General features: G+C 34.3%; 3 protein-coding genes, 1 long non-coding RNA gene and 1 other non-coding gene across 8 annotated transcripts; 2 read left to right on the top strand and 3 right to left on the bottom strand.

The window, feature by feature from the left end:
* Positions 1-18,709: 18,709 nt before the first annotated feature.
* Positions 18,710-21,980, bottom strand: LOC105348550 (frizzled-9). Its single transcript, XM_011458031.4, has one exon. It carries the CDS (start codon positions 21,682-21,684, stop codon positions 19,882-19,884), a length of 1,803 nt encoding a protein of 600 aa, XP_011456333.2. The 5' UTR covers positions 21,685-21,980; the 3' UTR covers positions 18,710-19,881.
* Positions 21,981-30,731: 8,751 nt separating this feature from the next.
* On the bottom strand, positions 30,732-37,323 carry LOC105348545 (uncharacterized). Of its 2 annotated transcripts, none has more exons than XM_066070631.1 (8): positions 36,487-37,323; positions 35,178-35,210; positions 34,184-34,335; positions 33,723-33,956; positions 33,057-33,161; positions 32,447-32,482; positions 32,251-32,310; positions 30,732-31,893 (listed from the first exon to the last, which is right to left on the bottom strand). In XM_066070631.1, the coding sequence occupies exons 1-8, from the start codon at positions 37,067-37,069 to the stop codon at positions 31,690-31,692; spliced, it is 1,407 nt and encodes a 468-aa protein (XP_065926703.1). In that variant the 5' UTR covers positions 37,070-37,323; the 3' UTR covers positions 30,732-31,689. The 2 variants fall into 2 exon arrangements, with proteins under 2 accessions (XP_065926703.1, XP_034331743.2); XM_034475852.2 differs by having other exon boundaries at positions 33,654-33,956; positions 36,487-37,310.
* LOC109617132 (uncharacterized) lies at positions 37,272-41,042 on the top strand. Its single transcript, XR_010709058.1, has 3 exons — positions 37,272-37,411; positions 38,519-40,375; positions 40,469-41,042. It is a non-coding gene; the product is annotated as an uncharacterized protein (transcript).
* Positions 41,043-44,843: 3,801 nt separating this feature from the next.
* On the bottom strand, positions 44,844-49,137 carry LOC136271191 (toll-like receptor 6). Of its 2 annotated transcripts, XM_066070632.1 has the most exons (8): positions 48,456-49,137; positions 48,327-48,359; positions 48,079-48,222; positions 47,650-47,928; positions 47,417-47,521; positions 45,394-45,429; positions 45,223-45,291; positions 44,844-45,111 (listed from the first exon to the last, which is right to left on the bottom strand). In XM_066070632.1, exons 1-3 carry the CDS (start codon positions 49,012-49,014, stop codon positions 48,119-48,121), a joined length of 696 nt encoding a protein of 231 aa, XP_065926704.1. In that variant the 5' UTR covers positions 49,015-49,137; the 3' UTR covers positions 44,844-45,111; positions 45,223-45,291; positions 45,394-45,429; positions 47,417-47,521; positions 47,650-47,928; positions 48,079-48,118. The 2 variants fall into 2 exon arrangements, with proteins under 2 accessions (XP_065926704.1, XP_065926705.1); XM_066070633.1 differs by having other exon boundaries at positions 48,079-48,359.
* Positions 49,138-49,285: 148 nt separating this feature from the next.
* Positions 49,286-51,935, top strand: LOC136271192 (uncharacterized). 2 transcript variants are annotated; one of them, XR_010709059.1, is made up of 3 exons: positions 49,286-49,527; positions 49,784-51,508; positions 51,656-51,935. It is a non-coding gene; the product is annotated as an uncharacterized lncRNA (long non-coding RNA). The 2 variants fall into 2 exon arrangements; XR_010709060.1 differs by having other exon boundaries at positions 49,309-49,527; positions 51,435-51,508.
* The last annotated feature ends 1,177 nt before the right edge of the window (positions 51,936-53,112 follow it).

Raw genomic sequence — 53,112 nt, 5'->3', positions numbered from 1 at the left:
AACCATGAAATAGGGTTTCGCTGTAAAACGTGGTTAATTAATTAAGATTTTATAAGGATTTTGCAGATCAAAGTAGGAAAAAGCAATTGCATGTACCGGCGGTTCAATTATACGCTTTTCCCAGATTCCAACTGCAACATTAGTGTGTTACAAGTTGTTTTGGTTTGGGCTGTATTCCCATTTATCGGGGTGTTTCCGTCGCATTTTGTGCAATGCTAGGAATGGTCCTCCGAATTTCATTGTTTACAATTCATTACAAATATGGATATCAAAAAGATAAAAATGCTTTTGATAAATCCAATCCTTTTTTGTTGAGACTGAATGTTTCGCTAATTAAAACTATTCAGTTTTTGGATACGAAAAATCAAATTGAGAGGCAAAGGATTATAAAGGGGCTAGATAATATTTGGTTCCAATATTTATCTTAATCTGCTCATCTTGATATTCTCAATTTGTCTAAAGTTACCACACTTACTGAAAAAATAAAAATTAACCAAGAATTTTGTTTTCATAACTTATTATATAAGGTATTACCGTAAAACCTTTGAAAATGTACTTAAATATATATTGGACTGAAATCAGAAAAAGTCGATCGTTTCGTAAACTTAACGAAGTTAAAATATTCTGATGTAGTCAAAAACAACTTTTAGGGGTTCGTAAAAACAGCAGGGTGTATATATCATGTCTCCGATAGAATTCCATTACCAATAATTATGCATCATTCCGATCTACACCCTTTGATCACCTTGTAAAATCTCGGCTCTCCGCTTACATCAATGATTACTCCACCTCAGATTGCAAAGAGATTGTCTGTTTACTTTAGAAATATTACAAAATTTGAATTAATATTTCACGGCGGGGAGCCCTCGGAAATCTGATCCCAAGAGACAAACGTATGAATGTTGAAATTCAAAGAAACTGATTACATCGAAATCATTAATCACTTAATATATGTATGAACACTTTTGGATTATGCGTATTTATTTTCGAGAGTGAATTAATGTACGAAGGATGATCTGTATTACAAAATGGCTATCGTTCTTCGTACAATGTAGATAGTCATCAAACAATGAGAAATGGCTGTTACTTGGAATTTTATCTAATTGAATGGTTTGCAATAAAACCAACAACTTGTTGTTGGAGTTCAATATGTTCAATATTTTGTTCAATATGTTTCATTTACAACAGAATTCATGTTACTACTATATGTATCTGAATTTTATATAATCTGAGAAATAGCGATCGGTTTAAATTTCGATTCAAATTTAAAAGTCAAAATTAACTTTTGAATCAGCATAAAAATATGCAAGATAAATCAAATGATAAAGTGTCGTAATAAATGGGTTTTTTTTTCAATATACGATAGTTTTGACCCTTCCTTAATTTTTCCTACTAAATTGTAACTGTAACACTATAATGTGTTGAAATATCTTTGTATGGATGCTTATGAGATTTTAAAATTTCTTTCCATTATGGTAGTTGTAAACTTTTGAATCAACATTTTACACAGAAGAATCAAGCAGAATTGCATTTAGGGTGTTGCAACCTTAAGCTTTTGAACTTTGCTATCTTCATATCAAAATATCTGCATTGTGTCGTAATTGTTTTTTGTGCTCATTACTTTTGCTTCTCACTGTCTGTTTTTGAAAATGGTACAGCAAATTTTAATGCACAATTAATGCTATGCTTACCGGAAGAAAATTGTTTCTTGTAGCTTACAATGTATCAAATGGAATAGCATAGACTATATTGTATCGTACTACGGCAACCAAGGGCTTTGGGTTTTAATTTGCTGGATTCGAACCTACTGACCCCAAAAACTACATATTTTGCATCTACAGAACAAATCAGAAGTGAAACACCCATTTTACCATTGATCCAATGATTTGGGTTGGTGCTGTGGTAGAAAGGAATGAAATACGTAAGGGGGGGGGGGGTAATAGGATTGTTCTAAACATCTGGCAAGAGTTTGAAAAAAATGTACAACAAAATTAATACATATCAACGTATTACATGTATCTGAGATCCTATTTTTTACACATTGACTCCATTTAAATTGATCTTGTAAACTGCAATCATGTTTAGATCGTCTAAGACATTTCTCAATGGTAGTTATGCCTGATAACTATATATATGTAAAAAAAGCCAGCTCCAAGTACTTCTTTAGATTTACTACATTATATTATAATTCATCTAGTAATAGCTCCTAATATCTCCTCATAAAATTGCAAATTTCTCTTTTAAAAGTTTAATGAGAAAAATTTGCAAGTGTAACGATGTATCGTATGTATACAATCAGGGGTTCATCACTCACTGTTCCTCTTCACAAAGCTTCCATAAACAGCCAAACACAGGCAATAAAACCATTAAAAAAACAAAATCTGAATTAGGCGGAATATTTTCGCGCGACCCAAAAGCGAGAAGGTATAAAAATCACGAAGGCAGAACTATAAAACAGCGAGCTGCGATAATGTATGCAGCTAAAGACATTAAATATGCGAATGATCGAAAGCTCAAATCTTGTTTCTGGTTCCGTCACGGTATGTTCACTGATCCGGAACAAATCTTCCAGTTAACAAAGAGAAGGGTCTCTTTATAGAAGAGACTTGATTTATACCAAGAGGTGACAATATGGTGCCTTTTCTCTGGCAGTCGATAAAATCTTTTCATTATGCCAGTTTTAGATCGGTTGAGAGATTACAGAATATGGAAATGGCCAATGAAATTTCATGGCACAAAAGACGAGATCCATAAATACTCCATAGGATTCTTCGGCAACAACAAAGAACCTTTCGATTCTAATCCGAGTTCTCTTCATTAGCATTTTCTTCTTCAATTCTTCATAAGGCGTCCATAGTGTAACTCAAATCAAAATCACTTCTTTATTTTTTTAAAGAAATTTTAAAATTATGCATTAGTTTTTATTGTCAGTAGTGGTTAATATAGTTTCGTGTCAAATTCATTAACTTTTTTCCGGATCTGATATAAAGCCTTTATAAAATTCGTCTGGTTTAAAATAAAATATATTACGCCCAATTATCTTCTGTTTGAAGTTTTATTTACATATATGTATAAATTACGTTTTAAGTACGCAGAGGAATATGGCTAGTAATGGAGGTTTTCTTCTCAACAAACGTATCTCTCTATTTGAAACTATCTATAACCTTCGCCGTTTCCCTCAAGTTACAAGCCTACCCATTTGATAAGTGAAAAAAAAATTGAATGAAAAAAATTCTATTTTAAACAAAAGAGTAGGTTTCAGTTGGCGAAACCAAATACGTTACTGTCAAACATAACAGCATTGCATATCCTTATCTATCGCATCAGAAAATCTAGAAATGCCAGTAAATTTAATTTCATTCCATATGAACTTTCCCAGCTGAATTCAGCCATATAATCAAACAAAGCCTCCGCTTGTCTGCATTGAGTGAGTGACAAGATTGTTTAACTGTCATCCTTGGGAGAGCGGGCAGTTATCCATCATCCTTTTGTCAAACCGTGAGGAAAAGGTCATATCCAGATACTACACTCGACGTGCATTTCCTTTTTTATCTTTTTATTGTTTTAAAATTTTGTTATTTCATCTTTTTATTACCAGTATCATGCTAATTGCTGATCAGTCATATTTATAAATAACTGCACGTTAATGGAAATGTAACCAATTTGCGACCTCTGGTACTCACGCGAAGGCTGGTTGATTTGTAAAAGTATGAGGATGATTGACAATATTTACATGCATCTGTAAGCGAGTGGGCAATATCTTAAGCATAAGAACAATTCAAGAAGAGTAAAATTAATTAAGAAGACTGGTGTTGATTAACGAATAGCAGGGTTGGTTCATTTTGCTTTGGGGGATTTTGGTTTGTTTGTTGTTGGGGTGACAAGTTTTATTTCAAAAATATGTGTGTCCGTAAAAAAAAAAGTATTTCGCATTTGGAGAATAAATTAACAGTAAGTGAATTCTGCCATTTTGATTTCAATCAACTCAGGCTGCTGGTGATTTCTGCCATTTTAATTTCAATCTCAAACAACTTAAGCCTATTTGCAGGCAAACTCCAAGAATAAGAATAGAATATTTATAACCATATGCAGTAGTGTTTCGATACTGTTCATCAAATAATTAGCAATGCTCTTTAAAACAAAACAACCAAATCACCAGTCTCGTTTGATAATATAATCAATCAATTGTCGAAGCAAGGAATCCTGCATTCTACCGCTCGTGATTAAGGTGATATGGGACATCCGTGGATATTAAGGTAATATTAAAGTACATAATAACTAAAATACGTTCACCGTTTAAAAAATTTTAAATTTCACAATATATACATTTGTAACCCAAAAAAAACCCCCCAGTTTTTAAAATATTTAAACAGGTAAAAAATTCAAAACTCCAGGGGGATTTAAACTCATGACTTTCAGATTCGTAGGGAACCACCCAACCCACTGAGCTACGATGTTAGATGAAAATTTCAGGAAAGAAACTATAAATGTACCCTTGATTTTATGGTTTATTTCGATAAATAGCACGTCACAACATGGAGGTGTCCCATAATACCTTAATTCAAAGAAATGTACTCTTGTAAAGGTTCTTTGAATTCAAATGGTGAAAAAATTGGGTGTTCAATGACTTTGGTATACATTATGAAGAATGACCTAAAAGAAAAAGTAGAACATTGTGTAGAGTAAACATTGCTTTCTCTCTTTCAAAAGATGAAATAGTTTCCGATTGCGTAACTTAGTCAACAGGTCTAGAGATATGTAAAGAAGCAATTCGAAGAAGAAACATTCAACGAACAGTATCTCATTCTTTATATTATTCAAATGTAAATATGTGTTTAGAGCAAACAAAATACTTTTTTGTATCTAATTCTCTACTTGTTTACTTTTTAGTCATGCATAAGAAATATTACATAATTTCGATTCATTATGGCGATCTCCATATAATTTTTTGGATGTAAGAATCTAATATTTGTTTAACAATCATTGTTTTCTTCATTTTTTAATGTCTAATGAATTGGGAATTTATGCTAAACGTCTCCTCTAACCATCGTAAATTAGATATAAAACAAAAATCCTTACATTATTTCTCGTTTGTTGGTTTTTTAAATGTAAACAAGGAAACAAATTTAGATCGTTATTTACTTTCAGGAGACTAATAAACTTTTAAAAATAGATTTATTTAGCATGTGCGGTGACATTGTCATAAACAACAATAAATTTCTATACTTTAATCAATGTAAACAATCCTACAAAACTCGATGTAATATGATAATCAAAGTGCTTTCATGCTGAAAAAAAATATTGAATCCAATAAAAAAAACATTCATCAAAGATAAAATTATTAAAGTAACCTTTTAATTTACAAAGATAATCCAAGGTTGCACCAAATGATACAAAAATAACAAAGATAAAATATAAGATAAAAATCTTTCTTGGGTGAATGTCACCGTTTAAGAAGACTCGTTTGTTTTGTTGCAAATTCAGCCTAAGGCTTGCTGGTTTGCTCTCAGTTTTCTCAGTACTTTGATCTTAATGTAATTATAAGATACTGTAATATCTGAATCACGAGTATTTAAGTGCGAGTTTTGGATTTAGTAGCTGTATGCAAAACACCAAAGACTCATTCTTCGTATTCTTCGTAGTCCCTCTGGATGGTTGTAAACGAAGTAAACTTAACATTGAAATTCCAACGTTTCTAGTGAAAAAATCATTTCAGAGGCCCCTCCAGTGTGCTAAATGTACATGTAAATGTGGTGCAAAAGCTATTCGTTCAGTTTACAGATGCACTGCCTTGCATATCAAAATCAATGCGATATAATATAAGAATGTCAAGTGGCACGTATCTCAGCGACAAGAGTATGACATTGTCATAGGTTGCTGATATACCTTTATAATATATTAATTAGGATTTTGTGGTATTAAAAAATATTTGATTAACAAGAGCCATGCGCGTATCTAGAAAGGATCAGGAGTCCCCCCCCCCCCCCCCGCCCGATAGTAAAGTAGGCTTTGGACCATATCTGGCCCAACAAATATAATCACCCCCCCCCCCCCCCCCCCCGGCGGAAAAAAAAATCTGAATCCGCACACGAGAGTTCACAGAATTTCAAGGGTATTAAAAAAGTTATCCCGTCGTTTGTTACAATGTACATGTATACTGTCAATCGGGAACGATGTCATCTCTGTAGCTTTAGGGGGGAATTCGGGTTAGAAAACCAAAAGTCTCCCTAGAACAAGAACGATGCTTCATTTTCAGACATTGAAACGACTGGAGACAAAAAATTCTGAAAAGAAGATCAAAAGAATTGATCTAAAAGTGAATCTTGGATCATCAATAAATATTTCCTATGAGATTGATAAATATAATTTTGGAACGAATAAAAAAAGTCATCGATTCTAGGCATAACTTATTTATTTTGTTTTTGTAGACAACCACTGTTTCAAGTGCAGTATATGTGCCCCCTAATGGTTTGTTATGTTTAAAAATGTATCAGGAACGATGGAGTACTTCATAGAACATTGTTGCAAATTTATAACTGATTGAAAATATAATATTTTTAATTGAATATAAGATTGGCTCCGCATGCGATTTAATTTCAGTATAAAAGTAAATTATGTAGGAAACGATTTAGAAAATTAATGTTTGCTATACACATAACATTTTTTATATGTGAAGAATTTAAATTACATGTATAAAATAAAGAAATGAGAAACCATTATCACGCACAGCCAGGTATGTTACAAACTATTATTCTAAAGTGGGACAGAATATAACCCCACTGCACATTAAGTGAGAAAAGCGCGGTGATAAAACTAAAGTCGCCAGACTATTCCAGCCGCCGGGGGTGTTATTTCATGATTTAAACCTTTAATTTGAAAAAGAATAAAAGTATATTCATGCAGTTATTTTCTATTTCATTAACTTAATGTGCCTCTAGTGCGCAGCTGTTTCAATGCGCAGCGTGGTCCCTCAGCATGCGCCAGCCATTATCTTTCAGTATAAAGCATAGACATCGCGAGCATACAGCACGCCGTACGAAATATAGGGGGATTGGACCAAGTCAAGGACAACCGCGCTTAATATACTTCAAAGGAGGACCGCTGGGATTTTCATATGAAAAGCCCAGTGGAAATTTGTTGATTTGAATCTGGCGATACCTCATTTATTAATTTTCTGGATAGCCGAATTCTATTACGAGCTCTCTGGGTGTGAGAGATCGGATTGTGTGCCTATGTGATTCAATCTATACAGTTACTGAACTCAGAATTAAGTCTCAGGGCATTCACTTTCGTTTCCCTGTTAGTCCGTCCTCTGTCGTGCAGGATTATTTTCCATTAGCAACACACTTCAAAACAATGCACTTAAAATAGCATGGGAAACGCCCCCGAGAGCTAATTCCTCTGTACCACTACACCTATTGAGAAAGTACAAACTCATTATGTTTTCATTTTACCCTGAACATTTATTTTTCCACAGTGTCTTAACTACACACGATAGAAGTGCTATCTGCTTAGAAGCATACAGTGCTGTTATCTTGGGGGTATTTAGTTAGACCCAACTGTTTGCCTTGGGTGTCATCAACAATGACAGTTTTCCAGCTCCCGTATCTGTGTGTTCTCAAGTGTAGCTGTTCTAGTTTTGTAATTAATACAAACAACGATACCGATTAGAGTGATAGCGTATCAATTAAATGCATATGCTTAGTACTACATTCTATCGCGGAAGTGTCATGATGTGACAAGTTTAAGTACTTCCGCCGATATAAGTGTCCAGGCGTCTCAAAAAACATGTAGAGTCTTTCAACGTGAAATAAAACACTAAATGTGTATGCAGAAATATAAACTATAAGATTATCCTCACCTCCCTTAAGTGAAAATATTTAGCTTTGCTAAAATCATATTGTTTTCAAACTTGGTTAAAAGATTGTGCAAATATTGCTAGATCTGTATATCTTCGGAGTGTGTTTTTTAATGAACTGTTGGAATATTTGCATTTTTTTTTTGCTCTAAGATTATGTGTTTAGATTACACGATGCATTGTTCGGTATATAGTCGATGAACGTTAGCAATGCATGCAGATCACTCTAAAATCAAACAACGGATGTACGGCGACCAATTTACATTAAAGACCAATAGAAAACGGGCGTAGGTCGCGTAAAAGGATTACAAGTGGCATTGACTAGACAGCATTTTGAAACAAAAGAAGGCGGATATACTTTTATACCACTTAAAGTTAAGTTAAAACTGAAAAAACACAACAACAAAAATCACTGCGCAAAATAGATGTCTTTTATGTCGTTCATTGAAAAGTAGCTTTTAGCCCCCCCCCCCCCCCCCCCCCCCCCACCCAGTGGAACGTACAATTAAATGACAACTACTGGTCAATCCTGAACTACTAGGGGTTTAAAGACTTGACTTAAAACCGAAACCCTGGTATGCTCATGAACAATTTTCTTTTTTAGATCTTTATTAGATCTATGTTAAAAGAATATCAATCGAATACGCCACTTAAAAATTGTAAGATTATGGGAACAATAATTTTTATCAACGAGATACTCTTAAGATTTATTTATAACCTTAAAAAAGGACAATGACAATTCCGCGGTTTTTTGTTTTCGTTTTTTGTAAAGACTTGATGCTTAATTTTAATTCAACTACGAGAATTTAAAGACATTTTGTTGTTTTTTTTTCGATTTGAAGGGAGGGATACTTAATAAATCACATTCGTGTAAACGACCAACCACAAAAAATCAAGTTGCGATTATATTCAATGATTACATTACACTTCTGATATCAAAGTATGAAACATGAAGCGTGTAAAGAAAACAAAGTACATAATTATCATAACAGTACTTGTAACCTATTACAGGACCGTTTTACTGTACGATATTAATACTAGTGACAAGATAACATGAGGCATTGTTATTAAAAAAAAACGAGTCATCCGTGAACGGTGATAATTTCAAATCTGAATATCATGAACATAACATGTTGATGCACTGTGAAACCCTCGCGATATACATGTACATGTATCAAATGACACATCAAAATATCATGAACAGCATATTATGGCGACAAAACTATTACATTGAAACATTCACATACTGTTGAAGTTGTGATATAATGATATAAAGAACTACTGCCTCACGCCGATGCGTCTCATTATGATCATGAAATTCGTCAACACACACTGACACTTTGGAATATCATGAAATAATACCACCGTAAGTTGATGCCATAGTTGACGCGTGAGACTATCACGACAACCATTACTGACGCGATGACGCGTCGGAATATAATGGAAAACTTCCACAGTAGGTTGACGCATCTAGAGATCATGAAAGCCATCATCAAACTGCGACGCTTTGGAATAATACAATCGAGAACTACATTTAGAATCGAATGTTGACGTGGGAAAAGTTCATGAGTGTTACTATACAACGATACAATACGTTATCATGAACAGATCATGAAAAATGCTATCATGTAACGCTTCGGAATATCATGAACAAATAAATATACATGTACCATGATAATACTTTGACGCGTTAAGAAATCGTGTATACTACTAGCTACGTATATACGTATACCGTGGGTATCTGTATTCGTTTGGATACCATTGAAATTCACAGCAATTTATTGACGCATCACTTTGCAGTCCTACTTCATTGCACCATGATTATAATCAATAAAATTATCAGATATTCGAACATATAAAACCCACGTTTACTTGATTAGCAACTAAAACTTAGCATAAAAGCTAAAAATCTGACTTCGTCAAATAATCTGGTAGCTTACATTTAGATTGGTAATACAGATAGCTTTGCAAAACCGTTGGTTTGGTTTGTCCCGTAATTGAGAGAATTCGACGTATATCTCTGACTAATTGTAAATGCACAAGGTAAGGACCGCTTTTAATAGCCAGTATACACACACGAAAAATCTCCTCGTATAAATGTTTTTGCTCTGTCGTGCATAAAAACATTTGCATAAATCATGAATAAAGCCCTGTAGCTTTAAAACTACTAATTTTTTTTCTCAAACAACGACCGTGGTATCTACTTTTAGGAGTTTTAATTGAACAGCTTTATTGATGAAGAATCATTTTAGCTTTCGGTTCATTTACGTCCTATTTTGCTATGAATATGAATTGTTGCCATCCATAACTGTTATTGCTTTTTTCCCTAAATTTCACATGAGAAATTTTATACGACTCTCGGGCTGTGAGTAATTGATTGAATTCACTATAAATCATCATTTGAATTCCCTTATGTTTTTAATGCTATCCGATATGAAAAAATTGACCGAATATCATAATTTTGTCATCCGAAAACAACACATTTTAATCATTAAAAAAATTCAAAACTGTACGCTTTTTTATGACCAGTTATATCAAAACCTTGAATATTTATGCCCCGACCTTTTGAATATTTTATGTTTTTCGAGAAGATATCAATCAATTTTGACAGCAAAACCCTAAATGAAAATTGATAAATTTTCTATGCATGCCAATTCTATTTTGTCGCTTACTAATGATGTGTTGTTAGAGTCTTCATAACTAGCTGACGATTCGACAGTAACAGCTTTATCGCAATTTGCAAGATTTGAATAGCCTTCCGTGTACGCATTATCTTCTGGTCCACTTAATGGAAATCACATTTATGTTAGTTCCATTCAGTTGCTATGAATGGGTTAGATAAGACCCATCTATGTTGGTATTACCAATTCCTATCCCTCGTCCGACCCACACACATATTGCTAATATCAAAACATAAAGAAATTCCATATTGCAACGGCAATGTCACAAGAATGGCCCGAATCTATTTTGCTGATCATGCAGCTTTTCATATATTTTTTTAAAAAAAGCCAAAATAATTTGACAGCAATTTTACCCGAACCACGGTTCGAACTCGAAAAATTCTTAGAACGGGTAGGGAAAACTTTCAAATTTATGCTCTTCTAGCGTGCCGAATCATTTCGTATGGCCTGATGGTGCACCGAAAGTCCTTGTGAACATAACTCACAAATAATTTCGGGGTAGCTATATTCACTTCTTCTCCTCAGCCTCATTACGCTTTGCGCTGCCGGGTTGTATGGGTTGTTTCATCCCAGAAGAACAATAGTTGTCAGAACTCTTTTAAATTTACATCCTCGTATAGATAAGGCAGGTATCGCTACCTCTGTGATGTTACCATCATAAACCTCTCCTATAGCAATAGAAAATTCAATTTAAAAGCCACAGAAAGACTGAGATGTTTGCCAAGCTCTCGGACCAACTCGTATATTTGATAGAGGGTTGGGTAGAACCTTGAGAGATGATTGAGAGTGTTTCAGTCTTAATGCAACGCTTTGATGTTCGGTGTACTTGTGGAGGACCCTCTCCATTGGTAATAAAATGGGTGGCCTTAAATCAGACTATCATACCACCAATATGCACGTGATGAATAATGTATCGATATATTGTTATGAACCTGGCTCTTATTTACATGTCTTTGAGGAAAAAGGGTCATATTGCACCCAAGTATAATGACTATACAAGAGAAAGTTTACATGCACTTGTCGCATTTCTCGAGAGGGGTGAACTGAACTTACTTAAATATTCATGGAATTAACTTTTAATTGGTTTTATTACACTGGGGAATAAATGGATTATTTTTTCGGAGGGAATGGGTTTGGAATGATTGGGCCACATTTTTAAAAAATCATTTTGCAGAATTATCAGAGCTCTCGAAACGAAATCAAACATTAATCGTTTCAAACAAGTACATCGAGATTGCAGTACTACGTAAAAACAACTTAATTTAATACAGATAAATAAACACGCAAAACTCGGTGATATCTCAATCCATATCTATTCATCATCATAAATGTTATAAAACAAAACAACACGCGCTGCAAACTGAAATAGAATATATATGATATAAGATTTGAACATCTGATTCACACTAATGTTATATAGAGAAAAAGGGAAAACTGATACAAGAAGAAAAGAAAATGCAATATACTTAATGCTGAAGACATATGGCATCGATCGATATCACTGAAAAGCTATCATAATAGAGGGCCCTTTGAAACAATGTAATTGAGTTCAAAAAGAATTCTAAGTATAACAACAGATGGGTGTCTTGCCCACTCCATTATATAGGAAAAAGTATCGTTGTACACTGCTCTGTTTGTCTAAATAAATTCTCTGCGTTTCATTATCATTTCAACACAGTATTAACGGACAGAAAAATCCAAGCAAATAGCTTTTCATCTTGGAAACATTAGCGGAGTTACATGTTGCAATGTAGCGGAGTGGAAAAATAGTTCATTGCTATTTCCCGATCGCGGACGTACGAAACACCTACTGCTATGGATATCAAAGCATCGGGCGAGAGTCTTTATTGCAACAATATGGTTTACACGGGATCGTAATCTATCGTAAACGACCATTAGTTTTATTGAGAATTTTCGCGGCTCTATAAAATATCAGTTTGTTTACATTCCAAATAAACAAATGTTTCAAAGCACATGTAAAAAGTGTTGTTCATCGCCACGTGCTGTATGAAGTTATCTTCCAGTGCGCGCATGTCATAGCACGTGATTCCTGTCCGGATTCGCGTAGTTTGGTGCTAGCGTCCTGGCCAATCTCTGAAGCATTTGCAAATTAACCAAATGTTACTAAGAATTCAAAACAGAGATGCTGTTAATGAAGTCGAATTGTCTGTTAAACTTGTGAACAATGCAAGATGTTCAAACAGGACTTTTGAAGTTTAATATCTCACTTCAAACCAGTATCATTCGTAACAGGAAATTATTCGTAAACTTGTAAACTCCCTACTCTTTATGAAGAGGAAGCCGTCTGATCTGTTAAATAAAACCCTTTTCACGTCTGATTATTCAATTTACTTGCAGCTGTTTTAGAAATTCAGAAGCGTACCTAATCATAAATGTACTTGAGGTATGAAATCGTAGCCCCCTCTCAGAATTCTCTTGCTATCATTTTCAATACAAGTGGTAACCCACTTCAACTTGATCAAAGGAACCCATTTTCTGGCAAGAACATCCTTATGATCACAAATCCTTGCTCTGTTTTTTAATGTTTCGTCCTTGTGCTCTGCAAAATAGTATCTGCTCGTCATTACAGGTCCTTACATTATGAAAGGTTCTAGATGCAAAGTGTTTGCTTTGGGTTTGTAAATCAGAGCAACAGCTAAAGCAATGATGGCGGTAAGACATCATCCATTGTCGCTTGATCATTTGAAGAGGAAATTTAATGAGGTTTGGAGAAAAGAACGACAGTGTGCTTTTTTTGCATTGCCTCATTTTACTCGGTAAATTGCTTATCCCTGTCCGCCGAAACTTCAAAGGACCGTCTTGTCATTGTTAAAGTGTTCCAATGAAATATTTTGATTGATAGATCATCAGGCTTTGTGCCTTGTACAGCATATATTTAAAAACCCCGGGTTTTTTAAAATGACGTTTTAGATTTTCTCTCGATGATAAACCAGGTCCATATGATGATGGTCAAGATAAAAAAAATGGTTGTTCAAGATGTTTAGAGAAATAGGATGTGTTACCTGACAATTTTGTGAAGGTCAAGATAAAAAATAGTTTTGTGGACGTCATTCATTTGATATTGCACGATACATCTCATTCACTTATATTACTCATCATTTCAAGTACCCAGTACTTGTCCTTGTGCATGGCATCAGCTTACACACTGTAGAATGTGCAAATAAATTAAAGTATTGACGGTTGTCTTCTTCTTCAAAAAAAAAGGGGGGGGGGTGGTTGCTATACTGTGTAAAAAGTTTTCATAAAAACCCAGACCTAGAAAACAAAATCCAAAATCATTGGGTCAAACCAACCCCACTCTACCAGAACAGTCCCTGTTCTTTGCAAAAAGGAAATTATCAGTAATTGGGCACAAGACATTAAACACGACTATTACAATTTCTTAACAAACATAAAACCTCGGTGTGTTTTAGTATCTGAATACACCGGTTGTTTCGTTTTTAAAATAGACCAGACCTGCAGACTCTTCGCAGTTTTATTGTGGCCGCTTATGCCACTCATAAACAGCTTTTGATAATGCATATTTATTTATTTATTTTTTACAAGGGGGCCAGCTGCATGCTTTGAAATGAAATATTCACGTCGATAGAAGCTAGGATTTTTTATACAGCTCGGGAGCAAGGTTTAAAAGGGCACGCATTCATCAAAACTCATCTTGTTTGGGAATGTCAGTTTTTTTTATGTTAAATTAGCATGAGGCTGTATTATTGACTGTGTCAAAGCATGTATTGTGGTGGTTCTACGTACACCGACTACATTGTATATTACCAAAAATTGACAAAAAATGCATTACATGGGTCTATCTAGAGTACTCAGTTAAAGAGGTACTTTGATGTATGTATTGCGCAACATTATTCATTATAGTTATAGCCTTTCTATCTCCCTTGTAATTCTAACTAAGAGTGCTGTGCCACTTTGTAAGCAACTGTATGGCGTATATTTTTACATGTACTTTAGCATTTCTAGGCCTAAAAGTGTAACTTCCCTAGAAAAAACCCATTAACAATAGATCGGATTGTGCTCCAAACCTTTTAAAAGAGACCTTAATTTATAGTTGCTTTGATCTTTGCAATCCGTTACATGTTAGGCTCCCACTAAATTCCTTGATACATATGAATGACATCGGGCCTTTCGGTGGTAGTCTTCTAAAGAATTGGTTAATAAAGAAATTGAATATAGACTACTTCTGTTCATAACGAATACGAGAGGTCCTCATTGTGCACGTCTCATTCCGGAAACTCATAAAAAGTGTGTGGGTCTAGATATGTGATATACAAGAGACTGTCTACAGGAGTACAGCGTACAATCGTGGGAACCAGGTACTTTGTACATGTACACTGCACACACACAACTCCATACTGTACACGCACGATGTACACTGCACACCCACAACTCCATACTGTACACGCACGATCAATTAATGCACTGCATACAGCTTTGAAAAGTTGACGATTGATATCATTAAGGAAGCATGGACTCTTGTAGAAATCCAACATGTTACGAATTACATTAAACAAGCAACTGTAAATATTCTAATGTCTCATGAGACAAACCAATCTTTTGTTGATTCATTTTATTTATTTATTTTTAAGGGATGGGTTGGGGGGGGGGGCTACACTCTTTCATATGCTAGAGTACTGGTTATGTTTCTATCAGCACATCGGCACCAATCTAACATTATTACTGGACCATTGCAAACAAATGCAACCAGAACCAATATATGCACACTATGAATAATTAAATGATAAATACAAATATAGATATTCTAGTCTATATCTGTACACTATGGATTTTCCCATCTTCCGGCTGGAATTTGATTTATGTGCATGCAGAAATGCAAATCGTCAATCCATCATGTTCGTCTCCTATAGTTTCCAATTCGGTTCCAAGAATTGATGATCATTTTTTTTCTTGTCAGATCGGATGCGATGTACGGGAAAGGGAATCCGTGGGAGCCGGGAATAGACTTAAAGTATGACTTATTAATCTATCCTTTTTTTGGATCTTAATCTCCCAAGGATCATTCTTCAAATTTATGGGGAAAAGTTAATATCATAGAATATATATGGATTGACTCTGTATACCAAAGAAAGAAAGAGAGAGAGAGAGAGAGAGAGAGAGAGAGAGAGAGAGAGAAAGAGAGAGAGTTTGAGTTTCTTTTTCTCTTATTTTGTTGTATACAACACATATACATGTTCTGTACATGACTGACACGTACATTATGTACTGTGTCCCCACTGGCGGTTACGTAGCCTCGCCGTCTACAAGCAATCTGAATAAATGATGAAACTCAGGCGACACCAGCACATACCCTACATATAGGACTATCTGTTTTTACCTGTGTGCATCACTTGGATATATGTTACCTTACCATTCACCTGTAATCAAGCTCAGGACGATGATCCTTACGTGCGTTAGATAATTTTCCTATTGATAGTAACTGCATTTAAATGAAATAGATATTGTTGAATCTTCAGGGTGCGGGATTTAGAGTACTTTTGAGAATTGTGTACAGTAAAGAGATAATTCCACGAGTCGATCGGTCGTTATCTGTAGTGTGACCCAGTTCATTAAGAACTTATAAATAATGCATTGAGTTATTCAATGTGCGTGAGAGAGAGAGAGAGGGGGAGAGAGAGAGAGAGCGAGCGCGCAAAACTGAAAAGGAATTAGGTCAATTACTTATATGTATGTTTCAAAAAAATGTTTGAGTAGCATATATGTCACCAGGTTAACTTTTCACCACCTGTTACATATAATCTATCATTAGTTTTTTTTTTTAATATACTTCTTGAAACAAACAGAAAATCTCAGGCATAGAAACAATGACATCTGTGTTAACTTAATATAGATATTTCCATGTACCGTAATTATGCAAGACAATATATATATATTTTTAGGTCTGACAGTCTGATTTATCAGTACATTTAAATCAACGGCGTATTCCTTGAACCCTTCTCCTTTGTTAATACACCAAATGTTGAGCGAGAATGGATCAAAGGAGACTTAGGGTTGTGTGAGAGAATGTCACTTAGGTACTTGTAGGAAAAGTAAGCACATTGTGATCGGAGTAGAAGCCTACGAGATACAAAGAATCACATTTACATATTTACTAAAGTCTATTTGCCCATATTGCGCTCATTTATTCAAACGCCAGATCATGAATGACATTTCCCAAAGAGTAATACCAGTCATAACGAGAACAGGATAATAAAAAGACAGATTTCGAAAATATTAAAGACAGCGGTGAATGCAAATTGAGGGGAGAATATGCAAACCTTGAAGTACATAAAAAGGTGCTGGAACAATACCGTTAGATGGTCCCGACCTCTATAAGGCTTCCCGACGTTCAATCATTATACTCGCTCATTGATTCTCGGCAAAAGTAGGACATTATGAAAATATATATTTATTCTCACAGACAGAGAAGGAATTTCTTGTTTGCAAACCCACAGTCAATTTCCATCTCCTTAGAAAAATACAAATGTGTCGAGGAGGCTCGCGTCTTCGTAAGATCAAAGAATCATTATTATGTAATAGCCTGAACGCCAACGTTTAAAGTCGCATCATATTTGCTTACGATTAACTTCAAATAAATGTTGTGGTGGAATGGTTATACTGAGGTAGTTTTTTTTCTCCTCTATCGGCGAATGTTTTGATCGATTTCTCTGGCTCTCGATATAACTGCGGGATCGTTCAAAGCGATGGGACAGAGGCGGACACTTCTCCCTATCTGTTCCAGTTGTATATAACAGTATGGTAGCTGGGACCTATTGAAAGATCTACAGGAAAAAACTCCAGTTATATCTCGTCATCAGCAGCAATGAAACCTCCGAGATCAATACTAAAAACATGCTTAATGTCTTCTATTTCTAATCGTGGTTTTCCAATTTTTTTCTCTCTTTTCAGCAAAGATCTCCATTTCATATATTTACGTCACCTAGAGGAACGGCTCTCCTCATCAGTATTGCAGAAGGTTACAAACTATATTCCATTTTCTGTAATTGGCTAATATATCCCATTCATTACGCCTTTTTGCCGTCGGGATATAGATTTACATATGTATACGTAAAATTTTCTTTTCCTTTTCTAACATGGAATTTCCTCCCATGGAAAGGCTTTGAAGTAGAAAGATATAAACACTAAAACCTTTCAATGCAGAAGTTTAAACCAGCAACACATAAAAATTAAATTGCTTTACTAGTTTTTATCTAGAATAAATACCTTTCCAGAAACGCAATGTTAAGAGACATTTTTCGGTCACCCTGCTACTCTAGACTAGCTAAGAGATATTTTCACGTGGTCCATGTTAAAACCTTCTATCTTCTCCTACAGTGTTGAAACGATATGGAATGTCACTTTTCTGAAGTTTGAATAAACACCAACATCGAGAACTATTAAAAGGATTTAGGAATGTTTTGTCAGATAAATATGCATATAAATGTCGATTTAATTTTGCACAAGAAGCATACAAAGATTAGCAACTTTCCGGCAATTGTTGGTCCATAAAATACCATCTAGATAAACCCTTGTAACTAAAGCACGACACTAGCTTAAATTAAAGATTTTAGCTGACAGGGAGAATATCAATTTTTTTCAACTTTATTTGAGAAGAAGTATTTTAATTAGAACTTGTCCTTGTATTCGAAATTTGATTCATTGTAGATCTACATGACAATTTATGAATGTCCAGGACCCAAATTCACAATTTTGGCGAATGAAATTATCACAAGTTACGTGTGATGCCAATGGACCACAATTCAACAATAAATTAAATTCAAAACTTTGATTTTATATATTCTATCTTACTTGTACAACTCTGGAATAAACGTAGCTTGTCAGTTAACGTTAAAAATTTAAATGAAATCTACCGTACATACATGTTATTTGTCTGTATACTAATTAATAATTCAAATCAAAAACAATATTCAGTGAAACGAGAAACAGCTTCTTGCATATTTTGTTTTCTGCCATCTATCCATTCAGGTGAAGAATGTAAAAACAAAATCTGTTTTGCTGTGGGTTATAAGCGGCCATTAAGGAATGCGATCAGTAACCGCAGAAAAATCACCTTCGGCCAGAGAGAATTGGGAAGACTAATTACATGCTACCTTAGTAACCTTACTGAGTGCAAGCAAAGCAATCCAACTTCAAAGTTTCTGTTTTATTGTAACAATATTGTTTTCTTACAATACCAACAATGACAGTGTTACACCATTTGGTAACATTAAATATAGGCAAATTAAAGGAACAAAACGACAAATAAAATTTTCAAACCATTTTTTGGTTCAGAAGTAAAAAAAATAAAATAAAATAAAAAACATGCGTTTGGGACATTTCCAAAAAAAAGTGTGTAATATATAGAATATCATCTGTTAATCGAAAGTAGTTCTTCAAAGCAGTACAGGAAAATTAATTTCTAGTTGAAGAAGAATTATTTCCGCAAATAAAATGTAATGAATTTACACGGAATTCTTTTTAAGTTGTTTTGTAAGTGGTAATTAATTCATATCACGTTCATTTACGATAGAAAAACTGTCAGAACAATGGAATGGCAAATAGATAAATTTACATATTGAATTTTAAAGAAAACAGTATAATAACTTGCTAGAAATCAACAGACGTGAATTCTTTTAGCACTGACTAGAAAATTTGAAATTCAATCGTGAAATAATTAGATTTTGATCCGCAATTGACAAATTTTTTTTCTGAAAAAAAAAATGATATCATCAAGCGGTCAATTAACGAGTAGTGTTCTGTTATTGCCTAGTTGTCTAAGTATCTTTCCATTGTGGGTATTTAAGCATACCCGGCTCGAGTTACCAATAGGATTCGCGGCGAGTACATTCGATATTGCTGTACATAGCCCATATCCAGGGACCCTTCCCGACCTCGCCATTGTGCTAACCCCAAGCTGTAATTTTCAAATGTAATCTGAGGCTTTGATTAAAGGTGCTTGTAAACTATCTATTCAGTATTCCCTCTTTGAAATGGATCTTGAACACAAACCTTGCTATTAGACTTGAACAACACCGTGCAAAAAATGTTAACGAGTTTTTCAATAATAATGAAGACACTATTTTTTAACAAGCGTTATTGTGGATTGTCCCGAACAAATGTTTTTAGAAATTGTAACTTAATATTAATACAGCATGAGGTTTTTTCCCCATTTTCTAATAAAGTGGAAACTTGATGGAAAAAAATAAGTGTGTCCATTGAATAATGCATTGAACACTTGTTCTATAAAAGTAAACAAAAGAAGTTCCTGAAAGACAAAAAATAAAATGATATTAAAAATTTCAATAATCATTACGCGTTATCTTAGACCCTGGACCCTGAAGATTTTGAGGAGACTTTGGGTCCATGGTGTGGTTTCATCACAATCACTGGGGCCGGGTGGTACCCGATGTTACCACTGCCCCCGAGATTAGATTTCCGGCGGGTGAAGCGATTGGAGAAGAAAGTTTTCCAGGAGTTGAGAGTCTTGGAGCTCCACACCCACATGCCGCTTGTTATGCCTACCACAAGAGACATGAAAATCTTTAACATGTACACTTCCACTTGGGGGATAGACTGAGTAAGCCCACAGTCTGTGCCCCCTTCTTCAGTTCGACCACAACTTAGCAGTTTTGAAGCTGTTAACCACACATCATAATTCACTCTCTCATAGAAATAACACCCTATCACACAAGTGGCCGGCACTGTATACAACACTGAGAAAATGCCGATTTTGGCCATAAGTTTTTCCAATTTGCGAATATTGGTTCCATCCTGTTTGAGATTGTTTCTGATGCGAAATAAAGACACAAATCCAGACAGAATAAATAAGGTTCCAAGGAGCAAATACACTATCAGAGGTGCTAAGACAAATCCCGTTAATGCCTTAATGTCTTGGTTTCCTACATAGCACAGACCCGTTAATTCATCCCCGTCCACTTTCCTCATGGTCAAAATAATGATGGTCTTTATGGACGGGATGGCCCAAGCGGCCATGTGGAAATAACTGCTAAGGGTCTCTATTGCCTCTTGTCCCCATTTACGCCCTGCAGCCAGAAACCAAGTTAAAGTGAGAATAACCCACCAAAGTTGACTAGCCATTCCAAAGAAATACATGATGAGGAACACAATGATACACCAGGTGCTGTCCAAGCCTTCCTGAATTATAAACTCCGTTCCATCAATGGTCCTGTCACATGAAATGGCATTAGGGCCCGTTATGGCTCGGATGAAGAAAGCGAACGAGTAAATGGCATAGCACATGGATAAAAAGATGATGGGCCGTTCCGGGTATTTGAAACGACTGGTGTCGATGACAAAAGTCAGAACGGTGAAGACGGTGGATAAACAACAGAGAGACGCCCAGCCCACCGTCCAGTATTCGGCGAACTTTTTGTCCGCCTGCCGGAACATCACGTCAACGTTACACCGGGCGGCACACGTCGAATTGTCCGCCCCCGTGTCCACTCGGACAAATCGGTCCGGACAGGTCTTCTCCATGGGAACCTTCGGAAAAATTTTATTGGAATCTAAGGATCCGACCTTCCTTTTCGTTCCGATCGACGGCTTAGATACTTTTATTTTCGTTAAGATGTTGATCCAATCTGCCGGGTCCTTTTCTTTGTCAAAGATCCCGGCCCCGTCCGTGATTTGTGGGTCATCCGTCATATTCGGAGCTTCCATGCACAGGTTATTTGGCTTGGGGTCATCTTTTTGAGGCAGTTTAGAGCAGTCTAACATTGGAGGCCACTCAAAACTGAATTTAGTCAATATCGGTGCACACTTACTTTTAACTTCTAAACACATGGAGCGACAAACTGGAATAATAAGTGTTTCGTCTCCCATTTCAGTGCACATTGGCGCGAACTGAGAACACAGAAAAAATCTTAACAGTCTCGAACATCCAAATTGAACCAAAGGTGTAAACTCATGCACCTGTATAGCTGCATCTTTTTGATTTGTATGTCCAATTAAATTCGGCATTCTTGTTAAGTTGTATCTCATGTCCATACACATAGGTATGGTGATTCTCTCGCAACGTGCGTGACGATGAGAAATCTGTCCCCTTACCCCCGGGACTAGACCACAGTTCAGGGCAAGGATGAGAGAAAGCACCCACGTGTGCATTATCACAATATTAAATCCTTAACGGTGTTAAAAAAAAATTTTCGTTTACTCCATAACGCAGAAAAAAATCTACACAGGGCAGTTTCCGTGTGCAGATCAATAGAGCAGCGATACCATATTGTGCCGTTAAGTGTATCATCGATGTAAAATGAACAGACACTGCGTTTGTGGGAGCGATACACCGATCTAATGTCAACCGGAGCAGTCGACCGGAACAGCACAACACGTTGTTTCAAATCCCTCCGCCGTGTTTACAATTTCTCTCCCATTAATCTGGTCAAAATAAACTAACAAACGGATTCTAATCTATAAGATAGATAGAGTCCTATAAGTCAAATAAAGCTAAAACACTTTCCAACCGCTGTCAAATCCCCAGTGTACTTTTGTCCGCATGCACTACTTCTTTACATTAAAAAATATACAGTTCGTTTATCCTTCCGCCGGTTAAGGTAGGCGGTACTACAGCCTTTGATCTTGTCGCGAGCGAAGAGCCCCAACGTCAATCATGGAGTTTTAAGCATTCTCTCGACATATTTTATGAGTAAATTATTCGCCGGCCGATAACATATGTGGCTCTGTTTTCGTGAGGTCAAAGCGGTACTTTGATAGAAGTTCTTTTGATATATTATTAAACGGACAATGGTTCATGATTTTATTGTTCCAATATGCTTCATCGATTTAACTTAACGTGTAAATTTTCATTCTTTAAATTTCGAAGTTTTTGAATTGCTTTAGATCAATGTTTACATTTCTTACCTGGCCGTCTCATTGAAACTTCCCCCGTTATGTTTTTGAAGTGAATTGGATATAAATACTTGAAAAGGTCCGATATGAGTTCACTAATTATTTACTCAAACACTTTGATGGGGAGAATGGGAAAACGTGAAAGACTCTCAACGGTCAGCGATATGTATTGTACTATAACCTTTCCAGGCAAACAAATATCCCTATAAAATATACTGATAAATCAATACATGAACACATTAAAGCATTACAATGATAAATTTTGTACACACATGATGAGTTCTCAAATGTTCACAAAATTATTAAAAGGTTAAGATTTTGTTTAAAGAATCCGACATTTTAAACTGTTTACATTTCCTGCTAAATACCTGGGTTTATCTTCAAAATAAAACTTAATCTTGATTCGATTGAAAGGAGAAAGTACTTCCAACTGCATTGAGCGTGCACCGATTTAAATATTTTATTAGCCTAATCAAATCATAAATTTAATTCAATCTGATTTAAAAGGCAACATATCTGGCGAGCCTAGAGACGCTTCCTTAGTACGACGGGTTAATTCAATGGGAATTGTCCGTCTCTTAATGGAAAAAAGGTATCAGCTAGCAAGATATCATTACCTTGAAAAATATCGCTTCCGCTTAACAATTTGACTGGTTCGTTAGATATGAAGAGATGTATTGACTTGGATTGGGGTTGGGGAAACGGAGTGGGGGTGGGGGGTACTGGGCACAGTATTGAGTGAAAGTTACATGCAGTTGGGGGGGGGGGGGGGGTACGAGTGTACTGGTTTGGTGCAAGTGAATATCACATTCAATAAAATCAGATTAGGTTTTTGTTCTCTCTTTGTTTTTAGTATTGAATTAGTAATAAATGAGTGGTAAATATCCCTACAGTGTCATCATGGAAAGACTTATCAAAAGCTAGGATAAGGTAACTACATTGTAGCGATGCATATTTAAAACAAATCAAATCATATCACAAAACCAATGCATAATTGAAAGAAGAAGTGGAAATTAAGAGTGTGTGTAAGGGGGAGGGGGGTGTAGAGGAAGATGATGGTGGAGAATGGGTATATTTTATGCGGGGTAAGGGTTATATGTGCATAACGTAATGATTGTAATGGGTTTTCATATGGTGGCAACGGAGATGATGAAAAAAAAAGTTTGGTGGTAAAAAAAAATTGAAGGGGGGGGGGGTTAAGGTGGGTAATGGATCTTCTGTCACAATATCGGGAGAATGGCCTAGAAATTGCTGGTCCGAAAAGATGATAATCACTGCCTCCTTCCTATATAGCCAGTCATTATTTGCGTTGATTCAGACATAATCACACGCTGTATGCATTGATAATGTTAGGGCGCTCTTTAATTGCTGTGGTAAAGAATGCCGGGGCTTTTTAACTCGAATTTACTGGGTTATGTATTAACGTTTATTGCCAGCGCTTCGTAAATAAATCAATTCACAATGAAAACACGTCGTTTTGTATCATCACCAAACTTAATGGTCAAAAACCTATTTAAAATGCGCCGACAACACACGTGTAACTTGATAGGTGTTCATTGAAAGTTTAAACATGGAGATGTAAATTTTTTGTTGAATGAAAAACGGTCTGGAATTTGATCAGGCGGATTTATTTTCCTGAAAGTATAGTTTTATATTATACGCCATACACTTATACATTAAACTTTACATGAAATTAACATACATTTTCAGTAAAAGGTTAAGCATGGGGTAAAAAAATTATAATATCATATTAAATTATTGAGAAAGGGGTTATTTCTTCTCCCAGAAAATTACAGGCCAAAAGTTGAGTAAATTACATAGCAGTTCAAAAGGAATTATATAGTTAAAGAGTTAAATTTTCTATAACAGAGAGTCTGAAATGTTTATTTTTTCTCAGATCAAAAAATTCTGTGCTTAACATCTTGATCTTCAAATTATACTTTCAAAAATGTGATTTTTTTAAATTTAAAATGTATGTTGCATTTAGGAAACGCTCGACAATATTTTAGAAATGAAAAAAAAAAGAAAGGAAAAAAATGTAAAAAGGAGTCTTTGCTGTAAAATTTTTGATAGAAATTTATTAAAATCACAAATCTGAAATTCGGAGATGTATTAGGTTTCTCGTTTTTTTTTTGTCTGCTAATACGGCTAGAAATGAGGCCTCGTACAATGGTATTGAGAACATGCTTTCAAATGTAGAAGGCAATGCTTCGCCCTAAGGATGTAAAAGGACACACGGTATAAAGTTATGTATATATTCATTCCCATTTCACCTACTTGGTCGCATCAAGTTCAAAATATTTTGATTAAATCGTCATTTGAATTGAATTCATATCCAAATATTTATGTTTAATTAACCAAATCGAAGAGGCCATCAATTCGGCATTAATATTATTCTTGGGGGCTGTGGGTTCGTTTTCACTGAACCGAGACTTACTGTGACTAAATCAGTGGTGCGTTCCATGGCTACGATTTACTACATATACCCTCCAGAAGTATTTCTTTTGCATCAGTTATACTGACCGCAGTTCTCCTCGAATCCTATTCAAATGAATGTGTCATTTTTATGAACATGTACTTTCATGAAATGTACTGGTACCTGTGTAAAAACGTAGACAAATCCCAGGGATCAAAATACACGGATGATTTAAACTTGTAGAAAACTTTTGATTTTTCACTTGAAAAAGTCCTTCGTGTTTTGGCTGTTTTTTCCATTCTTAGGTATATCTTTATTTCACTTTGGACTTTATGGTCACTTAGTACAAACCTGTATCATGTTAAGTACAGATTAAACACTTACACTTAATCGACAATTCTCAAAACATAAAAAGGATTACGCCTAATTACAACTCTCTTTTTTCTTTTAAGATTGCAAACACTTTATAAACGAACGTACAGACCTACTATCATGACTAACAAACTTACTAATTTGTTTTTAAATCCATGCAGGCTGGACGACTAGTATCTAAACTTTGTTGGAGTAATTCGACATTGTCCTCGAGGTTAAAATGGCATCTGCACTTAGTTTCCAAGTACATGTTATGTTAAATTCGGTATTACATATACAGTACAACCAACTTTTGCTTACTTTACGATCTCATTAGAAATAACTGCATTTGTACAACATTGCAGTGGATTTCATCACTAATGTAATCATTTGTACAAGACGATGTTGATATTACTAGTGTGGAAGATTGCAACACAATTTCTTACCACGACTTAGTCACGATCTTCAAGGACTTTTTGCGATTTCTATACCGCGTTAGTATGACGTGATCGCAAATTTAAAGACTCACGACTCATCAGATAGAAGCTAAACAACAGACTCTGTATGTACATATCTATTATTTCTTACAACCTTAATTACTGTTTTGTCAGATCGTTTCTAGTTTTAAAATTTGTCTTATCTTTTTGTTCATCTTTGTGCAATTAATCGGAGTAGCATTTTCATGGAAGAACTGTTTTTATTCTTGACTCTGATATTGGTAGTTCTTTCAAACTAGCCTTCTTGTCCATGAACTATTGCTTTAATTTTAAGCACGAATGCTTAAAAAATCATGTGCTTCGAATTCTGAACCATGCTTAGTCTAGTTTTTAGATGTGCAAGAATCTCTAAGATACATCGCGATTTTCAAAGGAACCAAGCAGTGTGCTATGACTTAAGGAGGCTGGATGATCAACAAATTACCAATTAGATCTGCCTTAAAAGTTTGAGAATGATAATTTTGGTCATAAACTATTTATTTGCGGAGTAAAAATCCAAATATCTTAGATTCAAAACTTGAATATTTTCCTAAATCTTTATACAGAGCACTTTGTCTCTTTAGAGAGATAAATGTCAATATTATAATTTAAAAAATGGCCATGACCACAGAGCCCTGAAAAACACGACCAGTAGTGTATGTTGTACATCAAAGCATTGCGCCTCTACCTGATTGCACTTTCACAATCAATAAATGCATAGGCGTCGGAACCGGGGGGGGGGGGCTAGGGGGGGCTTAGCCCCCCCACTTTTTTTTCAAAGTTATATCTAACCATTACAAACATAGCATGATAGAGGGTTCAGCCCCCCCACTTTTTGTCTTAGGAAAGATTATTGTTCCTAAATTTACCTTGAAAGATTGAGAAGTTAGATTCAGAAGCATACTAGTCCCCCCCCCCCTCCCCCCCCCCCCCCCCCCCCCCCCCCCCACGGATTAGGAATTTCATGATTTTGGAGAAAAAAAATTGGGTAAGTAATTTTTTTTTTGGAAGTATAGGTATACTCCCCCCCCCCCCCCCCCCCCCCCCCCCCACGGATTAGGATTTCCATGATTTTTGGAATTACTTTTTTCTCAATATTTCTGAGGATTATGAAATGTACGTGTCTATCGTGTTTATCGTGCACAACTACATTAAACATCGCTAAAGCATGTTCTAATAAATGTACACAAAATTTTGGTTTATTGGCAGTGGTGAATGAAATTTTGTACTTTTCTGTAAATGCATACAATGTATATATGACATTAGAAATCCCTTTTACAGTTAAGCGTTAATAATACACAGTATATATGCGACGAAATGTGCATCTTCGCTAGACAAGGGTTTCCGAAACACTAGAGGCGTAGTGTATCGGACACTCTTGGCTAGCGAAGGTGCTAATTGTGTTATTTCATAAACGATGGGGGGGGGGGGCATCACTGTAAAATAACACTGGGACACAACAATGATGATAAATTGCAAGTGACAACGGATTTTGAATCAAGAGAAAATGACCACTTTTCAAGATCTAAGGATGACAGTTAACAAATCAATAACCTGTTCCTGTTGCAAAAAGGAGCAACTCCCTAAAGATTTCATATCAATCTTTCCGACATGTGGTTTAATAAACGCATACAATTCATGTTTCATAGAATAGGACGGACATTTTGCATTTTCCATTGTTATATGACGCCATACAGTTACTTGTGTCCTGTTCCCTTCAACACAATACAAGCAAACGACAGCCATGCTTCGACAGAAAACATTTCTATGATGTATTCCCCTCTTAACCTTATCTGACGGCTGATGTCTTTCTCTTGGAAAAAAAGATAAGTATGAAAATAATGTCAAATTTATCACCTGAGTCACTTGAAAGAGGATAGATAAATGACATTACGCGGAGGACATAAGCGGCCCGGGCAGGGCCCATTACTCTGGTGACAGAGTATTCATTTATCTGAATATGAAAAATGAATTTATCCGTTGCATCATAATAATGTATCATTTAATTACTGGATGAGTCACGAACATTGTTTCTCAAGGCAAAATACTGATTTTGTTTTATAATTTCTTTTTTCCTCATATCTGGATGGGTGGCCTTTTTTAATCATATGAGCACATGATTTCCGATGAAGTTAGTAAACTTGAAATTCAAATATTACTATTATTATTTATTCAAGGTCATATATGTATGGCCAATTCCTATGTAGTTTTTAATAGTTCTGTTTGAATCAATTCAACTGTAAATTAAATTTAAAAAAATAACTAAACGGCAGTATTTTGATAAAGATGTTTACTTCTAAATGTTGCTTTATCAAACTTTACATCATGTATATCAAAATATGTATAAAGTGAACAATGTTATATAATTATGTAACACACTGCCCATATTATACATTATATAAAAACCTTATGTGGCATGTTGTATCGTTTTTCAAATGGGGAAGGAACGGGACTGACAACTGTTTCACAAGTCTAATTTTAATTAGATTGGGCAGACACGTATTTGTTTATATAAAAAAAATAATTATCATTCAATGCAATTAAACATGGGGTTAGGGGTCACTTCATCGGAAATATATTCTTACCATCTAAATACATAAATAAATGTATAAATATATAAAAGCCACTGTCAGAGAAAATGGGCACTGGACATCTTTCTCCACCATATATTCGCACAATACATATTTGTCTCCGTACATGTAAAATAGGTTGCACTTAGTTGGAAAAGAACGTACCTCTCCTTGTAAATTAAGCCCTTGCCTCTCGCGCGTGTCATATTTGCTGATTTGACAGGGTAGACTATTGTATTGTAAGGATTTGATAAATAAAGTAATCTCGAACGAAATAATTCGGTTATTTAATTTTCAACAATTGGAGTCTCTGAAATAAAGCAACGTTTCTCTCCAAGAACACAATGTCCTACCAATAAGTTTTTCAACGAATTGATTCATTAGTTCCCGAGATATTGCTCAAATTGTTTTATATCCGGGTTGAATGCTATTCATTTCACGGACCCACAAATACGGATATTAAACGTTTAGCTCAATATGGCTCGACGTGGAAACCCACTGATCAATACCTGTAATACCTTGAACAGGTAAAATAGACTCGGCATACTTACGGAGCTCAGGTGAGAGCAGGTGCCCGTGATAAGAAGTGGTCGGGACTGATTAATAGATTTTGAAAAGTTTGATCTCGAGTTAATCCACTGCAGTATTTTAAAACAGCTTCATTGAATGACATTTGTCCCCCGTATCACAAGATTCCCCCCTCCCCGATTCGCACTTTGCCCTCACCTTGTTCAACAGTGTTGTAGATCCCATATTACACAAACTCATCTCGTTTTTTTTTAAAGAGGGTTGGATGGCCGTGGCCATTTGGAGGCCATATTAATCCCCTTAAGACAGAGAGCTCTGCATGTGTAAAGATAAAGGAAAATGGTAAAGTTTAAAATCTAAAATATTCCATATTTTTTCTTTACTGAATAATAATAGTTTTTTTTTCTTTACTAAATAATAGTTTACGGTCAAAAATATCATTACATCGATCAAACTTTGAGCCAGATTTGATGTGTAATTTGTTAACCACCCTCTTCCCTGACCCTGCTTCCATAAATCTAGTTCTGTCACAGAAATTTAAGGTCGTAGCACAATGAACGGAAATGAGGTACAAGTAAGTGCCTTACTTTTTAAACAACAGAAAGAGGAAAGGCAAGACAAGTACGGATGCACAGACTCTTAGTATCTTTAAGTATCTATGCTTAGTGTTGTTGATTTTATTAATTAGTACTTGTTTATATTACTCTTAATCGTATCCTGATCTCAAGTCCTTTTCTCTTTGACTTGTCTAAAGTTTCCTCAAACCCTGGTATGATCTGTTTTTGTATTGTGTGTTATAACCTTTAACCTCAATTTATTTCAATTTTTAAACAACAGAAAGAGGAAAGGCAAGACAAGTACGGATGCACAGACTCTTAGTATCTTTAAGTATCTATGCTTAGTGTTGTTGATTTTATTAATTAGTTCTTGTTTAAATTACTCTTAATCGTATCCTGATCTCAAGTCCTTTTCTCTTTGACTTGTCTAAAGTTTCCTCAAACCCTGGTATGATCTGTTTTTGTATTGTGTGTTATAACCTTTAACCTCAATTTATTTCAATTTTTTCACTTTTTAATTTTTTTTCTGTTATTGTAGAACGCTTCCAAACAAATTAAGGGATGTAAATCTAAATTTCAAACTTGCATTTCAATTGATCCATATACAAACTGTTATTCCCGGTAATCTAAATTTTTGTAAAGGACAGTACCTTTCGCATTATCGCAATGTTTTGTTATATCCTATATGACAACCTCAAGTACGCATGCGTAAGAAGACGCGTTATCTCAGCCATGGAATAGTTCCAGTTGAGTAAAAAATACTACATAAATGCGTATGTTTGCGTTATTAGATGGAAGTGGTTATTAATGAGTAATTAGATCTGGACTTTAAGCAAGAGTAATAAATGTTGTTCTCTATGAATTGGACCTAAATGAACATGTGGAAAATTCGTAAAATGTTATAGGTTTTTTATTTTATTTTTTTTATGCTAGAGTTCAATCATTGATTAATCCTTACAAAAATACTCTTTTTGCTCTCCTCTACGATTTCAATATTCATTTATAAAATGTCTACTCAAAACAAAGTATCTTTGCTCAATTCGGAGTAGGGTTTATGTACCTTTAAATTTTTTTTTACAACAGGAGCGGAAACTGCAAGGAGAGATTGAGCAAAGGAATTCAATGCTGTTTAATGGGCCAGAGATAGAAATCGTTTTTAATGAATACATGTATAAGTACGTAAGGCTCCAAACACGATACTAAAACTTGTTTGTACATACGTCCATGATTTTTATGTTCATTCATCACAAGTTTTGCGGAATATAAATCAAAGAGAGACAACTCCTGAACATTGCCATTTAAAATTTGTTCAAATTTATAATAGGATAGAGAAAAGCATGTTGCTCACGCAACATGAATGATTGACAGCAAAGATCTACCAATCAATTCATATTATCAACAGTAGTCTAGATTATGATTATTTTTATTAGAATATATATGTATGAAAACTGAGGTAATATGCAAATCAGATTATTCGTTTTGGCAATAATAATTACAAGCATGTTGAAAAAATACAAAAACGTACTCGAAGAATAAAATGAACAACAAATATAGATTAGGTAATAAAAAAACATAATGTAAATGTATTTACTTTAAACTTAAAAAAATGCATTTCTCACAAATGACTAACGTACTTCCCAATAAATGCCGCAGTAGTTTTGAGAGGTAAAATACTTCCAATTTACGTTAGAAATAATATCATGAATCAATGAAAGTGGTAAAATTGTGAAGCATATATAGATTGTAAGTACATGTACAACCATTAACTTAAAAAAAATGCATTTCTCACAAATGACTAGAGTACTTCCCAATAAATGCCGCAGTAGTTTTGAGAGGTAGAATACTTCCAATTTACGTTAGATCTAATATCATGAATCAATGAAAGTGGTAAAATTGTGAAGCATATATAGATTGTAAGTACATGTACAACCATTAACATGTATAATATCATTTGACAATCAGCATATCATCAGTGGTGACATTTATAAAACCTTGAATAACAATACTCGTATATATACATGTACTTGTATATGATTTTGTGATACAAAATCATATATGTCCAAACTGTGATCCATACAATGTATTTCATTTGTTTTTCTTTCAGTATATTTCCTATATCAACACTTCATAATTCAATTCTTTTTCCAACAGCATATTGTTTTTATGTACATACTTCAAAATTCAATTCTTTTTCTTTATTCTCCATCATTACGAACTTCATAATTTTATTCCTTTCTGTATTACCATGATCTCTACTGTATACTCATGCTTAACAACTCAAAAATTTTCTCCAAGCACCTTCTCTATACTCATGTCTCATACTTCAATCGTGTTTCCATCAGCAAGTTCTCTATATCCATGCTTCATACTTCTATGATTTGGCGGGTGGATGCCGGTCCTGGGCCGCTTATGTTGATACTTTCTTCCACTAGTTCACACAGACAGGCCCTGTTGTTCCTCGTGACGTGTCGTCTGCTCGTGCTCTCTGGAATTGTCGTCCAATGGATCAAAGCGTTGGTCATCTGTAGGTCTCTCAGCTTCTGATACATCATGTCGTCTGCTGTTGTCTAATGATAACAGTTAAAAATAGTAAAATTTATATCCTTCTTCGCGCCATAAAGATGCATTGGGCCGGTGCTTATCTTATTTTTCGTGGTGTTAAGTAGTCATTGACTTCACTTCCCCTGGATAACGACCCCCCCCCCCCCCCCCCCCCCAGCGTAAACTGGTACCCAATTTTAGCTGGGTGGACTAACAAACTGAAAAACAACCTTTTACAAAAATAAATCTTGATATAAACATAAGGCATTATATCATCTGTTCGGCTTTGGGCTTTGTTTCATAAAATTTAATGATGTACTTTTAAACCTGCAATGCTCTGATTTCTGTGTTAAAATTATGTAATCAGAAGTAAGTACATCTACCTGTATTTCATCTTCCGTCATTGTTGGCCTCTTTTTGGCCAGCAGGAGACAAATATATTTCTACAAAAAAATCTTATGTATATGATTACAGATATTGTTCATGCAATAAAGGTTCCAAAGTATAATTCAAGCGCATAATTAGATTTTGTCAGAATACTCGATAGCAATAGTACGAATTTCATAATTTTAAACTCACCTGACATTCAGTGACGTCATACTTAAATATATTTAGCTTATGATTATGACAAGGAAAATCCTAAATATGTTTGCTTACGAGAACATCAACAAAACATTTCTTGTTTTCATTTCCTATTATTCTTTAAAAATGAAACATTCATTTTTGTATTAAATTGGTGCATGCAAATGTGCATGTAGCTACAAGTGATATCTTTGATAATGTAGATGGATAAGGTTAGTTTTTTTGGGTTTTTTGTATATAATCTTTATCTTTGATTAAAACCACTGACCAAAACTAAGTCGTGAAATAATCTCAGCGATAAAGTTCGTTTCAACATCGCATGTGTACAATTTTAAAATGAGTTTAAATCAGATCTATCCGCCGCGACAACCCCCTCCCCTAAAAAAAGCATTGAACCCCAAGAATATGTAAAATATTAAATAAATTTGGCGACAAACGACAACAGTTTTACAGCTTTAAATTTGAGGATGTTGTATCCTTTCCACAGCTAGAGATGCACAGGGCTCACTCTATGGGTAATTTTTTAAACTGATGACTTCACTTATTTTCTCTGCTTTAGGACCATTCAAACAGTAAGTGCTATGGAAATTGTGCATAAAAAGGATACTGATGGTTTTAAAACATATGTGTCGTCGAAGAAAACCAAGCATTTACTTTTCTTGTAGAACTTTCTGTTGTGCTTAAGAAGCACTGAATGGATCGATGCGGACATCTGCAAAATATTACAAAAGTTGCCCTAAATTTTAATAATAAAAATTGAACCCTAAAAATCGTATAGTTTGTCATTACTGGTAAAGACAATCAACGAATTGTCAAATAGATGGCTTGAATATTTTTTTTACAAAAACATTTAAATTAAGAGAAAGTCAATGAATACATATTGTAGGATGCAACTACAGTATGAATTAAAACTCGATACTACCTCTATGTAAGTTTTGAATCTAACAGTATATCTACAAAGCTTTCCAGTTGTTCTGTTGTTATTTTAGACTAGTATTCACATCACGTTTTATTTCTTCTCGGTTACAAAAGAGCTTTTTTCAGGCGCAAATATTTTTAAAAACTTCTTTTCTTTTTTTAATTAAAAATAATTTTTTTCTGCCGTAGTCATTTTTTTAAACTTATTTTTTCTTTTCTAGATGTAATATATCCTTTCTCATTTTGCTGTTTTTGTAATATTATGTTAATTCTTGCAATTACCAACCTTCTTCCTACAAAATGGCACACAGCAGAAGAAACAAAGGATCAATAGAAGCAATAAAGTGATACCAACAATGTTCACTATGGCAAGGGGAAATAAGTCCTCGGTGGTGAGGGGATTTTCATAAGAGACTGCGGGATATTCCATTTGTAATGCAACAAAATTCATTCCACCAAAGAAACAGCAAATGGTTAAAGTCAATAATAACAGCAACAGGAAGCGCCACTTTGTAACCAGCAATGGATAGTTTCGGAGAAGCCTCCGGGAGTTCAGATCTTTAATAAGATCGAAGTAATGTGTGGCGCACTGAAAAATTGAAATTCTAGCCACTAAAAATATGTTTGCTGAACATGTACATGTATAATTAATCCCCTAAAATTTCATGCGCATAATTTTTATTCATCGAAAGATAAAGTGTAATTTGTACTTTTCCGACATAGCATGTAGTAACCAACAAAATGTTCAGAATATTACATATGTGTTTACAAACGCCTTTCAGTTCATTTGAAATTTTTAAAATAGGATAGAAAAACCTCCAAAGGTTCCAGATCAAATGTGGCGAATTTTTCCATTTCATGATTGTCCAGCTGGGGAAACCTGTAAGCGAACCCGTGCTTTAAAATCTTCGTTTGTGACGCAAATTTCTGACAAAGGAAAGCCCCACTGGATTTATGCTGAGAAGATCCTGCAATATATAGTAAGAACAGAATGGAAGAGACACTCAGACAATTAATCAAAGTACTGAGGAACTGACGGGAGTTGATTTTGTCGATGTTTATTTATTTTAAAATCAATGATATGTTATTTTGCATGACAAGTACATGTAGTTTCTATTTTGTATTTGAATTACGCACATTTTTATAATATGAATTTTTTGACTTCTTCGACAAGAATGTCGAGAAACCCCCATATGAATCATGTTAAATAATATTTAAAGATAAAATTAATTCAATCAAACTATGTATCAGCAATAGAAATATTTCTCGAAAATTGTATGGATCCAAACAATCTTGAACTTTAGTCTCGTTCAACCAAACGCTCGGCTGACACCGTAAATCTCCGACAAGCAAGAGAAACTCTCTGCTTGTCGGAGATTTACGGAGACAGCCGAGCGTCGAGTTGAACGAGACTATATTGAACTCTGGCGTAGGAATACATACGACTACAAAAAATATCTAAATTGTTCGTACCATTTAAAATCTGACTATTTTCAAGGTATTTATAAATAACTTTCCTTGAAAAACAATGCTTTAGCATACATTACATCGAATTTATCAATTATTTTCAAGAACTAAGTCATGTCAGCAGCGATGATTTGTGCTGAGGTCCAAACACTGTTTCACTTTTGGTTTGTCCGAGTAACTGCATAGGAGAGTTGATTAAAATCAACTCCCAAAAATTCATTTCTCACATAATGGTGCGCAAATGTCCGTCCCCAAAAGTAATATAAAATTCTGTCACTAGCACTGAAAATATTTTACAAGTGCAAGACTTTAATACTGTCCTAGAAAGGAAATAAAAACTTACCAATGCGATCTTTGTGAAGGGGATCGATAGAACCTTGAAAAAAAAGTTATATAAATTAAAATATGTTGATAAAGTTATAAACTGTTAGGCAAAATGCTTTTGCAAATTGGTACCTTTGTGAAACTGAAATTAAGTAGCTTGGAAAGAGATTCGATAAATCTAAACGAGAGGTACCGCACCTTTTTTTCCTACGTTATATTAAGAACCTGGTGATTTTAGTTTTTAGACCATGTTTATTAATTATTTCATCATATTTTAATCACCAATTAAATATCAAATTTTAAATTTCAATATTTTGATAAAATTCAGGGCTTTGATTTGTTGCAACCCACCCTCCTTAATATACGTTCCTCGACACACCAGTATTTTATTTCATGTGTCGATAAAAAAAAACTAAAAAATGATTTTACAAAACAGAGACCAATATACAAGCTTTCAACCTTTTTTTTCCAGTGAAAGGGGTACTGGTCAAATAGAATATTTCCCCCACTAACGATGTCCACACTATGGGAAACTGGAAAAACTGCAGTCTTGCATTTAACGGACATGATCACGATTTTCACAAAAAATTATTTTATCGAATTAAATGTTTACAATGCTTAAGCGAGATATTTTAAATAGGAAACAGTAATTTGAGGGTCTTTCGTTGAGTTATAAGTGAGTTACAGAGCTTAAAATTATATGTTATGTAAACAAAGCTTTTGTTTACATTTTGAATGTTGAAGTGAAAATTTCAGTTTTAGACCTTAATGAATGTTTCAAACGTTAAGAACTGTTTATTTATGCTTAAAATGAATAAGAAGATAGACAAATCAGCTTGAAAAATATTTTTTACTGGCATAGTGAAACAGGGCACGAGCCTTGTTTACTTGATAAAGAATTGTTAGCTCTGTATCTTGCTTATAACTCTACAATGAACTCTCAAATTTCACACGATCATTAGAAAAGCATTCCTTAAGCATTGTAAAAATTGAATTTGACCAAAATCGTGACAATGCCCCTTTATTGCAGGAAGCAAACACATGTATGGCTAAATCCCATTATAATGGCATCACAAGTTTAAAATATACATTGTATGACAACACCCCCACCCCCCAAATCAGTGAAATTTTCTAAACTATATCCCTGTTACATAAGACACACTTCCATGCACGGATCTTGGGGGGGGGGGGGAATCCGGATCCTCCCCCCTGAAAAAATTCAAATTTCAAATTACCAAAAATATGCCTCGACCCCCCCCCCACCCCCCCCCCCCCCCCCCTTTAGAAAAATAGTCTGGATCCGAGCATGACTTTTATAAGACAATTACCTGGATTCAAATAAGCATCATAAATTTTTGCCGGGACATCAAGTTCTTTCTGAGCATCAATATAAACGAATGACTTCAAAAAAGGAGGTAGTTGTTTTTCCAAAGGCCGAAGAAGTAATGGAATAACGCTTACGTCACACAAATCTTTGAAAGACAACTGGCATGCTTCACGTGCTTCCGTCACGCACCAATGACTTTGCGTATAATTTGGACTCAGAATTAATAACACTTTCACACTTCTCTGCATTTCATATGAAATATTTTCGTCGATGCTTTTACCGGGAACGAAATCGCGTTCAAAATTCATACACTTCATTTGAAATCTCTTTTCCATGTGCTCACAAATTTTGTTTGCATCTTCTCTGTCTTCGGCGCTGTACGATATAAACAAATGGTACTTCTTACTAGGGGGCAGTGATAAACTCTTCTTCCTTTGCACATGTTCATCTATCTCATGCCTTAAACCTTCAGCATCACCACTAGTTTCAACACTTACTGGGTTAACCATTTCTTGGTCACCACCCGAATCACTTTCGATTAGATTTTCCAAAGACGATTGCCGCAGCAATCGGTCGGCCGACATCTTTGCTGTTTACTTTTTCTTTCGATACATTTTCCACGCAGTACGGAACCACATACGAGCACTAAAAAAAGTTTTTTTTCTTTGTTGCTAATTTATTAATTTAGATGAGTACAATTCATTTTACAAGAACACTGTTATTTATGTACGTGAAATTCTCACTTCAAAAGGTTATCAATTGCATCGACTAATCAAAAACAACGGTGCTCTCTAGGTGTACTTTGGATTAAAATAGAATTACTTTCATTTTGCCGTTCCATAGTTTTGTAGCCGATTTTTTTTAGCGCGATGAAGCAATTCCTCTTTCTGTGCTTTTTGTGGACTCTCTTCATTTGTTCCAGTCAGGTATGATCTATACGTTACATACTGTAAGAATGAACACCCGCATATTATGATTATACATATGCCAAAGTCTTTTGGTGTACTTGTTATATTATAGACACATGACTTCAAAGTATAGACTAGTTTTTTTTGTTCTAAAATTAGATGCCATGCTGACTCACAGGGGCATCGTATCCGCTCTACACTATTTGATATATATATATATATATAAAGAATACACAATGTATTCTTTATATATATATAGAGTAGAGCGGATATATATATAGAGTAGAGCGGATACGATGCCCCTGTGGCTGACTCGTAAGAAAAGGTTACCTTACTTAGGTCAAAGCTACGCACGTAGAATCGGAAAGGGGGGGGGACGGGGACAGGGGGACACGGTCCTGCCTCGGGCTTTTTAAATAAAACAAATTGTACAGTTATGGAGTTGCCCCGATCCCCACTTTTTTGGGAGCATGAAAGATAAGGAATTCAACAGGATACTGGAGTTACAAGAAATATTACGCCAGTTCAAGAAATGTTTACATTTTTGTCCTCAAAAGTACAAGATGACCGAACATCCCTCCTTCTTAATGTATATAAAATGTACATAAAAACCAACTTTGTAGCGAAAAACATTAAGTTTGCAAACTCCAAGCAGAAAACAGTGTAAACATGTGTATGTATCACAGTGCCATCGGCTCAGCCTCGGTCCGGAACCCCGGAGTCCGCATGGCTCTCTCCCTAGTCTCCTACATGTACCCGTCAGATGGGAAGGGATCAATCACATTGGCCCTGGTTTGCGACATTGTTATTATACTGGACAGACTTAATTAAGATTTTCTGGGGATATATGTTTTCGGGTCTGTTTGTTGTTCTCGTTAACATTTTTTTAAATTTTTCATCTTAACCTAAATAATTTTCTTAATTTTGGTAAATCATATTAAATTAATTCCGTTTTTTCATAGAAAAAAACCCTTATTTACGTTAAATTAATGAAATTGCCTGGACAATGTAAATCGTCTTATACAATGGGATTTATTTATTTTTTTAATAGGTTTTTTTTATATGTCATCAAAATACTGATCGGAATTTAAGTTAGAATATACTATCCTATTTATCTTCTTTCAGGGACAAGATATTGAATGCCTTCCTACTGAAGTAACTGTACAGGTGAAGGACTATTTTCAATGGCATTATTACTGCAAAAAAATCTGCCCCTACTCCCAATTCGTATACCGGAAGAAGTGTTATGACGCATGCCCACTAAATACCGCTCCTAAGGAAAACGGCTTCATCAAATACTGTGCTAGTGATTTTGAAAACTTCACTTGCCCAGATTCTATATGCCAAAAAGAATACCCTTATTGTTTCAATGATATTTGTCTTGACACTTGTCCTGAATATACAGTTGGTTACAGGAAATCTTGCGTTTTGAATTGCCCCCCTGACGCCAAATTCGTTACAGCTTATTCCTGTGATGGAGTGTGCTATTCCGGAAATAAAAAATGTTCTTCCGAGTGTCCAGAATCCCACCCATTTGTATTTAAATCAAAATATCTTTACCATTGTTTGAACAAGTGCCCATCATTCACAGCTGTAAATAACAGGAAGTGTGAATTATCGTGTCCACTTGCTCGTCCTTATCTTCACAGTGGACGATGCCTCTCAAAGTGTCCCTTAACTCACCCCTTCGCGATGTTGCGGAACTCGCTCTTCAACGAGATACTTGTGTGTACAGATAGATGTCACGAGGGTATGGGGTCTTACAAAAATGCGTGTGTCTCAATATGTCCAAGTAAATCGCCAAACGAATATCACGGAAAATGTGTACCCTTTTGTGGAAAAGATCGGCCTTATGTTAATACAACACCTTCTAAAAAGTCTACCATATATCATCAGCAGTGTTTAGCAAAGTGTCCCAAAGAGAAAAATCTTTGGACAGAAAGGAATGAATGCGTATCCAATTGTCCAGAAACCACTATACTTTTTAATGATACTTGTGTAACTGAATGTCCAAGTGATTATCCATTGAACTACACGAAAGAAAAGAATGACAAAATAAAATATGAGTGTGTTGAAAGATGTCCAGAGAATACTTTCCAATACAAAGAAGTCTGTTTTGATATTTGTCCACCTTACTTAAAACATTACTTATCAAACTGCACGTTAAACTGTCCGAAAGCTTATCCATTTATATCAAGCGACAATGTCTCTTGTGTTCAGTCATGCCCAGCTTCTGAAGTTAATAGCGAGAACAAATGTGACGAAAGTTGTCCGAAGGAGGAAAAGTACATCGTAAACAAGACATGTTTTGAATTTTGTCCGGATGCCTTTAATCTTCAACTAGAAACACAACAGGGTATCCTTTGTTTGAAACCACCTTGTCCCCCCAGTTTTGTTCTGTTAGAAGGGACGAACCAATGTGTACGTAGCTGTCCAAAGAATATGTTTATTATTGATGATGTGTGTAGAAATGTAAGCACATGTCCAAACGGAACATTCACAGAGAAGTCCTCCCATGGAACATTATGTACAGAGAAATGCTCCAACTCGCTTTATATTAATGGTAACATGTGCATAAAGAAATGTCCCTCTCATACTGTAATAGAAGACCAACACTGCAACAACAACTGCTCAGGCACCAAGCCATACCGTTTTCCTAGGGGCAGTGATTATGATAACCCAGCGATTCTTTGTGTGTCTGAATGCCCAGATGGGTATTGTATGTATCAGAATAAATGTATTTCCTGCAATGAATGCCAAGACCATCAGCAAGTAGTGTATAAAAATCTTTGTGTAGACAGTTGCCCACCCAGATATGTACTTGACATTAATTATATTTGTTTCTATAACTCATATTACCTTCACAGAGGATTACAAGCAATGTTCTTTCTATTTACAATTATTTGCGTTTTCTTTATCATTGTTCTCTGCCGTTATAGAGGACCTTTGAAATGTTCAAGAAAATCGCCCGAAGAAGAACAAGTAAGTGTTGTTTTACATTGCAAAATTATTTGACTGTAGAAGAGTAAGACAAAGAATAAGCTTTAAATAGACTTTTTTCATTTTCTCGTTTAGGAAGATTCAGCTAGTCTGATAGAAGAAACGGAGGAAAACCAAGAAGCTTGACCATTTCCTTTGGACAAATGCCAGTTATTTTTCTAGTTGACATTTTTTTTCTTGTTCTCTAAAAGACAGATTTACTCCAGTGCATCATACTTGAGCAAATACCTAATAATGTATACATTTGTCTTTTGGCAGCTCAAATACTACTGAAATTTCAATCATGTACATGTACCTTTTGTATTGGTGACGCGGTTTCTTTAGTGTTTTATGGAATGATGACTTCCGTCGTATCATAACACGAGCAGCTGTTCCGATTCTTGTGTTGAATTATAGGCGTTAGCACTTTAAAAAATTATGACTCCACGGCTAATTGTATTACAATTATTATATGAAGGAAGTCAAAGAATTCAGTACCTCACTTACAATGTAAGATAGTGCAAGCCGTACTGTGTTAAGAAGAATGGACATAAACGTTCAACATGAGCACGCATTTAGATTTTTAGTGTACGGGTTCAATGTTTGTGACATCATTTAAATGTTTTGTTTACCTACTTGTATTTGTCATGATTCAATAAATACTGATGATTTCCTTCAAGAACATAACAAGTTGAATTAATTATAATCTGTTTAATACAACTGCGAAGTATGTACGTCATTTTCTTTCGTTTCTATTGTTTTCCATTTCTCTACTTTTGAGTGTTGAGGTAGAATGCTGACATCAATTCTGTCTATTGAAGTAAACGTAACTTCCCGTTATGTGATGTCATCCTATAAACCTCAGTCACATTTCCAAAAATCAACGACCGACTGTTTTTGAGGCAAAAATGAGTCTGGCCAAGTTAATTTTTTCTGCATCAATGGCCGATTTTTTAAAATTGAAATAGTCGTTGAATAGTTCGTCGGCCAACATCGATCATCGTCTGACCATCGGCGGACAGTTTGTTATGTCTGTCATCGGTCGGTCGACATTTAGTCATTTGAAATCTTCTTAAATGTCGGCCAGCAGACCCTGTTTGACGACCGAAAATCGACCAAAGGTCGACTGGTCTATCGGGCGATTGATTTTGGCAAATCGGCTGACGGACGACCGACCATATTCGGATTACGTTAAACATCTACCGTCGATAAGCGGCGGCCAGACGGACGACGTTTTGCTTTAGATTTGTTGGTCAAAAAAAATTAAGGAATGCCCACGTGGTTACATGTAAATATTCAGCAATTGCGAAATCATTTATGTAATCGGCCAACTGTGGCTCAACTTTCGATGATTAACGATTCACCGACTATTTATCACCGATAAATTTTCAAACAGTTGAAGATATCGGTGTTCCTAGAAATTAAAATGAGACTGCCCCACATGCCCGATACCAGTGTCAAGCGATCATTTTTCTCCAGCCCACGATACGGGGAATGTTTCTTTGCCCGACAATCGGCTTAAATATGAACTGGCATTAGTACTGGTACAAAATACGTTAGGAAAACCATTTCTTCATATATTTCCTTTCATATGAACTCGATGTATGTTAAAGATGTAAGTGAATACGGGCGTGTCGATCGGGAGAGGGGAAAGGGGGTTATTATCTTGTAATTTAACATTCAATTTGATCTGTGTACTATCCTTATTATTTGTAATGCTTCCACACTTTTGTTTGTGTTGTTTAACATGAAAAATATTTTTCATGTTTAACAATACAAACGAAAGAGTGGAATAGGGAAAGGGGCAGCCAGCTGTACTCTCTTGCCCCCTGCTACGTGCCTGAGAGCATGTCTAACCAAGAAAGTATATTCCCAAGTATTTGATCACTTCTAAGTTTTAAACCCTGCGTATTATATCATGTGTATCATTACGAATCATTTAAAAAAAAAAAAAAAAAGCAATGTATGCCTTTTTATTATCATAAAGAAAATACGTTTGATTTATGATTGAATATTTTTTTTTCTGTAGAAAAAAGGAACCATCTTGCTGTTATTTTAAACATAATGATTTTAAAAATAATGCATCGAAATTTCCAGTAACTTGCAATATACATGTATAAATTTAATATTATAATATCGTATTTTTCCAAAGCATATGATTAGTCGATTGCTGTCACATGATTGTGCTTTAAAGCAATATGAGCTGCATGTTTCATGTTGAATTTTTTTTTTTACTAAAATGTTCCTTTTCACTAAAATGACAAAAATATCATGGCTTTTAAATTTATGGTAGCCATATTTTTGTGGAAAAGGTCGTTAAGAAGCCTTATTTGCAGCAAAATTGAATTGATGTCGTCCTGTACAAAAATTGATTTGCTATATATTTCTTAGAATAGAAATATGTCCTTTGACATAAATAAATGATTTTTTTTCAAATCTTATTTATCATAAAAGTTTAAGTTATATGCAAACTTATCATACTAGCAGGTTTTTGCAGCAAAATAAAATTCTAAATAAAAATACAGCTCGTAATGCTTTAAATTCTGTTATAGACCTTAATGTAGAAATTTTAATAGAAAATTTATAGACCTTACTATACTTAAAATAGATTTTCATGACAAAATACATGATTTTGGCACGTGCGGCATTGTGACGTCATAATAGCCAAAATCAACACAACAAAGAAAAGACTATTTTAAATGTACTTATTAATAATATAGCATTAGATTGTGAGAATAAATAATTGTATAATAAAATAACAATATCAATATTGACAAATTGATTGGCTTGTACCTTTACTCTTCTGTATTTAGAACACAAGAAAAATTGTACAATGCAAAAACAGGTGCTGATATGTCCCTCTAGTAATTACCTTGATAAAAGAGTTAGATCAAATTACCGTACACAAGGATTGATTTCTTAAAACATGTTATACTGAAAAAGAGAAAAAATTGACTTTTACGTAGGTGCATTACTTACGTACCCTGTAATCTGGTTATTTGATTCTGAAATATCCTCGATTTACATATATGCAGGATTGAGACTCAATATTGGCATTTAGAATAGAAAAAGGGTCAGGTAAAAATTATCTTAATCATATTTACGAGATAAGTACTTTCATTTATCCGAATCCAACGATAGATAGGCAGACAGACAGACAGAGGGAGAGAAAGAAAGACAGACAGAGAGAACAAACGGAGAGAGAGAGAGAGAGAGAGAGAGAGAGAGAGAGAATTATAAGATTTCTAAGTTAACAAAATATTTTTTACAAAATACATAGACTAGCTTCAACTTTAAACCGTTCTTTACCGTTGGAAAGAATTGATTAGTCTGAACTGTAAAACGTAATCTATGTTTAATTTGGTCAAAATTGTGAACGATAAATAAAGCATTAATTTTTGGGTACCTTGTTGTTATCTGAATTTTATTTTTTTCCTGGTTCATAATCTTTTTCATTTGTTTATTTTTGCATTATAATTACATACGTTGTATCCGTGCCCCCAGTACCTGTTTTATAGATGTGTAATTTCCCATTTTCCAATTTAATGGTTTGACAGAATGCAATATCTGTATAGAAGTTTTTTACTTTGTTCCTTTTTATTTAGGTCAAAATTAACTTCTTTTTATACTTATTGTACAATGGATCGCTATGACAATAAGGTATGGTTCTTGCAATTATAAATATATAATCTCTATCAAAATAAAAAAAAAATTGAAATTAAAAAAAAACATCATCTAAGGTAACAAGGGACAGTTTCGGATCAATATTTTTGTAAAATTGAGAGTTGCTGTACTTGAAGGCTTATGAGTGTTGGTAAAATTCGTGAAACGATTTTAAATCATTGTCATCAGTTAGAGGGGTGTCTCTTGTTGAAATTTATATGCAATATGTAGGCCCCATATGTTAGGTACATGAGAAACAGAAGTAAAATGCGAAACCTGCGGCTATGACTGTTGTGTTGACTTTACACAGTGAAATAGCAAGTTACAGACGGGAGGTAAAATAACACGAAAAGTCGGTGGATGGGACGTTGTAAAATATACACCGGTAAGTTTCTGACATGTGATAGTGCAACATGCACGCGGTACGGAAGGTCAACCCTCTGCAGGGAATTAGCTGGGGGAGGTGAAAAAAAAAATGAAAAAAAATATGAAAGGGTCAAAATTTCATAAATACCAGTATGTAGAAAATTTCACAGGTTGTGACTAGTAATTTTCTTCAGAAATTGGTGATTGACCTTATAAAGAGGGAATTTAGGACATTTGTGCTGAATGGGAACTGAGGAAATTCTAGTTTCAGAGTCCCGAAGACATGCATCCCTTGGCTACAATGAATTGTATTTAAAAAATTGTCCCGTGCCACCTAAGGCAGGTATCGCAGTCTATACTTGAATTGCTAGTACACGCATTACAGATCCATCTCCAAATTTATCGTGGGAAATATAGCACGAAATCACTGTGACGTCATACGTTAAAATCTAAAATCCTTTATTTACGAATCTAATTCTTGTAAATAAATATAAAGAAAATTATGTACAAATTATTGCTCATTACACTTTGGTTTCGACAGGCCCATACGTTTTATTTATAGAGTCCTCCAATAATTCGCATATACAGGCTCTGTTGTTGCTGGTTCGGTGACGCTTCAGTGCACTCTCTCGCAAACGTGTCCACTTGATTAAAGCTTGTGTACTTTGCAGTTCCTTTAACTGCTGGTTGACCAAATCTTTCATTATTTCCTAGAATATTTTATACAGTTATATAATAGAGAGAGAGAGAGAGAGAGAGAGAGAGAGAGAGAATATTAAGACAAAAATACAGACATTATTATAACACACTTAAACACTAACCTCGTTAGTTCTTGAATCCCCGTGTACTTTTTCCTGCCTTAATTCGCCCAATAGAGACAATAAATAATTCTATAAAAAGAGGTAAAGCGAGCTAATTTTATTATAGAAGGTATAAAAATTGTAAATATTAACATCATCTTCTGAATTTCTTTAACTAATCATGGCCCTTACCTCACAATCAGTGATATCGTATTTAAAGACGTGAAGCTAAATACATCTGTTAAGGAAAAAGTTATAAAAACAAAATATTGTGGAATGAAAAGCAAATGATCAAAATCAACAATCCTATAATCAGCAAACACAGTATTAACATGTATTTATTTAAACATACTTTTCAGCTTATTTATTGGCAACAATAGATTTTTTAATGGTTTTAACAACAAATATGCCTCTTTCTCCATCTTGTTTTTCTCGATTACTTTTTCTGCGGCACATGCACCAATCCATAAACGTGAATGGTTTTTAAATCTGTATCAGAAAATATTCATTTCTCCTTTCAATAAATAATCTCAGTACTCAATAAAGTAGATCCAATCTTCTGTGATGTCATATACTTTTTGTAAAACTTTGAATTCTTAAAAAATTTGAAAGATAGTTTAATATTATATTTTATGTGAACTTTACTACACGGATGTAATTTAAATTGTAGTCAAGTTCAAGATATTGTAGAAACTAACTTTGTCCCTAAATTTTGCATTTTATTCACTTTATCTATGCTAAGGAAAAATAACCATGTTTCTCATTTTTCTCTCTATGTCTAATTGCTATAAATAAGTTTTGTTATCTTAATTCAACAATTAATTTTAACATTTATTTGTAACTTTAGTTTTCTGACAGAGTTGACCATACAATTATACAAGATAAACAAGTGTCTGCCTATTAAACCATCTGACATCTTAAAAAGTGTAATGACGTGTAAAAATATGCAAGCATTGCGTTAAATATGGTATTTACAATGTACAGCTTTAATTCCATTTTATATTTGAGTTACATTGTGTAATAAAAGCAAACATTTGTTTTATTAATTGTTATGTACCATATCATATTGAGATAATAATAAGCAATTAGTATAATCACTTATTTTTGAAGAATTTAGAACGTTTACATACACAGCCACGAAATAAGTCAGATAATGATGTAACTTACGAGTATACATACAGATCGATGTAACAATTGAAGCAAATTTTGGAGAAAAAATATACTAGAAGTATTCAATTTATCACTGACTTCTTCTTTAAACATTATTATAACACTCACTTGCAAAAAAAATCAGACAAAAAGCTATTGCTCTAAAGTAAGAAGGCTTTCTACATTATGCCAGGAACTCTTTGATGTTTTAGTAGTTATACAATAACCATTATACCTTTACCAAATTGTGTTTTTGTCAACCAAATTTTTCCATAAATATAATACATAAGCATTTCCAGGAGTAACACTTTATTAATTTTGCCCAACTTTGAGTTTTGTTGCAACAAGTAATATACCCAATACAAGTAACTGAATCAAAAATCTTCCAATGAGTCCAAGTTCATTTGCAATGAAATAGAACGACAGATTGCGTTAAAGGTCGTTTATTCAATGAACCAAATTTGTATTGTTTAAATTAAACACAATAAATTAAACAAGAAAAAATCATTGAATAAATGACAAATTAACTTGCAAAGGTAGGGTTAAAAACCGCCAACTCACAATGATTCAAATGCTCAAATGAAAGTAAGAACAAAATTTGACTATGATATAATGTGCGTGCGTATGTAAATGGTGGGTGGGTAAAACAAAGTTCATGGAAAAAATTTACATCCAGCAGCAAAATCAGAGAAAATAAGAATGAGAGAATTTACATGAGCCAGGTTCTGATAAGACTTTAATTTATTACAAAAGATGATTGGATGCTGGACATGTTAATTGATCTATTATGTTTAACAATCTTGACACCTATCCCCAGTGACCCTGCGGTGCACAAATGCAAATTACCATCTGTAACATGACATGACAAGTATTTTGACCATGGTTGTTAATGAGCATCCCCCTTACATGAACACAAACATTATTTTACAAGCTTGACTTACAAAGAGATATTAATAAAACACACACAAGTATATTATTACAAAATTTGTTGCCAAAAATGATTTTATTTACAATAAAATTAGCTTTTTGACGAGGTTTTATTTTGACGAATGTTTTAAAAGGATACTGTAGGTTGAGTCAGAGTAGAATGGTCGAAATACACCAGACATTTGCTGCTTCTATAAAATCTCTGGTTATATTGAAGAACCACATTGTGGATGTATGCAGAAAGCTTCATACAATGAAAAATGTTATAAAAAATACTTTTACCAATGTTCCTTTAAAATGTTAAAAGGATGTATAAAAGAAACAAAACATCAATATTCCTTTCACACAAATTAAAGAAAGACGAATATGTACCTTTTTTCTGCATCCATAAATTATAATTAATCCACATGGACAAATACAGATCAGAAACGGGAGACCAAGTGAGAAGTTTAGGATCGCATACGTTTTGTTTCTCAGATAACTACTGTTGTTAACACTCAGAAACAATGAAGCTATCCATATTAAACTAAATGCTGTGGTAACGGTACACAATAATATGCAACGCCATTTAAGCGAAGAGAAAACTGGGTAATTCTGGAAAAGGCATTTTTTATTTAAATCCGAAATTATCGAGTTGTAGTGAGTCTTGCACTGAAAAAAGAATAGGATGAAAGCTAATGTGTTAGACATTACACACTGAAAAAAATAAATTGATACAAAATTTGCTAAATGTAAAGAAATGGTAACAACTACACAAAAAATCGAAATTATGCTATAATCCAGAAAGATATTTGTTTTCACCTCGGTCAGATCTACGCCATTTTGCCTAATTTTCTCCTCTTCATGTTGTTCTAATGATGAAAATCTGAACGCTAAGCCGTGGATTATATAATTTGCTTTGACAGCTTTTTTTTTTAAATAGAAGTGAACCATTGCATGAAAGGACTGTAGAAATTAATAAAAAGTTGATATATAATTTATCAAATAAAATACTTTTAATGTATTCTCAATGACATTATACTTTTAAAATCTTCTAAGTCTAACTTTACCAGATTTGCTCATTTGTAACGGATCCACGATTCCTGTAAAACAATAACAATAAAGGAACAACCAGTAAAAATGAAATAGCCAAATTTAATACAAATTGGCGTTGAATGTTTTACCATCAACAATGTTACCTGGGTGAATAAAGGCTTCATAGATTTTTCTAGCCACATCCATCTCTTTCTGGGCATCAATGTACACGTAAGAACTAAGGAACGGCGGCAAATCTTTGTTTATCGGTCTAAGAAGAACAGGAATAACATTATGGTTCTCCATATCAGTAAAAGAAAGCTTGCACGCTTCTCGAGCCTCGGTAACGCACCAATGGCTTTGTATGAAGAAGGGACTCAGAAGTACCAAGGTCTTCACACTCTTTTGCAATCCCTCTGTGATGTTTTCGTCAATATTTCTACCGATCTGAAAGTCCCTTTCATAATACAAACATTTCAGATAAAATCGTTCTTCTAAGTGCTGACGTATGGTGTTGGCTTCGGTCCTGTCCTCAGAGCTGTAAGACACGAATAAGTGGTAATCTTTTCCTGGAGGGAGAGTATTGTCGTCACTTGCTGCAGGTTCCACGCGATTCTCTTTTTGGTCCCGGGTCGACTCTGATGGCGAAAACGAGGAAAGCTCAATCTCGTCTATAATGTCTGAATATGATGTCGACAGTAACGGCTGGTTAAGTTCTGCCATTTTGATAATTTATGGAAGAATGTTTAAAAGTCCCGATGCCAAGTATGTCAGCTCTTTGTTACCTTGTGTAAAGAGAACTTCTTGTTTATTATATCAGCACGTTTTATATTTCTTCACGTCTCGAAGTCGCAATCGTTGACGTTTTCAATCAATCACCTTTTATAAATATTCTGTCGGTGGGAGTTTAAACTATTGATTATGTGCATTCTATATCACAGTCAATTTTCTTTTTCTTTTCTGTGAAAATCTGAACCTATATTTTTTGGTAGTTTTCGGTTTGCAAAAAACCGCAGTGCAAAGACTGTATTTCTATTTTGCCAGCAGTTGTTATCATTCGTGAATTTTTCGACTGTTAAGTATACGCTTTAGGTAAACGAAGAATAAACATTTTACCCGTTATGTGTTATTAACTACTGCAATTTCTAATTCTCGACCTTAAAAGGTTCAGTGATGAAACCCATTAGCATTTATTTGGTAAATATTTGGATAGTTTGCATTTATATAACAGTACAGGTAGGTTTTAGATTTTTTTTTCTTTTTTAATCAAAAATTGTCTTAGATATTTATTTTGTTATGTTGATATCGTTTTCAGTCATATTTGTGTTTAAAAGAATTTGACAATGCATCTATGATGACATGTAAGGTTCATTAAAACCTTTGTTTTGTTCAGAGAACATAAGTCAAATACCTGTTAGTGGTAGACTGAATTTATATTGTATTGCAATTTTATGACGTTCGTATTAGCTTATGAAACAATTTAAATTTTCAGGAAATAAAAACTCAATGCTTGCCTACAGAGCTTCGTATTGTGATCAAACAGAAGAATCTAATTATAACGCATTGCACTACAAGCTGTCCCATGAACAAGTACATATTTCAACAAACATGTCTTGACGATTGTCCTCATTTTACCTCTAAGATCGACAATGGGTTTATAAAGTATTGTACAAATCCAAGCATAGATGAATTGGAATGCCCCAGCGAGTTTTGTTTTCATGATGACCCATACTGTTACAATGGAAATTGTTTACCTTCATGTCCGGAATACACGGTTAGCCACAATGGTTCATGTCTTATGAGTTGTCCAAATGACTCACCATATCTTACGGCATCATGTGAGGGAGTGTGCTACACTGAGACAAAATTTTGTTTTGAAACTTGTCCGAGTTCTCACCCATATGTTTTCAGATCCCCAAAACTTAAGCACTGCTTAGTTGAATGTCCCAGCTACACCGCCATAGATGGGAGATTTTGCAGAATATCTTGTCCAGATGACTTACCTTACCTTTTTAATAAAACTTGCTTAGAGAAGTGCCCGAAAACACATCCTATGATATCAATTCAGACATCAGCTTTTAACAAAATGTTTACATGTACGACTTATTGCCCAAAAGACAGTGCATCATTTAGAAATGTTTGTGTTCCTGTTTGTCCAAATGGTACTTATTTTGACGGTTTACGAAAGAAATGTGTAAAAAGATGTGGAAGCATGCGGCCATTTATTGACACAACACCTGCAGATAGGAGATCAATCTTTTACCAGGAATGTGTTTCAAACTGTCCACTTGGAAAATATTCGTTAATCGAAAATACTACATTAAACCATAGATTTGAATGTGTTTTCCAATGCCCGACACCTTTAGTACACTATATATCCAAGTGTTTACCAAAATGTTATAAGCCTCGTCCCTTCATATTACAGTTGAACAGAACATGTGTTTCCTCATGTCCTATGGGGTTCACTGGTTATAATTATACTTGCATTGAGAGATGTCCCGAGCATGCACTGTACATAGAAAACGGAACATGTGTCTCGCATTGTGCTAATACGGACTCTATTTATATATTAACAAATATTGGTAGAAAATGCTTAAGCTCTAACTTCTGCACTAATGAAACTATGTTGATAAAAGGAACCAAAACATGCATTCAAATTTGTCCAAGGAACACTCATGCCATAATAAGAAATGTTTGTACAAAAAAGTCTGAATGTCTGGAAACCAACGTTTTACAAGACACCAATCATGGATACCAATGCCAAGAGAAATGTTTAAAAGGTTTCTTCAGAAATGGAAACTTGTGTGTTCCTCAGTGTCCTACAAACACATTTATAATAGGAAAGAATTGCACTGATACATGTTTTGGTACTAGGCCACTCAAATATACTCTAACATCAAAAGATAAAAAAGAATGCGTTTCTGAGTGTCCACAAGGTTATTTCAAGTATAAAAATGAATGCATGAGCTTAGCCTTATGCTTGAGTTATGGTCTGCAATATGTGTATAATGGAACTTGCTACAAAAGATGCCCACCACAGACAATACCTAATGGCACTAACACTTGTATTGCTATTGATCCTCCTAAACTATTGGAGTTCGTGAAAAGTCTCGTTATGTTAGCTGGTTTCTTTTTCTTCATAGCTTACCTGATATGTTGTTATAAAGGATGTGGATGTTTTGAAGAGGGTATCCGGCGATTACTCCATGGATATCAGGTACATATACATTCACAAATACAATAGATTAATATTTTTTTCTTCCGCTGTAGTATTTATATAATGTATGTACTATAAATTCATTGATGTACTTGTAATACATGAAATAATTTTTTGTACTTGTAATTCGTAAAGTTTTATTTTCAGAAAAAGAAGAAAATCTATACTGTTTTGAATGAGACGAATGACAGCTAAAGCAAACAATGAAGATTTTATTAAGCAGAAAACATTGCATAATCAGACTTTAGAGTGTAAACTGGCGTAACTTATCTTTTGTAGCCATTGAACGTTTACTCATATTTTAAGTACATCATACACAGTGATCTGATTCGCTTTCCATTAAGGGGTGCAACTAACATGTTGATGTTATTGCTATTTTATAAATATATATAAATATATATTAACAAAAAATGAATATGTAAATTAAATTGCCATTTTTATTAAGAAATAAAAATGATTTTTTTTTATCATAGAATGATTTTTTGTCATTGATGTTTTGTTTTTTTTTGGTAATTAACATGCTTACCTTTTACACATTAATTTTATATTAGAACCACTGGAGAGTGTATGTATATATATATATATATATATATATATATATATATATATATATATATATATATATATATATATATATATATATATATATATATATAAAGCCTTGGTACAGCAAAAAATACTTAATAAATAAAACAGAATGCGACAGTCCAATTTTTTTTAATTTGGACTGTCGCATTCTGTTTTATTTATTTAAGTATATATATATATATAAAGGACAATAATCTTTTAAAAATGTCAATTGTATTAAACATTAGTAATTATACTTAAATGTATACTACTAAGGCTAATATTAATGATTATGAAGAAACTGTCTTATACTGTCTTGAAGCAAGTAGTAGATCAACCGTATGAATTGGAAATGTATAATAATGATAAATAATAATGATAAATGATATAAAAAAAACAAACTCTTAATTAAGATATTTTATGACGGACTTATTTTGATGTAGGAGGGTATTCGACAATCTCCATTTGTAACAACAATGCCAATTATTTTAACAATTAAATTTCACTCGGGTCATTTATAATACTATTACACTAAAAGCCAAAGACTGCCTGCTGTTCAGCAGTTTTCGTTTAACATATATTAATTGCGAAATATTTCTCTTTTTTTAGACTTACAAGATAAAAAGGAATGCTATCTGGCCATTTATACCATAATCACTTACAGTCAACATACTTTGTGTATAACAACTAAAATGTTAAAGGGACATGGTCACGAGTTTCGTTAAAATTTATTTTTCCGTTTTAAATCTTTAATATGCTTCAGTAATGCATTTCTAATAGTCATCCAAAATTTTAGGGTAGTTTGTTGAGTGATAAGTGAGAGCTCACAATTCATTGCTACAAGACAAAAATCAGGTCATGATTTTGATTACATTTTGAGAGTTGAAAAGAAAAGTACAGATTTGGTCCTAAAATGACGAACGCTAGGAACTGTTCAAATATGTTAAAAACGAATTAGCAAATAGAAAAAAATCTGCTTAAAAAAGAATTTTTATGGATAAAATAAGCCAATGCAAATAACAACATGATGGCATAAG

Source organism: Magallana gigas, chromosome 9 (genome assembly GCF_963853765.1).
Source record: "Magallana gigas chromosome 9, xbMagGiga1.1, whole genome shotgun sequence".
NCBI classification, from domain to species: Eukaryota; Metazoa; Mollusca; class Bivalvia; order Ostreida; family Ostreidae; genus Magallana; species Magallana gigas.
The sequence above is the reverse complement of the archived record's forward strand: the minus strand, read 5'-3'. Positions and strand labels throughout refer to the sequence as shown.

Excerpts from the sequence above, each read along its gene's own strand:
- LOC105348545 (XM_034475852.2), bottom strand. The coding sequence starts at position 37,069 with ATGTCGGCCGACCGATTGCTGCGGCAATCGTCTTTGGAAAATCTAATC. Across the intron at positions 35,211-36,486 it reads TGATGCTTATTTGAATCCAG|GTTCTATCGATCCCCTTCAC; the intron begins GTAATTGTCTTA and ends TTTTTTTTCAAG. Across the intron at positions 32,311-32,446 it reads ATGACGTCACTGAATGTCAG|AAATATATTTGTCTCCTGCT; the intron begins GTGAGTTTAAAA and ends ATTTTTTTGTAG.
- LOC136271191 (XM_066070632.1), bottom strand. The coding sequence starts at position 49,014 with ATGGCAGAACTTAACCAGCCGTTACTGTCGACATCATATTCAGACATT. Across the intron at positions 48,360-48,455 it reads TGAAGCCTTTATTCACCCAG|GAATCGTGGATCCGTTACAA; the intron begins GTAACATTGTTG and ends ATTGTTTTACAG. Across the intron at positions 48,223-48,326 it reads GTTACAAATGAGCAAATCTG|TCCTTTCATGCAATGGTTCA; the intron begins GTAAAGTTAGAC and ends TAATTTCTACAG.
- LOC105348550 (XM_011458031.4), bottom strand. The coding sequence starts at position 21,684 with ATGCACACGTGGGTGCTTTCTCTCATCCTTGCCCTGAACTGTGGTCTA.